General features: G+C 44.1%; 1 protein-coding gene across 3 annotated transcripts; it reads right to left on the bottom strand.

Moving 5' to 3' along the window:
* Positions 1-12310: 12310 nt before the first annotated feature.
* On the bottom strand, positions 12311-55766 carry DUSP10 (dual specificity phosphatase 10). 3 transcript variants are annotated; one of them, XM_060272984.1, is made up of 4 exons: positions 55726-55766; positions 52043-52882; positions 19286-19666; positions 12311-15362 (listed from the first exon to the last, which is right to left on the bottom strand). In XM_060272984.1, exons 2-4 carry the CDS (start codon positions 52839-52841, stop codon positions 15097-15099), a joined length of 1446 nt encoding a protein of 481 aa, XP_060128967.1. In that variant the 5' UTR covers positions 52842-52882; positions 55726-55766; the 3' UTR covers positions 12311-15096. The 3 variants fall into 3 exon arrangements, with proteins under 3 accessions (XP_060128967.1, XP_034967278.1, XP_034967279.1); XM_035111387.2 differs by having other exon boundaries at positions 55616-55732; XM_035111388.2 differs by lacking the exon at positions 55726-55766 and adding an exon at positions 55450-55609.
* Positions 55767-72089: the final 16323 nt, after the last annotated feature.

The following is a 72089-nucleotide window of genomic DNA, read 5'->3' as shown; positions in this document are numbered from 1 at the left end:
TAAAGTGCAAGCGGGAAGGTAAATGGCGTTTCCGTGTGCTGCTCTGGTTTGCCAGAAGCAGCTTAGTCATGTTGGCCACATGACCACATGACCACATGCAAGCTGTACGCCGGCTCCCTCGGCCAATAGAGCAAGATGAGCGCCGCAACCCTAGAGTCGGTCACAAATGGACCTAATGGTCAGGGGTCCCTTTACCTTTTACCTCTAGTTACAAACTTAATTCTTTCTGGAGGTCCATTCTTAACCTTAAACTGTTCTTAACTAGAGGCGGGCTTTCGCTAATGGAGCCTCTTGCTGCTGCTGTGCTACCGGCACACATATTCCGTTCTCATCCTCAGGCAAAGTTCTCAACTCAAGGTAACTATTCCAGGTTAGCGGAGTTTGTAACCTGAAGCGTTTGTAACCTGAGGCGTTTGTAACTTGAGGTACCACTGTACATGCCTTTTGCAAAGCGATTTACCCGATAGAATACATTTTATATGATGTTTTCACAAATATATACTTTTTAATGTACACTTTATTCCCGTACCTGCATTTTTGTGCATATCACTTTGGGCTGTAGAACACACTCACAATATTCAGAGAAGTGCAAATTCCAAAGAAGGGCTGTGTTTTGGTTCATATATTGTTCTGGAAAGTGTGTGAATCAGGTAGGTTTGCCTTCAGTTGCAAATTGAATGGAATTCCTAGGGAAGGAGACCTTGGGAAATGCTGCTCAGAGCCATCCACCATTTTGTGTCCCTCAGCTCTGCCTATGGAGTCTTGCCTTTTTTTTGTATATGCCCATAGCATTACATCCACCGTTTTCAAAGCTCTCCCTGGGATCCATCTGTCTATGCTGAGAGCTGTTTGTTCTCAAGTGAGAACACAAGCATTTAGAAAAGGGCCTGCATTTGTCTGAAGTTTGTAACATCTCAATGGCTAAGATACACAGAATGATATCCTTTGGACTGATGGAGCCATAAAAGTGAATATTGTAAATTCCCATATAATGAGCTAGCTGCTGTTTTATAAGAAGCCCCCTGATGAGATCCTTGGGGACTATGTGGCAAAAAGAGGGGAAGCATTAGAATCAGGAAACCAGAATGATCTCATGCAGTGGTATTTCAGGCATGCAGTTCCTTTTAACTGCTAGTTATTATTCTTCCTTCCTTCTTGGATATACACAAATTTAAATATTTCTTGCCTGCGGGGTCTATATTGTTCAGCTTGGAGAAAGGCCTGAACAATATAGTTAGCCAGATGCTTCTTTTTTACTCTGCCCTAAGAAGTCTAAGCTCACTGGAAGGACAGATCGTGAAGCTGAGGCTCCAATACTTTGGCCACCTCATGAGAAGAGAAGAATCCTTGGGAAAGACCCTGATGTTGGGAAAGATTGAGGGCACTAGGAGAAGGGGGCGACAGAGGACGAGATGGTTGGACAGTGTTCTCGAAGCTACCAACATGAGTTTGACCAAACTGTGGGAAGACAGAAGTGCCTGGCATGCTCTGGTCCATGGGGTCACGAAGAGCTGGACACGACTAAATGACTAAACAACAACAAGAAGAAGTCTAAGGTGAATACCTGGCCACATCTGCTTGTGGCAGACATTTCAGTAGGAGAAACATCTACCACATCTACCACACCAAAAGCTGGCCATGAAAATGAGCCTAAAACCAGGGGTGGGGAACCTGTGAACCTCCAGATGTTGTAGTACTACAACTCCCATCATCCTCAGCTGTTGGCTATGCTGGCAGGGGATGATGGGAGTTGGGAGTCAAGTGACATCTGTAGGGTCACAAGCTCCTCATCCCTGACTTAATTGCAGCTAGAATCTCATCACATCTCAGTGAATTTCCACTGACACTGATAAGGGTGAAGGGAATCTAACTGCCATAAAATCAGCTACCTAAGAGAAGAATTGTGTGGCAGAAACTGCCCTCATCTCCTGGCACCAGCTCTGCTGGTGATGTAGCAGGGAGAGTCCTTATGGGACAGGGCTGCTCTTTGTCAAGGGCAAGACAGCCAGAACCACCACTGAAGTTGCTAAGGAGTTGTTGCTTTGCTAGGCAGCCAGAATCTGCTGAAGAAAACTATATAATGGCACTGTAAGAACTGTAGCTTTAAGAATTTATGCTTGAGCTTGCTTTTTCCTCTTCCCTCCCATTCCATTTTTCTTGTGTGTCCTGACTTGTTCGATTGTGAGCCTGAATGCAGGAAGCATCTTAAGTACTGATTTTTGAAAGCCATTCTGAGTACCCTTTGGCTAAGGGGCAGGGTATAAATGCACACATCAAATAAACAAAGCTTTACACTTACGCTTGTCCTGGAAGATTCCTGCTCACCTTCGTCAGAGAAAGGTGAATGTATCCTCACCCCTCAGTTCTGATATTTTCCATCTTCTCTTTCTTCTTCTTTTTCTGCCATTAAAAACTTAATATCAGCATGAAAAAAGCCCTATGTGGAATTAATCAAAGGAAGGCAACCTCCACCCCCTTTCCAAGTTACCATTCAGCCAAAACCACATATACAGTGCTATGCATTTTTCATCAATTTGCCTTTGTGATGCTATTAAAAATGATGGGTGATGTATTAATGTTGCCAGAATGATGCAGCACCCTGTGAATGCTGCGAGCCTGCCAATGAGAGTGAGATAAATGGGATAGGATCCATCAACTATTATTCATTCAAAACCAACCAGTCCTAATAGTCCTAATGTGTGTGCACTAATGCATTAGTATGTGTTTGTGGGGTGGGGGGGAGGAATAAATGGACCCACACACAAGCCATGTTCAGCCCCGATGCTGAGATCATCTGGAGTGGCCTCACAGGTCCATCCCCCCTCCCTAAATGATTACTATAACTTAAAAAGAAATGCAATACATCTCACCCTAATCGGCCTCGGTCCTGTATACCTGAAGGAGCATCTCCACCCCCATCATTCAGCCTGGACACTGAGATCCAGCGCCAATGGCCTTCTGGCAGTTCCCTCATTGCGAGAAGTGAGGTTACAGGGAACCAGGCAGAGGGCCTTCTCGGTAGTGGCACCCGCCCTGTGGAACGCCCTCCCAGCAGATGTCAAGGCAATAAGCAACTATTTTACTTTTAGAAGACAACTGAAGGCGGCCCTGTTTCGGGAAGTTTTTAATGTTTGATACTGTACTGTTTTTAATATTCAGTTGGAAGCTGCCCAGAGTGGCTGGGGAAACCCAGCCAGATGGGCGGGGTATAAAGTATAAATTATTATTATTATTATTATTATTATTATTATTATTATTATTATTATTATTACCACAGTGGGGAAGAATGTGAACAAGTGACCTGGGTGCCTGCCGAGTCTGCTTGTTTAGGTGTCAATTCTTGATGGGTAACTTCAAGGCCCTTGCCGTCCCTTCTTCTGGTTCTTTTATCTTTAATTCAGACAGCACGTCAAATAGAGGGCTGTCCTCTGCACATTGTCGCACTGTCACACTGGTTTCAGAGAGGATTTCTGCATGATTACAGCATGGCCATGATATATTGGATTTGAAAAATAGATGGGACTCTTGCAACCAAACATCCTCCGGAACAGAGAGAAAGCAGATGCCATCTATCAAAACTGTGCAGTGAAGTCAGCAGTTCAGTCCATAATTGCTTTGTCAAGGCCAGGACTTAAGGAGGCCCCCATCTGATGCCTGTGTAATTCAGACTGCAACTGTCAGCCAGTCAAGGAGAAGCACTGCAGTTGGCACAACTTTCTTCTCTCTAAGAAAAGTTTGGTTGCAATGCTTTGACCATTTACTCCAGAGAAGTCCTACTATATGAACGCAACTGAAGAAGTGACTAGAACAGGCATCCCCAAACTGCGGCCCTCCAGATGTTTGGGCTTACAACTCCCATGATCCCTAGCTAACAGGGCCAGTGGTCAGGGAAGATGGGAATTGTAGTCCAAAACATCTGGAGGGCCGAAGTTTGCGGATGCCTGGACTGGAACAAGCTTGTACCCAGACCCACAAAGATTGCACAGGTGAACCTGAAGGTGGTTATTTTGCAAATCACCATGTCTTTTTTAAAATAAATAAATAAATCATTGAAAGCCTAGTTAGAATAGCAACAAATTGTGTTTGCAGTGGTGGCATAGGGTTTCCCTTTTCTTTGTTTTAAAAATGAAGCTAGTTTGAAAAGGAGGGTCCCTAGCTCAGAGGTGTAGCGTGCCCATTGGATGCAGAAGAACCCCCCCCCCCAAGGTATCCTGATGGCTATGGAAAACACCAATGGCAAGGTGTAGCCAGTGAAAGAGACTTGAATGATAACATGGAAAACTATTTTGGCACTTGAAAGGAATTTGAATGGCAACCTATTGGCACATGGCGAAAGGGCTTCATTGCCTGCGCTTTGAAATGAACGGTGTGGAATCATGTAACAAACTATTTAGGTAAAACTGCAGCACAGGCTGAATGGGAAAATGGCGAAGTCAGGTTATTTATTGGGACAGTGTGATTTTTGCAGCTGATGTTAAAGTTGCAAAACAACGAACCACGGGATGGAGAATTTCTGAAACAACAATGGGATATTAGCTCCACCCAAGGCATGATGGAGAACAGCAACAACCAGGAAAAGATAGACATAACATTTTACAAGGACAGGAAGAAACATCATGGACAGAAAGATTGTCACGCACAGGAAGAACAAGGGTACAGTTTGAGTGCTCATTTGTAGATTTATTTTTATTTAATGTGTCAATACGAATGGAAGTTGTTAATATTGCAGTTGTTGTATAAGGGATTATTTTGACTGGAGTGTAATTGAAATTAATAAGATTCTGGAACGCAGAAATAAAGTAAATCATCAAACCATCAATTCTAGCATGCAGGCGGCCACCTAAATTATATAATTTGGTATTTGAATGATTGGTATTAGAGATTGCATTATAATTTGGCATTGTTATAATGAGGCTATTATTGTAATGAGGGCACTAGGAGGAGGGGACGACAGAGGATGAGATGGTTGGACAGTGTTCTTGAAGCTACAAACATGAGTTTGACCAAACTCATAGCTGCCAAGTTCTCCCTTTTTTTAAGGGAAATTCCCTTATGCTGAATAGGCTTCCTCGCGAGAAAATGGAAAACTTGGCAGCTATGCAAACTGCGGGAGGCAGTGGAAGACAGGAGTGCCTGGCCCTGGCCTGCTGTGGTCCATCCATGGGGTCATGAAGAGTTGGACACGACTAAACGACTAAACAACAACAAAATTGAAAATGAATAAAAATTATTATCAAAAAATTGCAGCACAGTGTACAGCAAGCTGAATAACATTGTTTTTGCAGGAAACTGAACTGCAGCAGAACAAAAACAACACTGCATGCGTTGCATGTGGGTTACAATGGAAATCAATGCCTTATATCCCTAGTGATAACTCAACTAATATTCCTTGGACACTCGCCTTCCAGCATTCATCTCTCTCTTCTTTCATTCTTACCCATCTTTCTTCATTTTGTATCCTTTTCAGTGTCTTTTTAGTTATGCCACTTATTTCCATTTGTGCCTAATTCCAAAGTCTCACAGAAAGCCTAACCTTGTTTTAGTGACAGTTAACTCTACATCACACAAAGAGCTCAGGGTCACAAAGTCCCCTCATAGAGTAACTAATTTATCCTGAAAAGGCATGATTGCTTTTGAGCACACTATAGAAGCATACAAGGTCTGAGGACACTAAGGGTCATAAGAGGGCAACCAAAATGGTCAAAGGCCTGGAAACGATGCCTTATGAGGAACGGCTTAGGGAGCTGGGTATGTTTAGCCTGGAGAAGAGAAGGTTAAGGGGTGATATGATAACCATGTTCAAATATATAAAAGGATGTCATATAGAGGAAGGAGAAAGGTTGTTTTCTGCTGCTCCAGAGAAGCGGACACGGAGCAACGGATTCAAACTACAAGAAAGAAAATTCCACCTAAACATTAGGAAGAACTTCCTGACAGTAAGAGCTGTTCGGCAGTGGAATTTGCTGCCAAGGAGTGTGGTGGAGTCTCCTTCTTTGGAGGTCTTTAAGCAGAGGCTTGACAGCCATCTGTCAGGAATGCTTTGATGGTGTTTCCTGTTTGGCAGGGGGTTGGACTGGATGGCCCTTGTGGTCTCTTCCAACTCTATGATTCTATGATTCTATGATTCTATCTGTCTAGTTGAGGCATAAAAAGTCCTTCATGGCAGTTTAAGAAATGGTGTTGTATGTTTGTGAAGCCACTGTCATTGTGTTTTGGGGGTAGATCAATCCCATATTTTAAATAGGTTGAAATGCTTATGTTTAAGGACTTAATTACTCCATCATTTGCCAACAACTTTGAGCCAGTGGAGACATTTTGAATTTGGATAGTGCTGTAGGCGCTAGTCACAAGATGGCCGTCATGGGGCGTGTGGCATAATACACAATGGCTGCCACATCTAAGAGAGCAGAAAAAGAGACAGGACCATAAAATGGTATAGCCATAGGACCTACATCTGCGACTGCAACACCTGCTCACTTTTCCTCTGTTCATAAGGGAAGGGAGGAAGTGCATCCTGGGATCCAATGAAATGTTGCCATGTTTGAGGGGACATGTCCAGTACAAGAGAGCCTGGACCTGGAACCAAGCTGGAAGAGCAAACATTCATTCATGCACTGTGGATGTCTGAAGGGATATTTACTGAGACCTTTTGGGTACACTGGACGCAGGTGGCATTGTGGGTTAAACCACAGAGAAGAAGAAGAAGAAGAAGAAGAAGAAGAAGAAGAAGAAGAAGAAGAAGAAGAAGAAGAAGAAGAAGAAGAAGAAGAAGAAGAAGAAGAAGAAGAGGAAGAAGAAGAAGAAGAAGAAGAAGAAGAAGAAGAAGAAGAAGAAGAAGAAGAAGAAGAAGAAGAAGAAGAGGAGTTTGGATTTGATATCCCATTTTATCACTACCCGAAGGAGTCTCAAAGCGGCTAACATTCTCCTTTCCCTTCCTCCCCCACAACAAACACCCTGTGAGGTGGGTGGGGCTGAGAGACTTCAAAGAAGTGTGACTAGTCCAAGGTCACCCAGCAGCTGCATGTGGAGGAGCAGAGACACGAACCCGGTTCCCCAGATTATGAGTCTACCACTCTTAACCACTACACCACACTGGCTTGCTGATCAGAAGGTCGGCGGTTCGAATCCCTGTGATGGGGTGAGCTCCCGTTGTTCGGTCCCAGCTCCTGCCAACCTAGCAGTTCGAAAGTACGTCAAAGTGCAAGTAGATCAATAGGTACCACTACAGCGGGAAGGTAAATGGCGTTTCTGTGTGCTGCTCTGGTTCGCCAGAAGAGGCTTAGTCATGCTGGCCACATGACCTGGAAGCTGTACGCCAGCTCCCTCGGCCAATAACATGAGATGAGCGCCGCAACCCCAGAGTCGGTCACGACTGGACCTAATGGTCAGGGGTCCCTTTACCTTTACCTTTACTTTGGGTGCACTGTAGCAGGTACTTGTGGGCATATTGGTACCTGCAGGCACCATGCTGACAAACTCTGAATTATTCACACTGGTGCAGCCTCACAAACTGCAGAAGCGCAATGCTGTCCAATGGGGTGGCAGGTCTTGCTCGAATTACCTTTCTCTGGCAGGGCACCTGGGATTTTATCAGCCATGTGGCAAGCAGAAAAGATCATCTCACATCAAGGCGGTGAAACGATGCAGGAATATAATCAATTCCTAGAGTAGTTTAACCACCTGGGAACTCTGGGAATTGTAGTCCTGGGAGGAGAAAAGGGGCCTCCTGACAACTCTGAAGAGCCTAGCTCCCAGAATTCTTTTTTTTTGGGGGGGGGGGGAAGCCATGGCTGCTTAAAGTGGCATCATAGTGCTTTAAATGTAGTGTGTGAATGTGGCCAGAGTTCCTGGAGCGGCTGCCATTGAAGTAATGTAATAGTGGGCCTCGCCTTTTGACCTATTCAGTGCTGCTCAGAATTGGAATTGTGGTTTTCACGTGCTTGTTTGCTTTCTGACAAAACAACATCTAATTCTGTGCCATGTGTCCGGTTTTCCTCTCATTAAAGGGATCCACTATTATAAGAAGGGAGAGAAGAGGGCCTTTAGGACCCAGGCAGCAGAATGAGCAGGTACACAAGATGTCACCTGGCCACAGTCTTGCCAACCATGGGGGAGATGCTTTGTATTTTGGTTTAAATAACAGTCCTGATTTCTAAACCAGCATGTGCAAATTGTAGGCAAATATATGTCTTCTTTTGCACTCTCTCTCTCTCTGATACCTGACTCTGCCTTTCCACGGCCATCTCTTTGAACGCATGGAATACGCACAGCCCTGAGCTGCAGCCAACCCAACACTTCAGAGGGGCGTTATGTGATTTATTTATTAGCAACAATGGATTCTTTTCATAATTCAAGCATGCACTCAATTATTTATTTCTCCTCTAAATAGGGAAAGGATCTTCAATATTTGATGGCCCCAGCTTCCCTAGCTCCCACAGCATTTACTAGGACTGTCCTTGTTCCTGGTACATTTCATGGACACTGGCAAACAGGAGCAGATCCACAGGAGCCTATGCATAATCCTTTAAAATCTGTTAAAAGAGCATTGGACAAATTCATGGAGGAGAGGGCTCTGCTCTGCCTTGAGAGCCAGTAATGTTTCTTTTCAAGGAACTCTGGGAGCTGTAGCTTTGTTAGGGGGCGTCTTAACAACTCTCAGCACCCTTAACAGACTCAGATTCCTTTGATGGGGTTGGGGGGGAGCCATGACTATGCAATCCATCCATCTCAAATCTTCATTGGCATATAGATAAAACTCTGAAAGGTTCAGTACAGGAAAACTGCTCAGCAAAATCTACATCTAACAGTTAAAACACTGCTGTATAATATTCACGAATCCTCACTGTGTGTTACAGAAACCTGGCTACTATCTCCATCTTATTCCCCATCCTGAGGAACCCATCCATTAGGAAGGTTGCCTTACATTTGTCTGAGAGCCACTCCCTGCTAACCAACTGATTAATGAACATAGATTGAATTGTGTGATACAAAGAGGCAGTGCAAAATAACATGCACGACTGGTTCTGTACCACTCAATCCATGGGGGCATAGTCTCTCTGCGAAGAGTATTTTCCGGAATCCCCCCTGTAGCATTGCTAAAGGTAGAGCATTCAGTCTCGCTAGCATGTACGCCCTGTGTTGATTCAGGTTGGTCAAATGGAAGAGATAAGTCACTGTTGGCTATTCACATTGCACCATTCCCAGATGTGCAAATAAATAATATAATATAATTGGTTCCCAATCCCTAATTTAAATCAGTGCATCCTGCTTTGAATTCTCTGCTGCTACTCTAGACTGTCTTTAGGAGCAGTCCAATTCTAGGAGCCTTACCTAGAAGAAATTTGCTCCCTGTACATTGAAAAGTATTGGGACGCGGGTGTCACTGTGATCTAAACCACAGAGCCTAGGGTTTGCCGATCAGAAGTTTGGCGGTTCGAATCCCCGCAATGGGGTGAGCTCCCATTGCTCGGTCCCTGCTCCTGCCAACCTAGCAGTTTGAAAGCACGCCAGGGCAAGTAGATAAATAGGTACTGCTCCGGCGGGAAGGTAAACGGCGTTTCCGTGCACTGCTCTGGTTCACCAGAAGTGGCTTTGTCATGCTGGCCACATGACCTGGAAGCTGTACGCTGGCTCCCTCGGCCAGTAAAATGAGATGAGCGCTGCAACCCCAGAGTCGTCCGCGACTGGACCTAACGGTCAGGGGTCCTTTTACCTTTTACCTGGAAAAGTATTGGTCCAGTAACTGCAGCAAAGACTGCAATCCCCATTTGACCAGCAGTCCATCTCGAAAAGATTAATACCAAAAAAAGTGAACTTGTAAATCAGCAGATATTTAGGTGGTTATATCATCTATAGTGGAAGGAGTGTGGGGAGAAAAATAAAATATTTCGGGTTTCCCCTTTCTAACCCAGAGCATGGTTTGCTATCGTGTTCCAAAAGAAAGAAAAATAACAGACATCTGCTAAATAATGTGGTTGGAAAAGATTCCTCTAAATAATGCAAACATAAAGAGCACCGATATATTTTCTTACGAAATGACATAAACCTCGGCGGGTGATGCACAGCCTTGACTATATATAACGCTCAGTCAAGTAGAAGTCCCCTTGGGCCTGTGGTGGAAACTTGCCTTTCCCAAATACGTTGAACACACAAGCCCAAGGCTGAAATGCAGGATTGCTGAGATCAGGGCTATTCTGGTGCAGACAAGTTATGCACTGCTGATAGGGGAGGATTAATGAGCCAGTCTGCTCATCCGTTGCAATTAGAAACAACACACTGGAACTATTCTGGGGCTGTTTCTGCGCCGAGAACGACAGCTTATCAGAGCCCAGCCTCTTGTAGGCCTCCATGGAAAATGAGGAGAGTTATAAATATAGGATAATTCAAACTGGGAGCAGAATCATACATGCCGCTCTTAGTTTATCGAGGCAAAGGGCTGTTTCTTAGCAGTCACGGAACAGTGTTCATAAAGGATAGAATGAGGGAGCAGCCATAGCAGGATTTTTAGTGTCTCTTTATCAAGAAGCTCAGGTTGTCCGAGTATTGTCTACCCACAGAAGGGTGCGCAACAGCTCACAGCTCAGTGGTAAGAGCAACTGATTCAGCTGAAGAAAATCCCAGGTTCCATTCCCAGCACTGACATGGAGAGGTCTGTGGCCTCAGGACCTGGAGGTTTCATATTGCCACCACAGCTAGAAGCATTTCCCTTCTTTATCTACAATCCCCATTTAAATCCTCACAGAATCAGAGAATAGTAGTGTTGGAAGGGACCCCAAGGGTCATCTAGCCCAACCCCAGCAGGAACCTCCTAAACTAGTATCACCACATCTTTTTTTGCAGTCGGTACCATCGGTTAGGAATCTAGGAAGCTGCCTTATACTGAGACAGACCCAGCTCAATGTTGTCTACCCTGACAGAAACCATCCTCATGAACTTTCCATGGTATTCAGAGTCTGCCAATGAATTAGAATTACATTTGGAAGATTCTGAAAATTTGCAACCTAAAAAATGCACACCACTGAGTGCTATGTGGTCCCTTACTATTGGCCAAGTTACATACATATAAAAAGACACTGTAAATATAACCATTGTGAAACTTGGAGAGCAGCAAAAGAAACCCTTTCCTCTTTACGCTTTTTGAAATTTAGTCTACGTGCTGTTAAGCATACGCTTAACAAATTGTTGAATGAAATGTGCGCTTTGTATTTTAGTTATTATGATATAGAGGCATGTGCTAAGTTTAATGGGTTGTGCCCAATGTTAGTCATACACAGCAGAAACCCGCTGAAGTTAATGGACATGACTAACATACGTGCATCAATTTCAGTGAGTCAAGTTCCAGTAGAATGGAGCTTGATGCAACCCAATATTTATAACGTTTTCAGGATGGGTGCAAAGAATTGGAGAAGCAGCCCTAGAAATTAGCCAGCTCATTTTAGTCAAATGTTCTCTCATCATTTTTTTCCTGAAACTCAGGAGCCATCTTCTTGTGGCTCTTCTTTGTATTAACAAAATTCCTTGAGGAGAAACAAAACGCAGACAGAAAGTCTACTCCTGTTCAGAGAAAGCAAAAATAATCAATCCTTGTATAAAAATAGTTTAATAAAGGCATAAAATTTCAAGAAAATATATGCATAGTAACAACATTGTTCAGTAAAAGTGCACAGCAATTTACACATCTGGGGTCAATATACACAGTGTTCTTTTGACACACCTTACTTCACTTTATTCGGCCTGTATAGAATTTGATCTGAAGCAGTGGGGTGTGGGGGAGCCTTCACTGCAGTACAAAAATCCCACAAAGGTCATCTAGCTGGAACATCTCTCTAATCATTCCAAATTCATACTAACAGGAGGCACAATTCACTGGGAAAGTTCTTCAGCATGCTCCATTGAAATGAACAGAAACTGCACAAAAGCACTCATTTTAATGGCACTTGAGCAGCAGAACTTTACCATGGATTATATCCAAGCTTTGGACTGGCAAAGGGGGCAAAGACTAGCACATCTACATGAGAGATCAAGTGATAAACGCCCACTTTATAAGCGGCATCTCACACTGATGTGACCATGGCCAAAAAAATAAAATAAGGCTGGGTGGGCAAATGAAGTCAGCTATAGCTCAAACACACACAAAAAAACTATTCAAAAGCTCAAGGAGCTGGAAACCAAAAGGCCTTTTCCATGTGGGTGTTAAAATCAGTCAGCGAACTAGTGGAGGAACGGGGAAAGCAAGGCTCTGCAGTGTTTTCCATGGAATGGATTGTTACTGAGCCTCCATTCTGCTTTTATCTTGCTGTTTCCCCAACTGAAATTCTAGCAAATGCAATTGAATCATGGTTGTTTTTTTTTTTCTAATGTGGAAAATGCTCCAAGTGGTGCAAAACGGTAATTGGTTAGCAGGCTGCTGACCGAGAGGAAATCTCCATAGTCCCTTCTCGTGTTACTGATTCATCTCTTAATACTTAAAATGGAGGCATGGCTACCTCCTAGGGTTGCCATATTTTGAAGAGCAAAAAAGAGGAAGCTATGACAACTCTCATTTTAAATGCCCCCTACTATATGTAGGCTATAGAAGCTGTGATACATTGCTGAGGGGAACTGGAGAAGACAAGAAGAAAGCAAGTCTTCAACCACCAGTTACGTCTATGCATACCTGCCAAGTTCCGGCCTAAGAAATAAGGGACTGGACCAGAAGTAGCAGACCGGAAGTAGCGCTGCCGCCATTTTGGAACTGGGCGGAGCATGCTCAGAAGCGACTTTTGATGCTGCTCTGCCCTGTTCCAAAATGGCCGCCGCACCAGAAGCCATTTTGGAACTGGGTAAAGCAGCATCAAAAGTTGCTTCTGCGCATGCTCCGTCCAGTTCCAAAATGGCCACCGCACCAGAATAAAATCTGTTTTTTTCGGCTGGGGGCAGCTGGAAAAACGGGGGTTTCCCGGGGAATACGGGAGACTTGGCAGCTATGCGTCTATGTCTCTTCCAGAAAGTATGCCTTCAACATTCAAGCATATGGACTATATGCTTTGAAATTCTCCCTTCAGGTATGCGGGCAACTAGGGATCTGTGCATGTGCTTGGCAAGTGTTAGAGATGTGTTAAAAACCACTAGCTAAAAACCCTAGGTGGATGTAGCCTACAATAATCAATATTTTCCCTACCTAGCTATCTAATCAACCCTTGCTCCACATATACTCATCACAAAAATAGCAGCTCCCTGGGAAATGGTGGAGTTGGCAGCTTGCAGAATAAACCTGCAGTGAAAAAGGAGAATGGGAGCAATATAAAATTGACCCAAAATGAGTACTCAAGGCCTGCTTAAGACTGCATGGGAGCCACGAAAGCAGCATTCACCAGTGTGCCCTGTAGCTGCCATCTAGTTAAAATGCTCGTATGAGCATCTGGACACACATGTGCAGTCTGGCCCAGGTGGATATGCTTGGGGTATGCCAATGCTACATGCAGATCAACTTGTTGCCCAGGCCCCTTTCAGACAAGATTAACTTGGTCTGAATAAACCACGGTTTATCAGACTGAAAACAAGAGTTGTATTAACATCCATCCTCTTCCCTTTCTGTTGTGCATCTAGGACTTTTTTAAAAAAACAAAACCCTGCCATTTCCTATTAAGTCTGAGAAACTGTCCTTTAAGAAACCCCAGAAGGTAGGGTTGGGGAATTTGTGGTCCTCCAGATGTTGCCAGCTCCACTGCCCATCACTCTTGACCATTGGGCCAAGCTGGCGAGAGTTGGACTCTGAACAACATTGGGAGGATCACAGGTTCCCTGTCCCTGAGAGAAAGGGAGAAGGAAGTGTGTGGGCACCATGCTCATTCTTTGTCCAACAAACCACAGTTTCACTGGACCAAGGCCAAAGTTACATGCATCTAGATGAGATAGGAGCCACATGGAACATCTGCATGGCAAGTACTCCCCCCCCCCTGTGCCACAATCTGCCCTCCCACCACTGCGCAATGCCCTGCTGCTTATTGCAAGTGGAAAGCTAACTACATAGGAGCGTTCACGAAAGAAATAAGGGAAAGGAGACACACGCACACACTCACAATTTCTAAAACAGTTTTCATTTTTATAATCAAACTTTGTACATGAACAGAAAAACACACCAGTATTTTGTGCGAAAAAATATTTTAAATAAACTTTGCTTGTTCTTGATCTTTGTACATTCTGATATACATATGTAACAAGGTGTATGGCACTATAACCAGAATCGGAAAAGGGAAAAAAATAATTGCTTTTTGTTGTTTTATACCTTCTTCTAAATCAAGCCAGCCACCTTTATGCTATTTAAAAATATTATTAATATTATTAATGGGCAGCCAGCTGTAACTGGTTTGAACACTCAAAATAAAGTACTCTTTCCATCACTCAAAACTATTATTGCACAAGAAGCCAGTAAAGGCATATGGCGTAAAATGGTCAAGTCCCTTGGTGTTAGCCTACCCCCAACCCCCAAATAGAAAAATAGTACCAGAAGATGAAACACAGCAAATAAAAAGATTTTCTCTAGTCAAGAGGGTGAGAAGGGATTTGCAGATAGTTTTAAGCTGCTCTGATCTTCTTTGCACCAGCAAGCATTTTGCTTAGGGTTTCTTTAGCAAAGCCTTTGCAAACTCAAGGCCGCCCGTGGGTTTTAGTTGTCTTTTCGCTTTTTTATTTTGGCTGGTTGTATTTTATTTTGGGAAAAAAAACATAGCTGTCTTCGGTCTATGAACCTGCACAGACTACTTAGTCATAATCTCTACAAGTAGCTGAATAACCAAAAAGGGAAGAAAAAATTATATAGTGTCCAGTTTCTCTCTTACACGCAAGGAGACTTTAAAAACTGGTTTCTTCAAAGCATCCCCCCAATCATCCTCTTTTCAAGAAGGGACTTGCAAAGCTATCTTGCCCAACATTTGTGAAGTCCTTGTATTTTTAAAACCTTTTCTTCAAAAAGGTTCCTGTCCAAAGTTTTGTCTTATAATAAACCCTCCTCAATAAAGCTAAAAAGAAAAGAAAAACGGGGTAAATCCAAGCCTTCCAAGTCCATGTCAAGTGAAGAATACAAAAATCTCTCTTTAGTCACATGCTTCTTTGCCATCACACGACAGTCTCTACCCCAATCAGCTTTGGCGTGAGAATTCGCGGCGTGACTCCATTGTTTAGATCTTCCTCGAACTCCAATAACTGCCCCATAAAATTAAGATTAGGAGAAATGATTGGTCGCTTGCCTTTGACAAACTTATAGGCATCAGTCATGGTCATCCGTGTGTGCTTCATAAGGTAAGCGATGACAATGGTGGCAGAGCGGGACACACCGGCCTGGCAGTGGATGAGGAGGCCTTTTCCACACTGGTGAGCTTCCTCTGGAAAAAAAAGCACAGAAATAAAATGTCAACATTCACTTCCGTGAGTGAAAGCCAGAGGTCAAGAGACCCAAGGTCCTAATGCAGGGGTCAGCAAACTTTTTCAGCAGGGGGCCGATCTGCTGAAGGTGCAATGTACCACTGTATTCAAGTTGGGTACACATTCACATTGATATTCTTTTGAAACACAGGCAACAGCAAGAAGGAAAAGTAAAGTGCTGCCTTAAAGGCAGGGAAAATCAATATTAGATAAATTCTGGGTGGCAGATGTGGTTTGTCCTACATGCCACAGGTGACCCTCCCCACACAACCTTTTCTCCCACTAGCCCTTCTGATCTGGTAGGGGGAAAATATTCATCTTTTTTTTACACCCCAGCAAGTCATGTGTGCCTTTTATCCAAGGCTCGCCAATGCCAGCTGAATTATGGAAACCACATAGAGTCCAGAATTTTTGTTTCGAAATTGTTAAGTATCTCCCCTGCAGCAAACCTCCAGTTCCTAATGTGTGACTAGTTACTTAACAGAATATTTATCCTACTAAAAAGTCAAGACAAAGAAATATATGTTCATCAAACGTGCAGGCATAGCTCTAGGCTATAGTTACCAAAGTGAAAAGGGGTGGCGTGTGAGAATTTAATTTAGGTAGATGATGATAGATAGATGATAGATGATAGATAGACAGAATTGTCCAGCGTATAGCCTTAAGACAGAGCTGTTCCATCTGGCCTTTGGGTTTTGATTTGGGTCATTTAAAAATGAGGCTGCATTTTAAAGCAATTTTTAAATCTAAATTGTATTTTAATCTGCATTTTAATCAATTGTTTTTCTTTCTTTTATGTTTTATTGTACTTTTATTGATGTCAGCCGCCTTGAGCCCGGCTCTCACTGGGGAGGGAGGGTGGGGTATAAATAAATTATTATTATTATTACTATTATTATTATTATTATTATTTAAGAGAAGTTTGTAAAAGTATTGGTTAATAAAGGACCAGTCAAGGGTAGACATTTTTTGCCCTCCATTTCATTGTCCTCTCACATTTATGACACAGTAGTAAAAGATAGATGCAAAAAGGGACTAAGATTTCCAAAAAGACAACACTGGCTCTGCTTTTCTTTATTATGAACATCCGTCCTAAACACATGAAGGTATTAACGGTGTGTTTAAACAGGAAGAAAATACTGCGCCTCAAAACATTGAGCAAGCTTTTGAGTTCTCCAGAACTCTTCATCGTTGTATTGTATGTCTATACAAAGTCCATACAGGGTGGGGGTGGGAGAGAAAAAAACACAACGAAAGAACTTTAAAAGCTTGCTCACTATTTTTGTGACGTTTTGGTTGGTCCAAATAAAAGGGATTTCTCAACTTTTGATTTCAGAACTCTGGCACTGAGTAAACATTTATGTCACGTGGTGAGATCAGTGCCATCAAGAGAGAAAGGCTTGCAATCTCCTTTGGTTGTGGTTAAAAGCAGTTAAATTTTCAAACCGGAGAAATTCTGTAGTCGTATCTCTTTCTGTAGTATAATTTAGAATTAGTAATATCAGGCGGTGCCTTTCTAGGAAGAAAGCCATGAAATGATTTCCCCCTGATAGCAAGGATAGGAAAACCGACTAAGAGCCACAGAAGATCAGCCCAAAGGCATCCTCCTCCCTACAGTGACTAATAAGATGCCTCTGGGAAGCCCCCAAGCATGACATGCATGACGGAAACTGGCTTCTCTCACTGCTGCTCCTAACAAAAGGTATTTAGAGGCCTAATGCCTCTGAAACCAAAGGTAGCATACAGTTAGGGATGGGGAAAGAAGTTGTTCAGCCTGCTTTTCACAGCAGACTGATGTGATCCCGAAAGTGCAGGCAGATCAGAATCAGAATTGATTATGTACCTTTCTAGAAGTTGCAATGTAGCTTGTGTGTCGATTATGTGCACAAAAATATAACTTTTTGTGTGAAAGATACAAGCAAATTGCATATATTACAGATCGGAGAAGCATTAAAAAGTGTGCATTTTGCATACAAAATGCATAAAATTTAAATGCAGATTATATCTATCATCGATCTATCTATCTATTATCGATCAATCGATCAATCGATCATCTCCATCACAGAGCAAAATAAGTCTGTGTCTGAGCACCAGCAAGATTGAAATGAGAAAGAGTTAGGCCAGGGGTCCCCAAACTTACCCGGCTTCAGGACGGTGCCCGCTGTGCCGATCGCACGGTGGGCCAGAGGGCGGGGGAGCGCACACCCATACGCATGCACACACGCTATTTCTGGCGCACTTCTGGGTCAGAGGAGCAGTTGAAATAGCTTGTGCGCATACACATTGGGCCTCCTCCAACCCGGAAGTGTGCTGGAAATGACACTTGCGCATGTGCGCAAGCTATTTCTGGCACACATCTGACCCGGAAGTGGGCAGCTGCGCCGCGCCACTAAGAGCAGGCAGTGGCAATGGGCAGCGGGGGGCGGCCCGGGGCGGATAAAAGAGGCCTTCAGGCCGTATCCAGCCTGCAGGCTGTAGTCTGGGGACCTCTGAGTTAGGCTGTTCAATCCATCTCCTATGTATAGCTGCCATGACTAGCAGTTATTGATAGCCTTATCTTCCACGAATTGGTATATTCCTTATTTTAGAAATATTCAAATTGGTGGCCATCACCACATCTTCTGGCAGCAAAATCCCCTATTTCTACCACCCCTTTAACCAATATTCTTACTCTGAAAGGTAAAGCCAAATGGGAGTTTCAGCATATGCCCTAGAACAGCCCCCTGCTGTCACCTTCTTTGCACTGGGGTGTTCAGACAAACTCCTCGCTGCCTATTTGTCATATGTGGAGGTGGAAGCAGGATCACACCCATTGGCCCCACCTATAATGTCCATATGCTCCTGGCTTCCTCCCACTAACACGCACACATTTAATGCAATGCATCAATGAGTTGCCAACAGATTAATGCACTGCAGGTGTGACTATGGGCATGATCTTCCGGCCACCAGTACCCAATGGCTTGGCTTTTAAGTCAGCCTTCGTTTCTCATTCCATCCTCCCCCTTGCAGCCACATTTCCTACCTCCAAAGCCTCAATGTATAACTGAGGCTGCAGAGGGTTTCTGGGGACACTCGTTTCTATGCAATTTAATTCCAGGAAAAAGATCCATTAGCAGCCACCTTAACCAAGAAAATGATGGAAGTGAAGTGATGGAATTTGGGACGTTATACTGGCATACTGTTCTTTCCTGAAGAGAAGCACACGTGTGTGGAAAGGGCATGGGAGGAGCAACATTGCCCAATGACATTTGTTCTTGTGTCACACCATGGCCACTGTTGGGAATGATGTTTAGTGTGACATGCTGGTATATCCATCAAAACACTGCTACTCCATAACAGGTACTGCAGTGTGCAAGGTGCAGAAGTACTAGCATTATAATCAGGAAAACAAAGACAATATTTCCCATGTCCGAAGGCAGCCAAAGTGTGAATGTGTGAAACAGGTGTTTTGCAAACATCTGAATCATGCGCACTGTCAGCAGCTGCCCATCTAGCATGCCCCCTCCAGAAAACACAGGTGTGCTCCGGAAATCTTGCAAGTTTAAACACACATGCACATCGCAAAATCAGAGTGGGAAGGGACCCCCAAGGGTCATCTAGTCCAACCCCCTGCAATGGAGGAATCCACAACCCTGAACTATCCCAGCTGCATAAAAGAGGCCGGAAAAACGATAATAAAACCCTGGAAGCAACCAGATTTCTTTGGCAGCACTACCATAGGAAAGTTTTGCAAGTGCTGAAATGCTCAGACAACAACACAACATGATAAAGCTGCTTCCCACCCCCTTGGGCAAAGATAATCAGTTCCACGCCTGTCAGCCTGGAACTAAACGCATTTGCGCCGCAAAAGCAGCCATTGCGGCCGTTTTGCTAGGATAGTTACCAATGAATTCAAAAGCCTCTTCAAAGTACTGCCTGAGATTCTGCTTGTTGCTGTCTGTGGCCGGCAGCCGCTTGTAATTGAGCAAGCCTTTCTCGTAATGGTAAAGAGGGAGGTGAGTGGTGACGTTGATGACGTAGCCGATGTTCAGCCGCTGCATCTTCTCCAAGTCCTGAGCGTCGTGCTCATTGCCAAGAAACAAGAAGGGCAAGATGGGCGTGAGCTCGGCGTTCTCAATGTCTGGGGTGGTCGGGATGGACTGAGGTAGCGTGCAGGTTACCGCGGCAGCAGCACCGCCCCCTCCTCCACTTTCGGGGCACTCTTGGAGTTGGAGGGAGTTGTCACAGAGGTTTTCGTGGTTCTGTTTAAAACTGCTGAGTCCACCTGCAGCACAGAGAGATTTTAAAAAGGAGAGGGTCAGGAACCTGAGATATTAATTTGTTACTATCATCATCTTTATTAATATTTATATCCCACCCGTCTACCCAAAGGAGCCCAGGCTGACAAGCACACAAATGATAAATTGTTGCAAATCCAAAATAAAACTATTTATTTATTTATCCATCCATCCATTCATTCATACCCCACGCATCTGGCTGGCTTTCCCCAGCGACTCTGAGCTGTTCCAAATAGAATATTAAAACCACGATAAAACATCAAACATAAAAACTTCCCTAAGCAGGGCTGCCTTCAGATGTCTTCTAAAAGTCAGATAGTTGTTTATTTTCTTGACATCTGAAGGGAGGACGTTCCACAGGGTGGGTGTCACCACTGAGAAGGCCCTCTGCCTGGTTCCCTGTAACCTCACTTCTCAGAGTGAGGGAACCGCCAGAAGGCCCTTGGTGCTGGACCTTAGTGTCTGGGCTGAACGTTGGGAGGAGAGACACTCCTTTGGGTATACAGGGCCAAAGCCATTTAGGGATTTAAAGGGCCAGCACCAACACTTTGAATTGTGCTTGGAAATGTACTGGGAACCAATGTAGGGGGCTGGAGTATAGATGATCCTCAGGGTCTCTTCTATGATTTACCCATTCAATTTGGAGGTTTGCTCAAACTCTAGGGTCTCCTAAAGGTATCTGCAGGAGGCCCTCAACTCCCGAGTGCACCGATTGATTGGGTATATAAGGGGTGAGATGAACTTTCTTGTATCCTAGTCCCAAACTGTAGGGTGTTATACACTGGTAGCTAATTGGTGCACAGAAAAAGTGGACTACTCCCACTAGTGTGAAAAGTCATTTCCCTCACTTTCAGTTTTTTCCCCAGACTAAAAACAAAGCAAAACATGGTTGGGTTACACATGTATTTTATAATTTTTTCACTTCCCAGATAGCACTTTTTTCAGATGCGGGAAATGAATAAACACCTCTCTCTCTCTCTCTCAAATCTGGGAGATGATCCATTTAGATTCCACAATAACATTTTTGTTTTGCCTATGAAAGGGTAACACTCCTTATGTAGTTCCATAATTGATTATTCTGCTTCATAAAAGAAGATTTCTCAAAGAGAGGACACTTGAAGGGTGAGGGGGTTTCAACAAATGCACCCAAGACTGATACACTTTTTAAAAGAATATTGTCCTAACATACTTTGGGATTTTCCAATTTGTTGTCTAACGCTGTTCCACAAAATCTGAAGAGAAAAACAGAAGCTTAAGAACTTTCTACACCTCATTCTGAGATGACATCAGCTCAGGCTACCCACCTGCCTGGTTTCCATGGCAATTACACAAAGACATACAATGACATCAGCTCGGCATGACATCAGCTCTTTGAGTGCAAACAATGCAAGAAGAACTACTTTGTTTCAGGCTTTTTGGTACAAGTGTGTTCTTGGGAACCAGTGATGTAATGCTAACAGGTGGTTGGAGCAGCATTTGCCTAAGAGGGAGGAGGAAAAATACAGCTATATCCCTTGTGTACACATGGGTGATTATAGGTTAAGCTTTCACTAATGGCATGTGAAATAAGGCACTAATGCAAGAGAAATGTAGCTTTATGCAAACTGACAAAGATAAGAGAAAATAGCAAGAACCAGAGACACCTTGTCTAAAAAGTGATGTAACTCTTGGAAAGAAGGTTGAAAAATAATAATAATTGCTTTTGGTAAAAGGCAAAGGTTCAAACTATGGCAGCTCAGAGACCTTTTTAGTAACAATTCTTTATACTCTTATTTTGTCTATAAGCCTGTGTGCCAGAATAAAAACCTTTAGACACTCCAGCTAAGATCCCCCCAAAGATAAGACCCTTATCTTTTATCACTTTACTAGAGATGCTTTTACACCATGTGAAATAATGAAACACCAATCAGCTATTTTAAGAGAGGAACGCAAGGTAATAAGAGCACAGGTAAAGAGGTGATGGACAGGTTAGAGATCTGATTGACCTTTTGGCATTTTCGTTTGCTCGCTTATGAATCAGAAATGCTCATTCAACTGACAAATCTGACAATCAGAATTTAGAAGTTAGTTTTCATAAAGGCATTTCAGAAAGTTTGGCGTAAGTGAGCTTATTTTGCTTTGGACTTGGATGAAGTCCTTTATGGTCCCTTTCCCCCAATTCAGAACAAAGGTAGCTGGATAACAATTTTTACCTACGTCTTCCCTTATTACACAAGAAAGGTTAGTAGCATCAATACCTTGTTTCTCTGAAAATAAGATATACCCATAAAATAAGCCGTAGCAGGATTTCTAAGCATTTGTGCAATATAAGCCATACCCCGAAAATAAGACATAGTGATTGGTGCAGTTCTGGGGGGCGCCAAGGAAGAGGCTAATAAAAAAAATAAGACATCCCCTGAAAATAAGCCGCTGTGGTTTTTTTGATGAAAAATATAAGACGGTGTCTTATTTTCGGAGAAACATGGTAGATCGCAACTCTGGCTTTAACCACAGCTGCAAACATTTTTTCTTCTAACTCTCAGTGCTTATTTAACCATACCCAATTGTTCTTTTTGGGGGAAGTAGGGTTGTCACTCCCCTCCACACACAGTAGAAGCCAGTGCAGGCTGGTCCATTAATGCTAAAGGGGCACCGGCCCAGTAGCTTCACTATACCCTCCGTCTGCCTCAACCTACCTGCCTTCTTACTTACAAGCAGCTTGACAGCTTCCTCTTCTTTAGTTTCAGTGTTGAAGCAAACTTTGTAAGAGCTCATCAGGGAAGAGGATGGGGGAGAAGATTAGAATTAGTTGGCTCTGCCTGTCATTGGCTCCGACTCCATCTACCCTTGGTTTCTGCCCTACTAGTCCCAATGGGCACCAGCCAATAGGGACAGAAGCTCCATCTCTTTAACAGCTGCAGGATGGCATATTTCAATCTGCATAGACTTTCTTATCTCTATACTGTACCTGATTCATTTTCCTTGCTATGCAGCTCCTAAAAAACACAGAGCCTCTGTCCAAAGAGAGGGAGAAACCTTAAACACAACTTCAGTACTTCCTAGAAATATAAGAGCATTTCTGACTTACAAAAATGTATTATTGGGGGAAATTTCTTGCAGAAAATTCTATGTTATTTTTCCTAACATTTGCATTTTTGCGCAACCCCCCCCCCCAAAAAAATATACACAGAGGGACTGCGAGGAACAACATGGGAGGGGTGTTTCTAGGACTAAGGTCAAACTGAAGCTCCCTTGTTCTTATTGCTTTAGGATGTTGCATGTTGTTTAAAGAATCTTGTTATATTTACAGTATTGAAATGTGGTTTTGGGGTATGTTGTCATATTTATGTTTTGCTACGTTGTTTTGAAATTGTTTCTGTAGCGTTTGAAATGGATCCCTGCTTCTTTCTTGTAAGCCGCTTTGAGCACAATTTTTTTTTTGGTAAAAAATCAGCATACAAATAAAATGAATGAATAAAAGACAACTATGTTTCACATTGTTTTGAGAAGTGCAAATTAGGTAGGTTCACCTTGAAATGCAAAGTGAAATCAAATTTCTCCTCTCTCTACTCATGAGATTGCTTAAAATGGCAGGCAAGCAAAGGAAAGTAGTCACCTTAAAAGGATACCAGTTCAAGAGGTAGCCAGCCAGTGGTCAACCCTAAGCCTATACAAAAACATCCTTTCCTAGTTCCAAAAAGAGTAGGGCCAGAAAAGTCACCAGCAACCATAATATGGGAGAGGGCAGGCAATTATGAACAATAGAAAGTGATGAAGGGCAGCATATAAACATTTTAAATCAACAGTGCAGATTCCAAATTTCTATTTCAGGGAACAGTAAATAGCAACAACATAAGCAGAAGTGAATAAAACAGAAACACAGAAGTACTACACACATGTATATTCCTGCGTATAAGACTACTTTTTAACCCAGGAAAATCTTCTCCAAAGTCGGAGGTCGTCTTATACACCGGGTCATATTTCTTATACAGCGAGTATATCCCAACTGGAAAAGTTGGGGGTCGTCTTATACGTCCAGTCGTCTTATACACTGGAAAATACAGGTATTTTTAAAAACCTGGATAAATAAGAATGTCTCAGCTACTGTCTAACAGGCCTCCTTTCCCCCTAGAGAGCAGGCCAGTATTTAAAACCCCCTGGGGAAACCATACTGGTTGTTCAACAACCACCCCATTGTGACTTCCTACAGCGCAGAAGTGCGCCTCCTGTGGCCTAACCCTCTGTAGAGTCCTCCCTTGTGTTAGAATCCTCCCTCATGAGTTAGAGACTGTCGTGACTTTAAACACTTCTGCTTTCCTGGACTCTTTCCCTTTTTTATTTTCGTTTCGTTTCGTTTTGTACACCACTCTGTTTGATTTGAGATACACAGTTGCATTTTATGTTCCTCTTGCTTTTAAGAAAATTTCACTGGCGTGTATTGTTTTTATGCAAGCCACCTTTTGCATAAATAAAAGTGAAAATCAAGAAAATAAATAGAAATAGACATTTTTATTCTATTATTAAGGAGTATAACAATTGTATGCCTAAGGCAAAATGCTTGTGAACCAGGCATGTCTCTACTGTATAAAGGAGGGCATCCCACCTCGCTATGGAGACGTCCCTGGTTCACAAGCATTTTGTTACTTTAGATTTTCTGAATCCAGCGAGGGCTTCTTAAGGAGTGGTCTGACCACTGGATTCCATCAAGCAGGCAGTGAACATCCCCTCTCACAGGGAGGCATTAACCACCTCCCTGGTCCCAGTCAGCTGTTCCCTCCCTGCTAGTTTTATCAGCCGCTAGTGGCAAGAGTCCACAGCACAAGGGGTCATATCCTGACTGATCCAAGCACCTTGTCCACATCCGCAAGCCTTATTAACTGAAACTCATCCAACACAACAGGACTAGAGAGTGCTCTGGACACCCCTTGAAATTAATCTGCTGTAGTAGCAGAGTCAGGATCCTGGGGGATGCAAGCGATTTTCAAAATGCTTTGCAAACAAGCAAAAGATAAAATCTACTTGGGAAGGACTAAAGTTTATTTTTTTTAATTGTTTTTATTAAATATTTTATTGGGTTACAAAAGTACATACATTGTCTGTTTTCTAATGATAAAGTCATTTTTTTAAGACCATTCCTATTCAGTATGAGACTTTGATACTGTACAGTACAGTCATACCTCAGAAGTCGAATGCCCTGCAGCTCGGACAATTTGGCTCCCGAACGCCGCAAACCCAGAAGTGATTGTTCCGGTTTGTGAACGTTCTTTGGAACCCGAACGTCCGATGCGGCTTCCGATTGGCTGCAGGAGCTTCCTGCAGCTAATCGGAAGCTGCGCCTTCGTTTCCAAACATTTTGGAAGTTGAATGGACTTATGGAACCGATTCTGTTCGATTTCCGAGGTATGACTGTATAAGATTGGGGGAAGAGAAGTGGAGAGGGGAGAAGAAGGGGGTTGTAAACTTCCATTCTTTTACATACTGTGTGTGAGAGGTTTGACAACAGTAAACAGGTTCACACAGGGGAAATAGGAAAACTGGCTAAAGTGTAAGTGTAAGTGTGTGTGTGTGTGTGTGTGTGTGTGTGTGTGTGTGTGTGTGTATTAATAATAAGCAGATACATAAAGGCTTACATTCAGCATACATTTATTTATAAATGGAAAGATTAATGTTTTTGGAATCTGACTGTATCAGCAATATGTATTGAAGTCGTCTCCAAAACATGCACCTGGAAACTATTGGGTTGCATCTGACTAAGTCCTACACAGAGTTGTCCCATTGAAAAATCAGTTCTTTCAGTTGGTCTGCTCCAAGTATGTCTTAGACACAATCCATTGGTTGTAGTTGGGTTCTGAGTATGTTGTTATTTCTAAACATATCTGTGTCGTCATGTTGTTAGCCAGAGAGTAAACCAAAATTATATCCTGCTTGGACATTATTGCAAGCAAGCTCACAGAGACCACCCAGTTATCTGAAGCTATCTTTTGGATGTATCTATGCAAAATCAGAAAAAGAAGTTACAAGAACCTTTCCTCTAGCAATGCCCCACAGCCCACCCATCAACAATGATCATGGAATACATGCTCCAAAGTTCACTAACATCTAGCAATGGCATTAAATGTAAATTCCGAGCCTGAAAAACAAATATTTGATATTCCTAAAAGTGTTGCCATCCTTGCCTATGACAGTTGATGAACTTTATATTTAAAAAATGTATTTTCAGCATAGCCCATTCCTGAAGGCCTTGGGGCCTGTACTGTGTAATGTTTTATGGCTCCATTGATTTATTTTAATTCACCCAAAAGCAAGTTAACCAACCACCAGAAAGCCCTTCTTCTCCCAAGGACTTTCTGCAACACACTCTGGTTTATACCAGTTCAGCTATGTCTTCATTAGAATGTACCACTGAGGATAAAAGATGCTCACCAAAGCTAGTAAATGATCACAATGATCTGTAACAAGTTGTGTTGGGGGGGGGGTGGCATAAAGAAGGCTCAGGTTTTTTTGGGTGCAACTGAGAATTCTCTCATGCTGCCTCCAACCTTTCTCCGTGTCCTATGTAAAGCAGATACAGTGGTACCTCGGTTTAGAAACACAACTGGTTCTGGAAGTCTGTACTTAACCTGAAGTGTACTTAACCTGAAGCGAACTTTCCCATTGAAAGTAATGGAAAGTAGCTTAATCCGTTCCAGATGGGTCTGCAGAGTACTTAAACTGAAAATACTCAAACTGAGGCGTACTTAAACCGAGGTATGACTGAATTGCAAAACTCTTACCGGTAGTCGTATTGGGCATTCTTTGTGTTTAGGTTGTAAACAGCACTGTGAACTTTGGATGAAGAGCGGTATAAAAATTTAACAAATGATGATAATAATAATCTCACAAATGCCAGACCTGCCTCTGAACCTGGTCGGGATTATCGCAAAACAGTACCATTTTAAAGCAAGAAAGAAAAAAGTGCTATGCGGAATTATGCTGTCCAGGTAACTTGCAAACTTACACTTATTTTACTTACGCGATGGCAGCTTTGAGTGGGTGCGAGGGGAATAAATAAATAAATGGAGAGCAGGGAAAGCCCACTCTCCATTTATTTACACACACACACACACACACACACACATACCTGCACAAAACTGCAGTTGCAGGCTTATCCAGCTTTGGGAAGGAGGTATGAGGGCTCTGGCAGACTCCTAGTGCTTACTGGGCTTTGGGAAGGCAGTGGGAGGGCTCTGGAAACCTGTTACACCCCTGTGCCAGCTTTCAAAAGCCAGGCAAGCAGCCCTCCACCTTGCAGGGGGGGGCAGGATTCAGGGGTTCCTGGCTTCACGTGATTTGACTTATTCATACAATGGGCAGGAACATAACCCCCCCGTGTAAGATGCGAGTCACCTGCATTCTATGTTCAGGAGGATTTTTTATTTTATTTTATTTTTAAGTCTATGCTGTTTTGTTCATACTCTCTACCTAAGGCAGCAGGCCATTTTGGAAGTTCTGAAGTTTCCCTAGCATCATCCCTTAAAAAAAAAAAGCTGCAGAAAACACGGAAACGTGATCCTGACATTGGATGGCGTTCATCCTCCCCAATCTCCGGAAATTCAGACCGGAGAGATCTTCTTGTGGCTCAAACAAAAAAGAGCTATCAATTTATATAACTCATATTAGTAGCCTCATAACGTCAGATCTATTCCCTCCAGCAGTGAAGCTGCTGAACCTGACAGTTCATTCACAAACCCTTTGCTTAGTTCACTCTCAGAAGAGCCTCTGTCTGGACAGTCGGTGTGGTAGAGTGGGTGGTGTTGGACTTAACACAGGCAGGAACTGGGTTTATATGCCCATTCAGCTGGTAAGCTCACAGGCAGACTGACCTAGAGTATTAGGGTGGCCACTTGCATATTGTCAAAAAGACACAGGTTTGCACAAAAATTGCACATGCCAATTGATATTGTAAGTATAGATGCAAATTTAGAAATAGCAGCTGTATTCTGCTGGCAGCACACGGAATGTTCTAGTTAGGAATCCCAAAGCATGTCCACTCTCCACTAAGCAACAATAACAGCAACAACACCACAACCCTATAGCTCCCTGGAGTTTTGTGGGGGGAGGAGAATGAATGGCTATTAAACCAGTTTAACTCTTCAGTACAGATATGCCCACATGCATCAGTTTCAAAACTATTAGGACAACTTTACTTTGCATTTGGTTGTGGTGTGGATCCTGTCCTAGTGCATCTTTTCCTCCCAGGTTTATTTTTAGAGTCACAAGTTAAGACTTCAAGAGAGAAGTTCAGCTGCTGAGCAATATTAGATGATTGACAGGAGATGGTACAGATTGCATTAGTTCAGACAGTCTGGGGATTTAAAAGCCTCCGAATGGCAAAGAGCTCTGCGCACCAGACGGTTATTTCCAAAACTGGTATCAAATAAGTAACATTGGGGCAGTAAATTTCAAAATGCAGGCATATAAATACACACACACTGTTTTGAGTGCACACTTGTGAGGTCCTGCAAGTACAGCCTGTTTAAGAACTGTGACCTCATTTATTTATACTGCTGCAGAAAGCCTTGCCAGAGCAACAGCTGATGACAGCCTTATGTATTTTTCCACTAAGCCAACAATTAAATGGCTTCTGTGGTTTTAATGAGCAGAGGACATTATGTCAAAACTGATTCAAAGCATGAGATGGTTGAAGGATAAGGCAATGTCATTTAAAGTACAGAAAAACAAAACACACGCAGCAGGAATATACTTTGAGCTTGGACCTTTCCGGGATACTGATCTCTGTAAGAGTATGAAAAATTGCTTAAGCCAATGTGGAAACACCCCCGAGTCCTTGCTTAATGGGCTAAAATTTGAAGTGTCATCACCGAACAAAAATGTTAAGGTGGGAAGATATGAGAAATAAAGGTTCTGCAATCCACACACATGTGCTGACTCTGCTCAGGCAATCAGTCCTATTGCATTCAGTGGAGTTCATTCCTAAGTAGGGAATGGGGAACCTTTGATCCTCCAGATGTTGCTAGACTACAACTCCCATCATTCCTGGCCATTAGCCACACTGGCTGGGGAATGTGGGAGTTGCGAGTCCAGCAACATACAGGTTCTTTGACTTTTAGTGTATAGGACTGCAGCCTTACTTGTTCATTCGAAAGTGCATTTCCAGGCATAGGCGCCAGGTATACAAAATTGCACTCACCAGAGGTGGTGAGAGAAGAGCAAAATATAGATGTCATTAACTAACTGGCAGGATGATGGGGAGGAGGGAAAGGATCCCGGCGAGGTGTGTAGCCAGGGCTGGGACACGCTGAGGCAAGGAAGGGTTGGGGAAGGAAGCACTCACAGGGTGACTGAGGGTGGCAAGGGGATGGAGGTCAATGCACAGGAACCAGAGCAGGAGGACTCACCACCAGAGCCAGAGGGAACCCTGTCTTCATTAATACAGCAGGCTTTAAGGCCTATGGAGCACCAGGAGGGATTGGCTAAGAGGCTGAGGCAGGTAAGGGCCTACAGCCCAGCTTCCTAGCTGGCTACGTAGGACTCGCTAGCTCTGGGAGAAGGTGAGTAATTCCTCTGCTAGAGTGGGTTTGGAACAGGTGAGGGTCACCTGCCACGTGATGCAACAATAAGCATGCAAAGTATGAAAGGGGAGCAGAGCTGAGGTGCTGTGTCTGCTCAACCTCCCCTGTTGGTGGACCTTGGGCTTGGGGGCTCCTGGACCTCTACATGACTGTGCTTCAGGTTTGACTCTGGACTGCATCCTGACTGCTGGACTTGGCTTACTTGGACTGACCCTGGACTGCGTTTCCTGACTTTTGGTCTTTGGGCTTTGCTTGCTTGGATTGATGCTGGGACTCTGAACTTTGGACTTGACATACTGACTTGCTACCAGGTAGGCCAGAGGTTTAGGACAGCAGAAGTCAGTGGTGCTGTCAGGGCAGGCCTTGGGGACTGAAGCCTAAGGCCCTGTCCTGCAGAATGAGCCCTTTAAAAAAAGAAAGAACCATGATAATTGTTGGATTACAGTTGCTGAAGGTCTACCTGTTGGTTCTTGGATAGAAGCCAAGCAGACTATTATGCTTACCTTCAACATAACCTTTACAGGTGATGCACAATGCAGGGCTATCAACCTTCAGGGCACACGTTTCATTAGTCAGGTTGCCCCATGCGTCAATTATAATTATGCACAAGGCAAGATGAAAGGCTCCAGCAGAACTCCAAAAGGAAGACACACTCCCTTCTTGCTCAAGGCAAACTCAATTCAAGTGAGTCTTCATTACAGCCTCCACCATACTCTTAAAGTAATTTCACCCACAAGCGCTAACCCATCAGTATCACCCAGGGATGTCAAGGAGAGGTTTGCTCTAAGGAAAATTCAGCCCTTGGGTTTTAACTAAGGCGAAACCTAAAACGTTAATCTCTGTTACTGTCCTATTGTCTCTGGCAATATCACAAAATGGAAAAAGTACTACATATATCTTTAGGGTTACAACTAATCCGGATTCGTCATTGTTCTTCTAATCAAGCCATCAGGCATTCTGGTCAAGGAGGTCAGGTCAGGGAGGTCAAACTATTCCATAAAGGGAGGCAATCCAGGTTTAGAATTTATGTTTGACTCAGTGTTATTTTTTAACTTCCATTCTAGTTGTACAGTTTGCACTGAATATCGGAACAAGGAATGGTTAGGTATTGACCTAACTATTGACCTGAAGGCTGAAGCAATGACAAAGGGTTGATTCTCAGCTTCTTGGCTGCACTTGTGGGAGGGGGAGAGAAATGGATCACCAATTATTATGTCCAGCATCACCCTACCTAGAAGAAACCTTTAGCCTTCCTATGATTCTTACAGCCAACAGGTCCAGAAATTTATATTCCAGCTCACAGAACCCATTTTGCTGCATTTTCCCCCCAGAATTCAAAGTTAAATTACCTTTTACTCTCCAAGAGAAAAAGGGGGAAGCTTGTTATCTTAGTTAACATCCTTCCACATACACACACTCTGAAAAACATGCACACATTGGTTCAGAAAGCAAAAGACATCTAGGCAGGGATCAAAGGAGCGGAGAACTCTAGATGTAATTATTTTCCCCGATACAGCCATTACTAATTTTGAGAAGTAGTAGAAGTGCAACATTGATAATAATGGAGGACATTTATGCACCTATATCTGCATTGTATAATTATTCTAATCAAAGATTTGTGGGAGAATTTTATGGCCAAATCCTACGTATATTTGCTTGGAAGTGGTCCCACTGATATCAATGAGACTGGAAAACACTAGAAAGGTGTGCAAGTTGGCAGCCTTAAAAGCAGCAACCCTTGCTTAATGATCAAAGAAAAGGAGCACCTTCGCACACTTCAGCCTGTGTGCCATCATCTCATACAAGTAGGGTGGGCAACAAGGGGTGTGGTCAGGGACCACATGTCAGTGGGCATGGCATGGCCATGGGTGGAGCATGGGCTGCAGATAGGTAGGCTAAGGCCACTGATACTCATTATTCTGTATGCACCACAGGTAGACTCCACTCAGCCTGCAAAAACAATGATTGAGTAAACTGGGAGAGTGAGATTTGCCTGCAACACTCAGTGGGTGAGGATTCAGAAGTATGGGTGGGCTTGTAAGTCCAGCAACATCTGGGGACCCAAGGTTGAAAAATGCTGCTCTAAAGAAATGCTATGAGGACTCTAAACAAACTGTACTATAGAACTTACTCTATAGGAGGGATTGCGGTTTCATCGTCGGTTGCTTTAGATAAAGGAAGCTAACACTGAAAAGCTGGGGTGTGCAACCAGCAAAGAAAATCAAATGGCAAGCCTTTGCAATGAGAGGAAGTGGGTAACCTGATATGTTTCCACCCTTTTGAAAAGGCCTACAGGAATTGCATAACATGACAGCTCGAAGCCTATGGTGGAAGAATGCTCGAGATCTAAATAGGAGAAGAGACGTGTTTCAAGACAGCATAAGTAGAAGGTAGACTGATCACCACCACCAGTAATGTTACGGTCACTATCCAGGCATTGCTTTGGATTTTCACAGCTATGTTCTACTAGGGTTGCCATACATCCAGAATTTCCCAGACATTGCCGGGATTCAGCCATTGGAAACAGTGTCTGGGCAGGAATTGCTTAAATTTCTGGGGAAATCCAGATGCATGGCAACCAATGTCAGAAGTGTAGATTTTGGTGGATTTCCTTAAAAATAGCCCCAAAACTTAAACAAAAAGCTCAACGTTTGTGTCCGGATTTTCACTCTTTGAAATATGGAAACCCTAGTTCCACACATGCTCCAAAAACTTAATGAAAACAGAAGCTGAAAAGCACAGGGTTCTGCCAAATAATTGTTCTCTGAAGCCTTCAAAATGCACAGGGTCTCCACAGTGGCAGAGGCATGACATGGAACAGATATCTAGATTCTTTCCAGAGCAAAACATATGCATTTATACAAAAGCACACACTTCTACAGCCCATGCAACCAACAGACGAACATGGCAAAAAAACTTGTGAGCATTTCTTAACTCTACCACAGGGGTGGGAAACTTGGGGCCCTCCAGATCATTTCTGGACTCCAACTCGCATCAGCCTCAGTCAGTTGCCAGGGATGATATGAACTGCACTCGAGCTATATCTGGAGGGTCACAGATTGCCCACCCCATATACTGTGCAATAGGGGGAGAAAGAGGTGGCAGCTAACTGACAACCAGAAGAGCTCCTTGGAAGACACATTTCTCATGAGAGCTTCAACGGAGGAAAAAGGAAATTCCATTAGGACAGTTCTTCCTCTTACCCAAGTGTCAGAAGAGTAAGCTCATAGGCACTCAAGTCCAATACTCAGGCTGTGTGTCACCCTGTCATTTGCCACTAGCCGTGATATCTATGCTCTGCCTCCACTTTCGGAGGCAGTTTGCCTCCAAAGACCAATTGCTCCTCCAAATCACAGGAGGAGAGTGTGAGCTGTGCTGCTTATGTTCTGCTTGTGAGTTTCCCATAGGCATCTCTGGTTGCCCCTGTGAGAACAGGGTGCGGGACTAGATGGGCTTTTGGCCTGATCCAGCAGGATTCTTCTCTTCTCAACGATATAGCCAGTATTTATTAACAACTACACACATTCCAATTCCAGACACTGACACCCACCCAACATCTCCACCACTAATACTTGAAATGCAGCATTCCTCGCTAAGATTCCATTCTAGAAAGTTAGGGTTAACACCAAATGGATTTGTTTAGACATGGATTTTATTTATAGCAAACAGGAGTGAAATACCAGGATCATGCACAACCTTATATATGATAGTCTCTTTCTATGTATAGCTGTATTTGGGTACGCATATCTAAAAAAAAAGATTCAAGAACCACTGTGTATTATATGAACTTTCACTTCAGATGCAGGTAGTGAATAGGTATGAAATTCCCCTGTGGCACGTTTCAGGTGCAGGAAGGAGACCAGAGGTGCAAGAGGGGAGCTCAAATTGGGACTGGATACCAAGCTCTTACCCTACAAAGCCCTCATCAGAGTGTCATTATAGTTTTGTTCACATGTTTACTCTTGAACACAAGTACAAGCAATCTCTGCACAAGTGTTTCTATGAGAGTGTCCACGTGCTGATGGGCGGGGGGTGGGGGTGGTAAATTATATATATATATATATATATATATATATATATATATATATATATATATATATATATATTATTAAGCATGTGAACACCACTTATGTGATAAATGTAGCATTGTTTAGGGGGCTTCAAAGGGGATATGGAAACTACCAGACCTTAGCAGCTGGCTTCATCCACCTCACCTCCACTGCCCAACGTAACACCTCCCAAAAATTGACAATATGCCCTGTCTTTTGCTTTTGAAATCAGACTGTGAAACAGGGGGCATTTTGACTACGGCCCAGCCTGTATCAAATGTGTGGAGCAAGCACATGGATAATTAAATGTTCCTCCCTCCAGAAGCTGAGCACAATTCATGCCAATATCTACTCTGTCCACCCTTCTGGTGGCTTTATTCCATGAAGCAGTCTATAAGCTTGGTTCATAATAACACACATTTTTCACTCAGAGGGGAGGAGGCAAGTGTGTATATTTTATACATTCAATTTTTATTTATTATTACGTAATAACAGAGGAGATTCCAGCTAAACATCAGGAAGAACTTGCTGACAGCAAGAGCTGCTCGAAAGTGGAATTCTCCCTCGGGAGGTTGCGGACTCTCCTTCCTTGGAGATTTTAAAGCAAAGGTTGGGTGGCCAACCCAGCGGGTTGGACTAGATGACCGTTGGTGTGCCTTCCAACTCTATGATTCTATGGCATTTATATCCCACCTTTTCTTCAAGGAGCTCCAAGTGGCATACATAGTCCCACCCCATTATTACTACCCTCCAGTCCACCACCCTGTTCTCACAGTGGCCAACCAGATGCTTGTGAGAAATTGCCAAGCAGGACCCAAGCACAAGAGGCCTTTCCCATCCTGTGGCTTCCAGCAACTGGTATTCAGAAGCATTACTGCTGCATATGCTTTACTCACTCAAAATATTTTGCACAGGTCACACAATCAGCCTCGGAAAAAAGAACTTCTAGAATTTTCTACATGACACGCTCCTCAGAATTATCAGTTGTGACACATGAAAGGCCACTTCACACAGGCTCAGAATCTAGATGATTAACAACTGAACCTGTGAACCAGATGTGAGAAGAGGGGACATTTGCCTGAGGTTTTCCCATCTGCAATTGGATTTATAAAGCCACTGGTCACTCGGCTGTTTCAGTCACAGAGTGACTCGACAAACTTGCGAACCCTGACACATTTGTTTTGGAAAGCAGCGATACATTACACAACGCTTCAAAATCAAGACTTATCTACCTTCTAGAACAAGGGTCATTGTTGCTCTTGGGTCTACAGCTCCCTTCATCCATTAATCCTGCAGGCTGAGGCAGGCTGGGAGTCCTACAATGGGACAGTGTTCTTCGGCCATGGGTCTCCCATCATCCTCAGCTCACTTAGCCAGTGGTCAGGAAAGATGGGAGTTGTAGTTCAAAACCTGGGGACACAAGGTTGAAAAGCGCCAATCCAGAGAGCCCCATATTAGCCACCCCTACTCCTGCTTTGCAGGGGGTTGCACTAGAAGACCCTCAGGCTCCCATCCAACTACAATTCTGTGACATTATCAGGCACTGAAATGCTAGATCCCAAGTGCTATACCTTTTCAGAATGTCTGGACCCATATTTACTAGCAAAGCTGGTAGAGGACTACACACTAAGGCTCTACTTGGAGCACTCCCAAACACCGTGCAGGGGACAATATCACCACTCTCTGCATGCCTTGGAATCCTTTGTACATGTGCTGAGAAGCTTAGCTGCACTAGCTTTTTCTGTGCTCGTCCAGGAACAATTGAGGAATCCATTCTGGGTGCTGCAATCCACTCCAGAGTTTGAGTAGAACAGAACTGGATTCCACTCTCCCCCGAAAACTCCCAAAGCAAAATTGCTAGAGAGGAAGCAAGTTATCTAATCAGCCAAATATGTGCAGTTTGAACCGAGTGCCTATATTAGTTACACAGCGACAATGAGCACACAGCGAGAAAAAGGGTAGGTGATGTTTGCGCTGTGGGAAAGCATGCAACTCTCACGAATCCAGTTTCTCTCTGTGCTCAGACAGCATGTGGCAGAGGGCAAAAAAGGTCCTTTTCGCTTTTCCATTTCTCAAAGGGGTTTGGAAAGAGGAGCCTTCTGCCTGGCCCCTCCCATTCCCAATCGTCAGCATTCAAGCGCATCCACCCCTTGAGTTAAGCTGTCAGGGTGAATAATTTGCAGCGCTCTGGAACAAATGAACTGGGAGCATTCTATCCACTGGCAAGGTCAATTCCCCACCTCCGCCCCCATTCCATTTGCTAGTTACCTGGAAAGGCAGGTTCATAAACAAACTCAGTCCTAAAGCAGATTGTGACATAGCATTGCAGTCCCTTTTGGGTATTGGAAGCAGATAGTTTATAAAGAATTCACACCCCTGGGCATAGCCAGGATTTTTGTTAGGGGGGCAGGCTTTTGTTAGGAGGGGGCAGAACATCAGATTTGTATTGATTTTGATTGATTGGGGGGGGGGACAGCTGCCCCCTGCCGCCGCCCCCAGCTACACCCATGTCCAGACCCTGCCCTTTCATCATTCTTTGCAGAGTGCCTTCTCTCCACAAAACCTAGACTTGAGGTGGGGAAACATTGCCCTCAGATGCTGGAATCCCAACTTAACATCCTTAGCCAGTGTCAGCAATAATCATAGTCAGTGTTAGAAACTCAGTTATATAATCTAATCGCCAAATGGTGTCTTTAACCTAGGTTATGGCCGCCGCAATGGAATGTCTAGGCACCCCCTCCCCCCGGTGGAGTTTATTGTTGTCATTTCTTTACTGTTTTATATTTTAAAGAACTGGTCTCAAAGTGGTTTACAACACATTAAAACATCAAATAAAACAAATTCAAGCTTCAGGTCCTTCTCTAAGCGATATTTTGCTCCACCCAGTCACCACCCTGGCATCCAGCGATCTCCACGTGGTCACAATTGGACATGAGCTAGTCGCAAAATGCACCTGGCACCTGGCTAATTTCTAAAACCGATCAAAGGTGGTAGGAGTTGTAAGTCCAGCAACATCTGAAGGACCATAAAACTCCCAATTCCTGATTTAGAATTATAGAATTGTAAGTTGGAAGGGACACAGAGGGTCATTTGGTCCAACCCCATGCAATGCAGGAATCCTGCCCTCAGCTATCCATGGGTGGGCTCGAACCACCAACCTTCTGGTTAACAGCCAGATGCACTGACCAATTAAGATCATCATTTTCTTTACTCCCAAGTCTTCAGTATATGAATGCATAACAAGGTTCTATCAACTAGAAGTTGAAGGCTGGGGGGGGGGGGATCAGGATGAATGCTGGGTGGGAAAGAAAATATGAGATTTCTCCCCACTTTTGAGCTATTGCTATTCTTCAACTGTACTTCAGAATTTAGTTTTCTCTCCTATCACAAATGCATGCATTAATTAGAATGTATATCCAGAGAGATATTTGTTTCTGCATGACAATGCTGAGGTCCACGTAACCATTTAAGACTAGATGAAAGCAAACATTCCCCCCTGTTTTCCCGCAATTAGCAAAAACTAAGAAACCTTAAGGCAATTCTGGGATGATGCAGAAGCCTGCAGCTATATCAACATGGGTATATTTGGAATGACTGTTTGAATAAAGCTAGGGCATTCATATTTTTAAAATACATAAATTAAATATGTGCTGTGTGTGCTAAAAATTGTACATAATACATGTTGATGTTTCTGTCTGCAGAAAAGCAGAGTTGCCTGTGTTGGTTTGGGGATGTGTGGGGAGAAACTTCATTTGGTTTCCATTTTAATTCATTAATGGCTCTAATTCACACATCCCATAAGAATGTGAAAACCAAACTGCATCGATCTTTCAAAATTCACAATCCTCCAATTTTTGTGATGCAGTTCTCCAACTAATGTATATACACTGTGTCTATTAGGGAAATATGTACAGTATGTAAAAAAAATGCATTCTATTTGTGAAAAATCAAATACAGTGGTACCTTGACTTACGAATGACTCAACAACCAAATTTTTCGACCTACGAATGGAGCAAATGTCCGCACACGTACAAATTTTTCGACATCCGAACAGAAACCGCGGCGGTTTTAGATAGGGTTTTTTCGACTTACGAATTTTTAGATGGGGTTGCTTCAACTTACGAATTTTTCCGTTTCCAATGCATTACTATGGGAAATCGCGTTTCTAATGGCGCTTTTCGGCTTACGAATTTTTCGACCTACGAAGGTGCCTTCAGAACGGATTGTATTCGTAAGTTGAGGCACCACTGTATGCAAAAAAACAGTAAACTGGGGGAACTACCTGACCGTTAGGGTCCCTTCCAACTCTACAATTCTATGATTCTACATACAAAAATGTGTCCTATTAGGAGAAATGCACAGTAAAATAATGAATTCTCATTAAAGACTTAACAAACTAATGCAGAAAAGTGGCGAACCAAATTCAAGATTCGAAAAATGATAAAAGTGAAGAAACTGACAGATCCTTCGATCCTGCTTGCAACAGCTGAACATGGTTGTCCCTCTGGAAGTCGTTACAGATTTGTTACCCTCTCATCAAGTCAGCAGATGCAACAAATATGTTAGCATGTAATATCTAACTAGGTCTCAGAAAACCCTTTCTCTAGATTAAAGGAGACCTCTCTTTCTAACTCGAGTCACTGTAGAGAACAACTAGATCTTTGTTTTTGTTTGTCCACTGGGTTCAAGGAACTCACAGGCTGATTAAAGCAACACAGAACTAGAAATGCCACAGAATTTCCTCTGAAGCAAGACTGGAGCCAAATTTGGAGGCTCCTCTGAAATGAAACATCTGTAGCAATTTCTGGGAAAAGATCTAATACTTCAGTTAACATCAAAGATATTTCCTGCCAGGGAAGAGTTCACACCCCTCTAAGTGAAACAAAATACTCTGCCGATCATAGAGCAATATTAGAGACTAGGACACTCCAACTTTACAACATCAAATACTGAGTAGTGCAGTGGTACCTCGGTTTAAGAACAGCCCTGTTTATGAACTATTCGGTATATGAATTCCACAAAACCGGAAGCAGTGTTCCGGTTAGAGAACTTTACCTACAAACGGAAGACCGAACGGTAGAAAGGCACCAGCGGCAGGAGGCCTTAGGGAAAGAACGGCTTTGGTTTAAAAATGGATTTCCGGAACAGATTAAGTTCGTAAACCGAGGTACCACTGTAGTACTCCAGTGGGCTAGAGAGGTGTCACCACATCTTAAATCTGGACCACCAAATTAAAGAAATTACTATCAGTTGAAGAGAATTTCAGAGGTGGAGTATTCCTATTCAGTGTTTTAGCCAGCCAGCCATGCCTATTCCCCAAACACTCCCTTCAATTTCTACACCTTCCTAGATTTTTCCTCCAGCAGCCAGCATTTTGCACTCACGGAGCATGCTCAGGCTAATTTAGGGTCATCCTCCCTCCACACCCAACCCTTAGGATCCCCTCCCCATTTTTTTTCCTGCTCCTGCAAATTCTAGGGTTCTCCCAAGCCTGCTGATCGCATATGGCTAATAAGGATGGGCACTTTTAAGAATGCGTAGACTAGAATCTTGCAATATGCTTTACGGGCGACTGCCTTTAGAGAGAGACAAAAACTCCAAAGTGGTACAGAGTGCAGCAGGAAGAATGCTTGTGGGAACCGAACGTCAGAGCATATTGCCCTAGTTTTGACTACCAGCTCCCATATGCATCTGTGCAAACTCTACAACCAGTTTCAGAAGCCCTGCACTCCAGTCCATCAATAAAAAGGGGTTGGGGGCGATGAAATGCATATGGCCCCATCATTAGTGACTTTTTAAGGAAGTCTCAACACATTTTAATTTTGATCCTGTTATAAACTGCCATGTCTTAATGGTGTCATATCGCTCATTTTCCCATTTTTGAACATAAATGTCTATGTGCTTCGACTCTGGAATATTTACATTAGGCACTGATTTTAAGTGAAACAGTCAAAAGAAACCCAAATGAGCAAGGCATTAAAGCATGTGCCTCATTTTTTTACATAAGCTGAAGGTGCTTTATCACTTTCCACAGACTTAGTCAGCACACGTGTCTGTACTGAGCACTCAGAAAGGGACTTGTATGAAATATTAATCTGCCCATTTGGGGATTTTAGTGCTGATTCGCTCCTTCTTCATCCAGCCAGCCGGGTATTGGTATCTAATGCAACACTGACTGTTTGCCCTTCATTGCAGCCCTCGTTTCGAAACAAAATCAGCAGCTGGCGCTGTCATGTGGGGGATTATGTGAGCATTAAGACAACACAAAGGGCAACATTCAGCGATTTGGAAGAGGGGCAACGTAAGAATCTCCTTGGGTGGATTTAGAGATCTGAAACCCTGTGAAAGGTAGAGAATGCTCATTTTACTTAAGTCGCAGGTTTAACGAAAAACAACCATGTTTACAACAACTGTGATGCAGAAGTCAGCTTTTTTCCTTTTTTTTTACAGAAAGGAACAGAGCATTGCCACCTCCTAAAGTCTACAGATGAAGTACAAGAGCAGTGGCCGGTCAAAAGTTGGCAATCCCAAGTGTGCCCTTCCCTCAGCTGCAATGTTATCTACGTTCTCCTTCTCCAGCATTTCTCAAAAGGCTTGTGACTCAAGCTGGGGAGGCCCATATAATAATTCTACCCTTTATTCATTATGTAGCCCTGGATCCTAGCCAACGCTAACACTAAAATGGAATCGTTGTTGTCTGCAAACAGGGCTGTCACCACAGGGGAGGCAGAGCCCTTCAGGGATATTCCAGGCCCTCAGCCTGACTGCTCAGGTCTCAGCAGGAAGCCATCCCCTGGCTTCTTCACTCCTGGAGAGATACAGTAAGGAAAACCAAGCAGATGGTACCGTATTTGAGCCAACTGCTCACTTAGTAGTTCTTAAGGAGCATTGATGCGTACTCCCCTACTCTCAGTCTGAAACAGTACAGTCCAAGGGCTATAGCATGTGATTCTCTGATCGTCATTTTCAGTTTTAACCCCCAGACTTCCTACATCAAACTGCCTGTTTTTCTCAAGATGAGCATAAAAGGGGACCAAGTATTCCATTTGAAGAGTGGACCAAGTAGTGTTCGAAATTAGCCAGGTGCATTTTACACCTGGCTTTTGACCGCTTGTGACCAAGTGAATATGCCTGGGCTCCAGGATGGTGCCTGACATCTCCACCATCTGGAGGTGCCTGCCTGGGAACCATTGGATCTGGACTGTTTTCGCACACCAACACCCCATTCTGTAGAATTCTATCAGTTATATTTTATCTGCACAATTGGAATGAATTTCTGGAACCAAAATGTTTTACTATGTTTTTATATATGTTGGAAGCTGCCCAGAGTGGCTGGGGCGACCCAGTTAAGTGGGCGGTGTACAAATAATAAAATTATTATTACAGTATTATTATTATTATTATTATTATTATTATTATTATTATTATTATTATTTCTGTGCAGTCTGAGCAGGAGGTCGGAATAGGCCAGTAGATATGTGGACTGTCCCTGGATCAAGTGACTTTTCCTTTTTAAGTTATCAGAGTTCCTAACCTATCTCAAGGTTGTCATCTGAACTAGCCAGATGTTTAACTGATAATCACAGTCAGTCCATCATTTGAAAAATAAGACTTTAGAACTGTCTTGCCCCCAAACGGCAACTAGACATTCTGTTTTGGTGACTGCAACCTTGGTTTAAGGAGCGATTTGGTGCATGGTTCTTGGTTTCCACACTGGAACCAAGGATGATAAAAACAATGATGTCCACCAGCTTGGATGGCATTAAAAAAGGACCAGACAAATTCATGGAGGATAAGGCTATCAATGGCTACTAGCCACAATGGCTCTACTCTGCCTCTAAAGTCAGAGGCAGTAATGTTTCTGAATGACAATTGCTGGAAACCACAGGATGGGAGAGTGCTCTTGTGCTTGGGTCCTGCTTGGCAGTTTCCCACAAGCATCTGGTTGGCCACTGTGAGAACAGGATGCTGGACTAGATGGGCCAGGGGCCTGATCCAGCAGGCTGTTCTTGCGAAATGTCAAAAACAATGATATCGGTTCTGACACACACACAACATTGCCCAAGTCAGGAAGACCGTCCTGATCTCTGCTTCTCAATCTTCACGTATTCTGAAAACACAATGAGGGTTTAGGAATAAAAATGGCACTCACACACCATTTTTAATTTTGAATGTGCATTTCGAAAGTCATTTCAAAAGTATAATTCATTTAAAATTGAAAGAAGCAATCAAATGTTCAGTGGAAGAAAACGAATGCTCCTGGCAAAGCTATTTAGATGAACAAACCTGGCAGAGGCCTAAAAGCTGGAGAGAACAGCCAACAAGAACCTTGATGGAAAGTCCTGGCAGGACATGAGAAAGCGCACGATAGAGCATGATGAGTGTTCCTGTGGGGAGGAACATGGCACACACATCCCCAAGATGCCTTTGTGTAAATATTGGCATCTCTTTAACTATGAATTAGCTCACCAAGTGATTACATGCTGAAGAGGTGAGTGGAGTTCTAGCCCATTTTACAGATAATCTAAAATTTAGGGATGTGGAGAAAATAAATGACTGGATAGCTCAGTTGGCAGAACCAGAGATTCTTAATCTCAGGGTTGTGGGTTCGAGCCCCATGGTGGGCAAAGGGTTCCTGCATTGCAGGGGTTTGATGACCCTCACAGTCCCTTCCAACTCTACAATTCTATGATTCTCACTCAGGCTGACACTAGCAAGACTGTCCTGCAAAGAGCTCCTTACAGTAGCGTGGTCACCTTCTAGCATCTTTACATGTAGCATGGACAGCTTTACTGCAGGGCAGATGTGGAAAAGTTTTAAAGGGGTCATCAGGGTAGGCTCAGATAACGGCCTAACCCTGGTAATTAAGGGTTAGGTTAACAGGTTAACAGAAGCCTGCTGGGTCATGTCAATGTCCCATCTAGTCCGGCATCCTGCCCGTACAGTGGCCAACCAAGATGTCTATGGGAAGCCTGGAAGCAGGAAATGAGTTGGTTGACTGTGGGACAAGTTCCATGATTTAACTAGGTACTGCATTCATGCCATGTGGCTCCTATAAGCAGGGACCACGGGACTATGGAACTTCAAAAGTTGCCTTATAGGTAACAAGGTGAAGGTAAAGGACCCCTGGACAGTTAAGCCCAGTCAAAGGTGACTATGGGGTTGTGGCTCATCGCGCTTTCAGGCTGAGGAAGCCGGTGTTTGTCCACAGACAGCTTTCCGGGTCATGTGGCTAGCATGACTGAACAGCTTCTGGTGCAACGGGACACCATGGCGGAAACCAGAGCGCACAGAAACACTGTTTACCTTCCCGCCGCAGCAGTACCTATTTATCTACTTGCACTGGCATGCTTTTAAATTGCTAGGTTGGCAGGAGCTGGGACACAGCAACGGGAGCTCACTCCATCGTGGGGATTCGAACTGCCGACCTTCCGACCAGCAAGCCCACGAGGCTCAGTGCTTTAGACCACAGCACCATCCACATCCCAGGTCATAAATCCCTGTGTTGTCCCCACTGACTGACGTCAGCTCTCCAGGGTTTTAGACAATGTCTTCCCAGGTGCCTGGAATCGAACCAGGGACCTTCTGCATGCAGAGCATGAGCTCTACCATAGCCCTGCTCAGAATCTGACAAAGGGGAAAAAAGACAATGGTCACCTTTGCTTCTCCCCCACATCACATCCATTGACATGTCATGCTGACTGTCAAGCCTTGCCTGCTCGATTCAGACACTAGTAGTCAAGGATCAACAGTAGCCTATCAGGGGAAGTAATAGCTCCTTGGCAGGGTTCTACAGACAGGCCTCCTAGGAAAATGGGAAGACACTGCCTGGGCTGGATTTAAAGGGACAGTGCAGAGAATACTTAATATATTATCCATTCAGGGGCCCCTGAAATTGTACAATGTGTTACACAGCAAGGTCTGCCAACACCTGTACCTGCCAGCTTCTAGGAAAGAGCATAACGTAGATTATTTATGAGCTTTCCAGGACTTTTTCATCCATTATGCTTTCCTTTCGCTCACAAAAAGACCGAGCTGTGCCTCCCTTATGGAAATTCGCAAGCCTCCCTTATGGAAATTCTGGACCCTTAGATTAAGAAGCTGGCCTTGCATAGGGTCCCTGCATGTATAAAAACAGCTCCCTTCCAATCCATTAATACTATAATTCCATTCTTTCTCTAAATGAGCAGAAGACTGCACGAGCAAACATTCTCCAGAACCCCGTAGCCAGAATTATTTGCCTCTCATTGCTCTGATCCTGCAACACCCCTCCACCATTGCCCCTTCCACTTTCCAGCACAAATTCCTCATTTCCTTCATTGCTCCTTTTAACCCAATTTAACACCCACCCTAACCATTGTAAAGACATACTGGGATGCCTCTTAATCTGGGTTTACAAAACCCAGGAAGCTACTTTATACAAGTTATACTATTGATTGGCAAACCTCAGTACTGCCAACACTGACTAGCAGCGATTCTCCAGGTTCTCAGACAGGAGACATTCCCAGCCCTACCTGGAGATCCCAGGGAATGAACTTGGGACCTTCTGCATGTAAAACAGTTGCCCTACCACTGAGAGTCCTACCCCAACCTAATTAAAGGCCAGCTCCAAATCCTATTGGTCACAGATTAGCACTCATGCAAATGTTAAACACTAACCACAGTTAAAGCTGACAAATGAAGTGTGGCAAGTTTTGTCAACTGAGAGAGGAGTGTCCCAGTCCCTTAACCGTGGTAAGAGATTAGCAAATATTACATCTGCATTGGACTAAAGGAACAACTGCTTTTAGGCCAATATAGTTCTGAAAGTTTGTAGAACATGATCTCAGTAGTACAATCTCACTAAGCCACCTCAGTAACACCAAGTGTGAGTCATCTGCTTGTCTTTGGGGATGACAACCCTTCCAAAAATTGCTAAGAAAGCAAAGCTTTGCTCAAAGAGAGTTGTCATTTCGCAAATATCGCACCATAGGCCGTTCTCAGTTCTGTATCAGGAGCTGCAGGAAGAAAAACATGACGTTCAAAGAAAGGAATCTGCTCGAGAAACTGCTTTTTGGTAAGAAGAGTCACATGATAGGTATCTTCTTAAAGGGACCGAGGAGGAAGACTGCGCACATCGAACTAAGAAGCCAAATGCAGGATGAACGGCACGGAGCACAGCTGAGTCCGTCTAAAATTGCAGCAGGCTAGCTTGGGACTCTCAACCACCATTCACTCTTCTGTTATGAAGGGGTCACTCTCTATCAAAGCTTGTGATTTACAAGTCAGAAACAAAAACTAACCATGGATTCGAACGAAACATTCCATAGCTAATGTCTCAGGGCCTTTGGAACAAGGGAGAAAGGATAAGTGTCAGGCGTGACAATGAAGAATTTCAGAGCAAGGAAAATTCAGGTGCACTGGAGGGAGAGAGGGCTCACCTGAAAATATCAGCATAAATTATCCATTTGATAGGAAAGAGTGTGTCCATATATAACATCTGTCCCAAGGTCACTGCCATTGTATTATAGTATAGCAGCTTTGCCCACCAGGTGCCCTACAGATATTTTGGACTACAACTTCCATCATCCTAAAATAAGATAAGATAATCTTTATTGCCATTGCCCCCCTGCAGGAACAATGAAATTACTTGGCTGCTCCATCCACTCAGATAAGGCACTCCACATAAATTTAAAATAACTACAAAACATTAATTAAACAATGCAATGCAAAATGACAAGTAAAAATAAGATGACTTCAAAGCCCAGACTTTCCATTTAAGGCCGAAATTGCTCTTGAGAAGAAACTGTTCTTGAGACGGCTCGTTCTTGACCACAGACCATGTTGGCCGGGGCTGATGAAGTTGGAGTCCAACAGCAACTGGAAGGCACCATGTTGGGAAAGGTTCAGCCTCAAGACAGATTTGTTATTTCTGTTTTAAGAAGCAGTAGTGAGCCATTCAAGGTACTTGCAGTGGCCTACTGGTCAACACGTCACTTAACTCTTAAGAAGCCTACTGCAGCCCGGCTGCAAGGAACACATGGCCATGATGCTCCACGCTCTGCTAACTTCCAGACTGGGTTATTGCAATGCACTTTATGCAGAGCTGCCCTTGAAGACAACTCAGAAACATCACCTGGTCCAAAATGCAGTGGCCAGACTACTGGCTGGAGCTGCCTTTAGAAGTCTCATAATCCCCGTTCTAAAGTAACGGCATTGGCTGCCAGTTCATTTCTAGGCCCAATTCAAAGTGCTTGTGTAGGTTTTCAAAGCCCTAAATGACTTAGGTCCCAAATATCTGAAATAATCCTCCTTCCTATCCTCTTGATAGTTCTGCCTCCCTCCAAAGTTTGGGGTGGGAGGTGGCATTCTCTATGGCAATCTCCGAGTTGTGGAATTCCCTTCCCATAGAGGTGTGTCTGGCTTCCTCGTATGTGGCTTTCAGTGAATGATGGTGAAGATATGGCCCTTTATCCTGGCCTTTGACATGTGTGAGATATGCGTTTCAGGAGGACCCACCCTGTTCATTGTTTTAACTGTTGTTGTTTTTTTAATTCTGACTCTTAAATTGTTGTAACCCACCATACGATCATGAAGGGTGGGTAATAAATACAACCACAAAGCAGATGCCTATTAGCAGTGCTGCATTTCACCCAGCAGAGGTGATGGATAAACAGTGGTTCTCAGCTTAAGCAACAAAATCATCTCCTCTGCAGGCACAAATCCCTTGCATAAGCACGACTCCCTCGAATCAGGGCCACTTCATATCTACTCATTATAACGCATGCACAAGCTGTTAATTTCGCAGAGTGCTTTAATGTATTTCCCCCCCTTCAAAACCCTGTTAGAAAGTCTCACTGTATAAAGCATGGGACGAAGGCTCCAGTTCATATTTAAGAAGAGGAGATCCAGCTTCAAACCCCAGCTCAATTATGGACTCTCTAGGAGGCAACCACTACCTCAAAGACTAACCTAGATCATCATATCCCGGGAGAGAATTGGCTAACTTGAGATCCTTAGAGAAAGAGTAGTTAACCTAGTGGCCCTATGCATATTGCTTGGAATACAATTCCCATCAGCCAGCACATGCCATACAGAGAGACACAGGAAGAACAAGCTAGAAATGTAATGAAACCGAACTGGTGTTTTCAAATCTATATTCCGGTGGACACATTTCAACTGTATTTTAACAAAAGGACAGCCTGGCCTTCTATTGGTATTGCCACATTTCTGAACATCACAGAGCACCAGCAAAAAAAAAAAGCACTAGACGTCTAGAACAGGAATATATATTTGATCGAGGTCACCAGCCAGAGCTGTAAATTAAGCCTGTAATTTAATCCCTAGGGGCCAGGGGCCTCTGATCAGTTTCTCCTCTGTGTGACACTGTACCACTGAAATGGCAACAGAGAGCTGCCTGCTTGACAGGCAGCACCAAACATGGAGAACATGGCACTGGATCAGTGGGTGCGGGGAGGGGGGGGCGGGACAAACTTGGATGGGGCAGTTAGCAACCAATGTTTACAAACATAAACTGGGAAGATCAGATGGGCAAGCCATAAATTATGACTGGATCGCAGTCAAGGCAAGAGCCTCACTCAACATTAAAAGCAAGAGGGGCTTTAGAGCCCAGCTTCAGTTTTAGTTCAAACTCTAAAAACAAAAATTGCATCACATGCAGGACATTAAGAGCTACTGAAGCATGATGGAAAAAATTCCAACCGACAAGTGAAATTGAATAACAAACACCTCTCTGGCCACACTGCAAGCACAGATGCTGAAGCAGAGCCTTATTATGTCTCCTCGGTCCAGATCACACTTCCAAACAAGGCAGGGATGAGAAAGGGGCTTTTCGTTTGTTGTCCTCGCCTTTAAGCACTGCTGCTTTAAAAAGAACATATGGAGATGTGGCCATCACTCCTTTTCCTGCTCACTCTTTTTTCTGACCACCTTTAAGTAAAAAAAAAACAAAAAAAACCCTGCAGCATTAATCCCTTGATCTCTACCCACAATTTTTCCTAGCTGGCAGAAGTGGAGGAAAAAATTAATCTTTTCTTCTAAAGCTTCTTTAGATCAAGCGGCTAAGTGCTTTTGGCTAATTTTAAAACTCCCAGCTTCAGAGCAGGGCAAGAACAGCGTTTGCTGGGTGACATTGTGAGGATTCTTTTCCCTCCCAAATGATGCAATCAAGGACTAAGAGGCGACCTAAGCCTTTGAAACTCTGGGGACTTCACTCCTAAGGACTACATGCCATATTTCAACCATCATATACACATATTCACTGTTCGATTGGACCCCAATCTTCTAATAGTCAAGGCAGAATTCCAGCAGTGCACTAAGTCATGGATTTTTGAATTTGTGTCTCTGTGTGTGTCCTTTCACAATTCCTATAGTCTCAACATTGCTAGGAGAGACGGTAACTTGAGATGGATTATTTATCTATAATCCCCGTTCTCAATAGATAGTCTTAGTGATTCATCATAAGCTGAAAGGTGCACATAGGACAATAGACTGTTATTATTGTGCTACTCAGATGGTATTCACATCTAAAACATATCTAAATGGGACCATCTCAAGTAGCTTCACTCCAGATGTCTACATGTGCAGAGTAGCCCACCCTGCTGGTGGCTCCGTGTTCCAGATGAAGTGCATAGAAGTCTTTGTGCATATGGAATATGGATGCAAAGCCGTGTCACTGAAGACAGTCACAATGTATTTTTGGACACCAGGAGGAGGAGCTACTCAAGAGTGCGGCTACTCAGTCCCCCTCTTCACATGTTGGTTTTATACACAAATACAGTGGAACCTTGGGTTCCGAACCTCATCCATGCAGGAGGCACATTCACAACCCACAGCGTTTGCAACCTGCGACTCAATTCAGCGCTTCTGCGCATGCGCAAAACGCGATTTAGTGTTTTTGCACATGCATGAGCGCCGAAACCTGGAAGTAACCCATTCCAGTACTTCCAGGTTCGGCACGTCCATAACCCAAAAACACGCAACCCACAGCGATTGCAACCCAAGGCATGACTGTAGAGTAACTAACCTTAACCATTTAAAAACACTCGTGCACAACTTAATGTTTCAGAAACCTCTAAGTGGCATAGAGTCTAAAAACACCAAACAATGTATCATTATAACAGAAGCATAGCCTAAAAACAGGTCATCACTTTGAGTAGAATTTCCTCAGGTGATACAAAGGATTTCATGGGTCTGTACGAGGGCAGGAGGTCCAAATAGGGCGTTAATATAAGTTTCAGCAATTAGCACTGCAATTCACATTCCACATATATCTTCTCCATGTTGTACATTTATACCCCACCTTTCTTCTGTCATGGAACTCAAGGTGGAAATGATGGGGGCAAAGTTCAGCCCTGACATGGAGGTCCAGCTCCGAGGGCCTTCTGGCGGTTCCCTCACTGCGAGAAGCGAGGTTACAGGAAACCAGGCAGAGGGCCTTCTCACAGTGGCATCTACCCTGTGTAACACCCTCCCATCAGATGTCAAGGAAATAAACAACTATCTGACTTTTAGAAGACATCTGACAGCAACCCTGTATTGGGAGGTTTTTAATGATTAATGTTTTACATTTTTTATGTGCTGTAAGGAAATATTGAGAGCACAAGGAGAAGGGGACAACAGAGGACGAGATGGTTGGACAGTGTTCTCAAAGCTACCAACATGAGTTTGACCAAACTGCGGGAGGCAGTGGAAGACAGGAGTGCCTGGCGTGCTCTGGTCCATGGGGTCACAAAGAGTTGGACACAACTAAACGACTAAACAACAACAACAAAAGCCACCCAGAGTGGCTGGGGAAACCCAGCCAGATGGGCTAGGTATAAATAAAAAAATCATTATTATATTATTTAAAATAACTGTGTGATGGACTTAATTTGGCGGGTCTTTAGAACATAAGGTGAGTGGTGTTACTTGCAAATTTACTGCTGACTGTTAGACTACATTGTGTGCAAACACAAACCACAACTTAACAGTAAGTTCAACCATGTCCTCCAAGAGATTCAGCTGTCTGTTAAGCACCTGTTTATCACCACCCATTTATTAGCGCTTAAAGTGGTGCGGAACGCCACCCCACTTCTTTTCAGTGAATGCAACAGTCAGGCTTCATCTGAAGAGATGCTAGTGGTTGGATCTGGGACCTCCCTAGTGCTAACATGTGCTCTGCTAAGAAACTCTGGCTTCTCCCTAAAGAACACTGAGACCATTGGGTGAATCAGGTTATCTAGTCCAGCAGGTGCCAACCTTTTGGGGGGTTTGTGGACATATTCTGGAATTTTGAGAGAGTGTGCTATGGAAGCTATCCTCTCTGGTTGATTTCCCCCCCCCTTTCCCTGGGTCACACCCACCACCCTGACAAAAAGAGAAAAAAGCCAACCCACACATATAGATTATTTGCTTTTCCCATGGGGTCTGGGTAAAAGCTGGACCCAGTAGAATTAAAATGGATTTTACAGAATTTGCATGAATTTATGGCAGGTCCCCCGAAACATCACCAAATTAAAGCTTACACTTTTAGACTGCTCTGTACAAAAAATTGCTTAGGTGTTTGCCAGTACCACAAACAATTTGACCCAAGGCACAGATCATGATTTGTACACAGGATGATAACAAAACCACCAAATCACAGAACACATCTGTGGACACAGATGTGACCTATGGTTTGGTTCTAGCTTTGAGGTGGTCCTTTGCAAAATTATGAGCACCATACCATCTGTGCCTCAAACCTATGTTTTCACATCATTTATTTAGGCTACTTATATACTGCTTAATTACCAAAGTCTGTATGGTGTACATAATTAAAAATGTGTAATAGATAAGATCAATTAAAACAGACATAAAAATAAACATGGCACTATGGAGTCTTTTACCTTCAGTCAAAGACAGATATGATCTGATGCAGGGAGGAACCCTTTACAAATGATACAATTTCATGAGGATCATGTGGTGGTATTGTGCATGGGCCCCACTGCAACCTTCTCTCTCTCTCTCTCTCTCTCTCTCTCTCTCTCTCTCTCTCTCTCACTCACTCTCCAGTCTGTCTTCCAAATCTTGTGGCACCTTCTTCTTCCCGCTATCCTGTCTACCCCCTTACTCACTATACTTTCTTTTCAGCTGCTCATGTAACAATCTGAGTCTTGAAAAGCATACTGTTCTGAAAGAGGAAGTACAGAACATTTCCTCTTTAAACTTCCTCCTTCAGTTCTATGCACTTTTCAAAGGAAAGATAAAGGTACCCTGCCCTCACCAACTCATTACAAAGGGGTCAGCGAGGAGGGGCTCAGAGGCAACAGGAGATGTCCTCAAAGGCTCCCCACAAGTGCCACACTGGTGACCATAACTCTTGCCACTGGATTTATGATTGCACCTATTCCTGCAAATGACGTTCTAGTGGTTAAGTTTCTCAATCACAATGACCTTGTTTTATTGCATGACATTTGTCTAAAACCATATTCTGTCAATAGATTAATGCAGTTCTCGGTTGCTGTATGCCCACGCAAAGTCATAGCTAACCTTCATGGCTCACTAAAGTAAAACATGGATGCTAATTAGTTCTAGTTAATACATGAACCAAAAAAGGCACACAATTACTTTAATTACTGGTAACAGTTTTTGTAGTAGTTACCAGTGTTCTCCAACACAAAGCTAAGCCCACGGACAGACAATCCTAAACACACACTCACAATTCCATTGCATTAATGAAGCTTCATAGCCATGTAAATGTGTTCAGGTTGCTGGGCCGATAAGATCAATAATCATTTACATAAGACTATATTACCTTTTAGGAACTCTATTCCACCATTTCATTTCAAAGTCACTCTGACTATTTCATATGTTACTAGAAAAAGGCAAAGGAAAGGAACTGTAGTTGACTTGCACTACCTCCACAGCACAGTGAGCAGAACTCATCTTACTGGCTTCAAGACCCATGCGCTCCATAAGCTGCCTGGGCCCCATAGATTTCAGAGTTTTCCACTTCCATGTTCAAAAGGAAACAAGGAAGCAGGAAGTTTCAGTCACTTGCCCTTTTTCCTCTTTGAGCTCATGCTGTGAAGTGGCTCAAAAGAGACTCATCAGTCTTCAATGTAGTTCTTGTCAAGGTCAAGCTCTACTCCTGCCCCTAGATTCGTTGATGCTACCTAATTTGCCTTCTAATTATTCTGGACCTAGAACATTTCCCAACATTCATATCCAGCTTTGCTAACATGAAAGTTAACATGGTGTTTTGTTTTTTTTTTTTTTGCAAGGGACCTGAGAGTTTAAGTGCCAAGGACAGTTGCTGATTCTTTAGGGTTTTTTTTCTCATTTCCAAAAAGGATGTCCTCATTTGCTTCAGTAGGCTAATGTGCCTCCGCATAACCCATCAGCTTTTGAAGGAGGCATGGTTCTAACAGTTACCACCATTAAGACTGAAAGAAAATATGCAACAGGCTTAACCAAATGCCTCTCCAATCTCTATTAAGAAAAATATCAAGCCCAGGATGAATCCTGTAAAACCTAGAAGTGTGCATACCACATTGTGAGCATTAATCCCAAGGAAAGGCACTCTGTCCGTTAGCCTTTAGATTAACCTTAACCTCACAACCATATTAAGAAACGGGAAAAGGTACCATGACCACATCCTTCCTTTTTTAAGTCCTCCTGCATCAAGAGATCCTGAACTATCTCCACAAGAACATACAAAGCTTTGCCTTCCCAATGGCATGGCAAATCGCTCCATCCCTAGAAAAGGAGAGAAGAAAGGCAGCAGAATATGGGTCATAAATACCTTTGAGAACCAGTGGCTCCTTGCCTTCTCGCCTGAGAGACTCCAGCACTATGTGCAATGGCTGCGAAGGTATGACTCTGCTTGGCTCATTGGTATTCTCGTCATAAACAACTATTTCTTTGGAAAAGATCCTCTTGAAGGAGTCCTTGCCTTCCCGGCAAGAGATCAAGTCCAAGACGGTAATCTTGCCTTGCTGAAGTCTTCGCCGGCTGATCTTGTCAGAGCAATTGATGTGGACAGCTCCTTGGATGTGGCTCTTGTTGTATTCCATGAAGGGCCGGCAATCGATGATGACCGGCCCTTGGTGGCTCTTGCTGCATTTGGTCATCTTCTTTGCCAGTTCATTGGGATAGATGATTTTGACACTAGGCAACGGCTTGGTTGGGCCTGAGAGCGGGCTCCCCACACCGCTGGAGGGACTCAACGGGCCAGAGTTCTCATTGTTGTTGACCATTTGGTTAGCAGGGCACGTGGTCGAGGTTCCTACGTTGGCAGAAGTGCTGCTGGTGCTGGCTTGAGTCTGGGCCTGATTGTCTTTGTCGTATGTTGCCACAGTGCAGCAACTGGCACTGCTGCATCCACAACTCAAGGAGCGAGCAGAGCCGTTGGATGAGGGCATATACGTCAGATTCGCAGCCTTGAGGGACACAACAGCTGTGCTGATGAGACTCACGTGGCTCTCGCTGGCAGAAGAGGCAGAATCCAGATAGCTGGAATCTAAGCAAAGGTTGAGATCCTGAGGTCGGACGGGCCTGGAGAGTGCCACTACTACCCTGTCGTCTAGTGGAGATGGAGGCATGAGGAAGCTGAGAATGGCAAGTCAAAAGGAACTCAAGCTCTCTGTTAAAAGGGGGAGGGAAATAAAATAACAATAATAAAGTATCTCGCAACACACAAGCGTTCCATCATTATTCCTGGATAGCAATGCTCTAAATATTGTTGATCAAATGCTTTGTTTTTCATAGAATGGAGGAGAGCCATTCTAAAAGGCACACAGCCACCAAACATGGAATCATAAAACTGTAAGAAGTTGGGAAAATATCCATCCCAACCATTTTTTTGCCATGGCAGAAACTTCCACACATTGGCTGCCTCCAACCCAGGATTGTGAGTCTGCTGCAGTTGTGGAGGTGCACAATAAATGCTTGCTGGTCACTAACAGCTTCAGCATCTCGGCCTGCACTTACCTTAAAAAGCTACTTTATAGTCCTTATGATTGATAAAAACTCTATTAAGGGCTATAAGTGGTCAGTATGAGAAATCAGAGAAGTTGCTAAATAAGCCTCCCAGAGAATAGAGGGCTTCTGCACCCTGTGTAGAAGGGAGGGAGGGATTTGGGAAAGTGGTAAAAGATTATATAATAAATAATGGAAAAAACGGGAGATTGGCATAATTTATGCAAATTTTAATTGATATGCACATTGAATAATTTTCTGCTGCTGCTGCATAAATTAGGTTAACTTGGTGCAGAATGTTGATGTTTTATCTATGTTTTGAGAATGTTCAGGCCTGATGAAGACTAACCTAAATAGTCCACATTACATAGGCCAAACACCAAAAGGTATTTGCAGAGCAGCTACTATCATGTACCCAATGCTTTCTTGCTCCAAGGGAAGGAAGCTCATTGTGGAAAAGGACCTGCCCTTACTTCATCCTGCCTGCTGCAAATTAAAAATAGACAGAAGCAACCAGTGTGATGTTAACAATTATCAATAATGTAGAGAAGCCAGATCTGGCCTGAGGTGATGGTCTAACTCCCTCCTAGCACACAGTTTTCAATACTGTTGGCTTCCTGTAAAAATCCACCAAAAGGGGGGGGGGAGAGAAGTTCACCAGTAATCTGAACACATACTGAAAAGAAATGAGAGATAAGAAACAGAGGCCGCCATGCATCCCTTATGAGCAGAACTGCTATTCTGGAACTGCCCTTTATTCAGATACTAACACACTCTTCATAAAATGACGGACCTGGAATATCAAAGAATTCAGGTTCCAACCTTCCTGCTGGAAGACTGAGATGATCCACTGTCCTAATATCAGAGTTCCCTGCAACTCCCAACCCCATGCAAGTTCATAATATATATTGGTTTTATAGCATTCATTTAATGACCAATTACGTTGACATTTGGCAGAGTCCAATTGAGGTCAGTCAAATGACACTCACTTTTTTTTAAAAAAAAAAAAAAGTTATTACATCACCCTCTCAGTATCTTTTAAGGCTGAAAGCATAAGCATACTTATCAAGAACTCCCATTTTACTCAAAAAGGGATTTTATTTCATTTTTTTTACTAAGCTTGCTTAAACTGGACGAAGTACAAGATGACACAAAATTAAGGACAGTTGTGTGGAAATGTGTGGTGCCTCCAGTCAAAGAAGAACAACCTACACAAATTAACCCAATTCAAGAATACTTTTCAAAAACGTGAATTCCCTTCCCTACATTCTACTATCTGTTTCTATAATCTAACTAAGGTATGTCCCACCCCCTCAAAACCCCAATACACACACACTCCATTAGGATGGATCACTATCCTAGGATAAGGACCCAGAAAACATAAAAACCCATATATCTCCTCCTGAGGAGGAATGGAGAAAGAGAGAGAGAGAAGTATTTGCAGAATGGGTTTAAATTGTGATCAGAGGAAATACCACTTATTAACTATGGGGAAAAAGAAAAAAATGAATTAAATAAAGGGAGAGAAAATGTAAAATACAGAAAACAAGTTTCCTTTCCCCATCTTCTATTTGTGAAGAACAACAAATAAATGTACAGAGAAAAACAAAACAACGCCATGCATTCCTGAGAAATAAGAGAAGCAAAGGTCGGGAGAAGGGAAATAGTACCGTTTTTCTCTTTTACAAAAAGAGAAAACAAGGGGTTAGTTTAGTAACCAAATCACGTGCGAGACCAGTAACGTTATGTTTGAGTTTGTTTTTTTAATGTTTGGATTAAAAAAAAATACTAATAAAGTGTTTGGAGACCGGCTAAGGGGACCCTGTTTGCCTTAGGATGGCAAAGATATTTGGGGAGCTCTGCATCTCTGCAGCAGAGGTAATATATTTCCAGCCAAGCCATGAAGTCAGACTTGGGAGTTAAAAGAGCCCAGCCAAAATGAGGCACCTTTTCACTCTCACCGATCCAGAGCTGGTTCAGGACCTCACGGAGGGGGGGGGGGAGAAGGCGTTTTACAGAACAGGCGTAAAAAGGAGGGAGGAGGAAGAGAAGCACTACAAGAGATGTTGCTCCGGCCCTCTTCTGCACTCCGATCCCCCCCTACCCCCCTAGATACTGCAGCAATCCCGGACGAGAAAAGCCTCCGTTTATTACAATCTAGTCGGTGAAACGCACGCAAGTCGGCGGGCTCCAAGCGCGGACCGGCGCGGGGACAGATAACATTGCTAGTACCTTATTTCCCATTGCTCCCCAACATTTTTTCGCTTTTCCCAGTTTGTTTCCAAGCAGGCATCTCTCTCTTCCCCAAGATAGGGCAGATTTATTCTAGGAGACGCTACGCGGTCGACCTACGCACCACAACCGCTCCTCTCGTAAGGAACCCAAGTCTCCCACTTACTTCATAAAGAAATATTTCCCTTCAGCACCCGGCGCTCGTCTTGGCTATCGATTTACGCATTAAGCCCCCATTCACTCGGCTTCATTGATCTCCACCAGCAACATACTTACTTTCTCTTTTGCTACACAGTAAATGTAAGGTTCGAAAAGGGCGTGGCCGGGGGAGGGATAGACAGCGAGCTCCCCCAATAGGGGCTCTCCGGGAGGAGCTGCTCGAGCCCCTCCTCGCGGGGATGCCCGGGATTGGCGGCGGGTGGGCAAGGGGGAGGAGCCAGGGGCCGGCCACTCAACTCTTAAGGGATGGCTCGCCCGCCGCTGCTTCGGGTCCTGTGTCAGAAGTAGCGGAGGGAGTGATGTCATTGGCAGCCAATCAAAGGCCCGAGTGGGCCAGCCGGAGCCGGAGCGGAGCAGCTGCTCTCTATTTACATGTAAACTTAACCAGGGGATGCGGTTAACTCTTCCCTGCGCGCAGTTGTCAATGGAGCATACTTTTAACTGCCTTCTCCAAATGGTCTTTTTTCTCGCCCGGCACCCTCGCTTAAATGTCTTCATTCGCTCTGTCCGCAATTCCACAGCTTCGCTTTCTCGCCTCCTCTCCCTTTAAGATCCACTCCCCCACACCCCGGCTTCAATGAATGAATGAATGAATGAATGAATCTCACGTCCGCTGAATTCCTCTTACACAGCAGGCGACACACCAGAAGCTTGAATGGTGATTAGTTGCCGAGTTGGCCACTTGAGGACCATGCAGCAAAAAACACAAACAACCCTCCGAAAACGATCCAGTTTTATACCATTTTCATATTTACCTGCTATCGCTCAGAAACTGAAAATAGGGGGGAGGGAGAAAGTCGATGGGAGTTAAATATGGTAAAATCCCCCCATCTGTTTCATAATGAATGCAAGGGAAGGGGGAGGGAACCAGAGAGCAAATTGCGTGCATAAACCATTCATGGGAAATTATATTTGAATAAGAGACCCAGAATGATGGGCTGAGACTGCAGTCCTATGTGTGCTTTAGTGGGGATAAGTGTCATTGAACTCAAGGAGACTTCTACCAAGACATGCATAAAATGGCCTGGTAAATCAAATGTTCTGGATATCCCTGCATTTTAAATACAGTATCTCCACAGAACCTTCATTTTGCATCAATCAGGCCTGCACCATCAGTGCTCAAATTGCAGAGGTTGGAGTGGCCGCTGACATATTGCTACTGCAGCAGAAATGCATCAGACACGCATAGGAGGCCTGAGGTTTGTTCAAAATTTGTAGATGCTAATTTAAATGCACATTGAGAAATAATCATGGTAATTTAAATAAAAATAGAATGCATCTCATTATAGTGGGGGAAAGTGACCTGCTTGCTTGCCTGCACTGTCTTGCTTTCCAGTTGCTAACTGCCAGTAGGCAAGTTCAACGCCCATCCTGCTCTCCCTTCCTAATGGTCTTTTATCATTAAATCAGACTCAGTCTGGACCATAGCTGCCAAGTTATCCCTTTTTTTAAGGGATTTTCCCTTATGCTGAATAGGCTTCCTCGCAAGAAAAGGGAAAACTTGGCAGCTATGGTCTGGACAGCCCATGGAAAAGAGGACTGTCCTCTGTAAACTAGGAGGTGCAAAGATGGAATCAAGCCCCGTTACCTGTGGTGTTGGCTTTTGAGATGGCAATTGTCAAGCAGCCTAGTTCTTCTGCTAGGCCTTGCCCTCCAAGGATGGTTCTGATGGGAGCTTAGACTTCTGGGTAAAGAGCTGAGCTCATGAGGAAGCTGTTTCTTGCTTGGTTAATTGCCAAATGCTCTCATGGCTTGCACCTGTGTGTTGTTTTTGTCTTGGCTGAAGGTGGCCAGTTAGCTAGTTGGGAAAATTCCACAGCTTTGTAGTCACATGTACACTCATAGACTCTCTGATCTGGAAAGTTACAGCCTAGAATGACTAGTTGTTGAAGACCCACCCTGGTTGCTGAGCCACAAAGTGATCCATATTCACTTTTTGTTCCATACCTTCCTCACTGGTTCCTTTTGTAAGGTCTTTAATGGTTAGCAATGTATTATACTGGGTTAGCTTGTATCCTTAACCATATTTTCCTGTTCTGTTCTCCTATTGGTAAACAGGTTCCATTCTATGCTGCTACTCTCAGGGGCGTAGGAAGATAGGGGCGGTGGAGGCGGGGCGCCCTGGGCAGCGTGATCCCAGGGGTGCCATCGCGGCTGCCCGCCCCGCCCCAAATGTGCGCCCCGCCCTATGCGTGGCGCCCCCCCGCCCCCAAATCGCAGGCCCTGCCCCTGCATGCGAACACCCCGTCCCCAAAATGCATGTCACACCCCAAAAACATGCACCACGCCCTGCCCCCAGAACACACGCCAGATCCCTGGGGGCAACGTGCCTGCTCTCCGCCCCCAGTGGCGGAGCATGAAGTTCCACCCCGGCTACTCTACCCTATTTATTGTTAATAAAAAACCTCCCTTTCCATTCTGATGTTTCCTTGGATTAAGCCTCAGTACTAAACCAGTCCCTTGGCCTTTGGGGGGGGATGTAAAAATCTGCCCGGATGGGCTTGTTGGCCCCCCAAAAGAGGACATGTCTGGGTTTTCCTGGACATATGGCAACCCTAACTCTGAACATGGAAAGATAAGCACCCCACCATCTGTTACGCAATGGTCTGAGGATCTCATTGTCCTTGCTACATTAGAATATATTTCCTATGAATGTCAATCTCAGGTGGATACCGATGTGGACATCTGGGAGGCTTGTATCAACTTACAGGTTTAATTTAAGATGAAAGTTCTGGTATCCTTAATTTGAGCTGATGACATTATTTATTTATTCCCTCTCCTTTGTTTTTGTTTTTGTTTTCATTTTCTTTTCACCATTGTTAAATCTGCTAATGAAAAATTAATTAAAAGAAAAAGGTACCAGACTATATGAGGTATTACTGCAAGGTGTTTTGGGAACTTATAAAGTGTGATAGAAATGCAATCAACAAGCGACAGATGAACAGACATGGTATAAGAAGCTTTAGTTGTTCTTGTCATAAGCGTGTAACATTGGTCATATGAATAAACTAAGCTCAATCCAGTGGAATTACCAATAGTATATCATGATTATGATAATTAAAAGCAGCATAGAGAGTTTGGAATACAAGGACAACATAATTAAACAATACAATAGCCATTTACAGCAATATAGAGCTTTTTACACCAGGTCCTTAATCTTAGCTAGCTAATTGGTAGCCAGTGCAATTATTTCAGGAGTGTTGTGACATGGGAGCAGTGGTTTGCTCCAAAATAGAAAAAAAGAAAAGAAAGACACAGTTGAGCCGCTGCATTTTGTATCAGCTTCCAGGACAATATACAAATGCAATGATTGCTTACACCGACTGTTCAGTTTGCCTGTTAAAAGGCTAGCTGCGTTATTTAATTATGAATTAATGTGCATCTTTCTCAGACTTTGCCACCGAGTGGAAAACACATGGACAATAATTTGGGAGGTAGCACTGTTGCAGAGGGATTTGAAGTGACTGCCAAAAAAAAAAACCACAATGAAAACCTAGGCTCAATTTTGGAAATCACTCTAGCAAGATTACAGAAAAATGTGGGGGGAAATATACTGTTTGTATATATTTGCATTTAGCTACTCGCTGGATGCAGTTTTGGTTTGAGTTCTTTGGTCTGGCCGACTACTGAAATCTTGATGAATTATGCTGTCATTTTAGTTAACCAATCTAGTTCTTTGCTTGCTAGACTCCAAGGGCAAAAATGATGACCGATCCCTGTACACTGCACTGCAGGTAAATGTGTATCCAAAATAGGGTAGATTTAACATGGGTGCTTCAAGGGATATTATTTATCTATTTGTATTATTAATAGGACACAGAAGGCATAGGACTATTCATAGGACCAGAAGGCAGCCTCTCCTCAAACAACCTGAGATGTTAAGTGAGGTCTTATCGACCTTAGCAAGGACTCCTATTAAGTTGCCTGCCTTAAGGGTGTGGCTTAACAGGTACCCTGACCCGGCTGCTGCTTCATATTTGTGGCTTGGATTTTCCGAAGGCTTTCGCATCCCAGTGGCGTTCCGCCCAGGGCTTTGAAACTGGAAAATCAGAAATCAGTAAGAGAAATGCCTGAGGTGGCAAGACATAAAATCAGGAAGGAATTGGCATTGGGTAGAATTGCTGGCCCATTTGACAGCCTTCCGTACCCTGATCTGCACCTTTCCCCTTTGGGAGTTTCTGCTTTAAAAGGCCCCTGGCGAATTTCGCCTAATCCACAATTTATCTTACCCTCAGGGTTCATCAGTTCATGATGCTATCCCTGCTGAGCTATCCTCCTTTAAATACGCCACCTTTGACCAGGTGGTCAAGTTAATTAGGAGTTTGGGGAAAGGTGCTCTTTTAGCAAAATGTGATGTGGAAGCTGCCTTCTGCCTACTTCCTGTGCATCCACATGATTTTAAGTTGCTTGGGTTCCAGTTTGATGGAGCTTATTATGTGGATAAGGCAATGCCTATGGGATGTTCTATATCCTGTGCAGCATTTGAAGCTTTTAGTACGTTCTTGGATTGGGCCTGGCATACTAAAACAGGTTTCAGGGGCATGACCCATTACCTCGATGACTTTTTACTAGCTTCTGCAGCCGATTCAGATGAATGCTTGCTGTTATTGCAGGCATTTAGTGACCTAACGATAGAGTTAGGTGTTCTTTTGGCGGCTGATAAAACCGAAGGCCCAGCCACAAAGTTATCCTACTTAGGAATTCAGCTGGATACGGTGGTGCAGACTTCCGCTTTGCCCGAATTAAAATTGGTGGCTTTGCATGAATTAATTATGCAGTTTCTGCCACAAGATAAGATTACATTGAGGCACATCCAGTGCTTTTTGGGTCATTTGAATTTCGCTTGCAGAGTAGTAGCTCCTGGTCACCCCTTTTGTGCACGCCTGGCCAGGCTTTCATCAGGCCTGCGTTCACCCCATCATCGGGTGCGTTTGCCTAGTGAGATCAGGGCAGACCTCAAAATGTGGCTCGAATTCCTGAGGGAGTTCAATGGCATATCCTTATGGCAGGATACTTTGAATCTGCATTTCGATTTCCAGGTCCATTCAGACGCTGCTGGTTCTTTGGGTTTGGGGCTTTACTTCCGTGGCGGCTGGTGCACTCAGAGGTGGCCTGAGCATTGGCGGGATATAGCCATTACCCATGATTTAACCTTTCTTGAGGTTTCCCCCCATTGTAGTAGCAGTAGTGCACATCTGGGCCAAGGAGTTCAAGGACCGGCAGGTCTGTTTTTGGTCTGATAACCAGGCTGTGGTGAGCGCTTTGACAAAGTAGTCATCCCGCTCCAGTAGAGTCTCTGCCCTGTTGCGCATGTTTGTGCTGTGGTGCCTCAGATTTAACATTGTTTTTTCTGCCCGTTTTATTCCTGGCACTAATAACGACATCGCTGGTGCCCTATCCCATTTTCAGATGGAGCACTTCAGATCCCTGGCTCCAGATGCTCAGCAACTTCCAGAACATTTCCCAGCCCAACTTTGGAACCTTGGCATCAGCTAGTTTTACAGGGAGTAGTAGCATCTATTTGTCCTTCCACCTTAAAGTCTTATAAGAAGGCCTGGATGGACTTTTTAGCCTTCAGGGCGCAGCTCACGACCAGCCTTTCTACTGAGTATCCATCCACACAGCAGGTGTTGCAGTATTTGGCACACTTGCATTTTATGGGTCGTGCTGTAAAGTCCATTCAAATTCAGTCATCTGCCATTTTCTTCTTCTCTAAGTCCCTTTATTCTAGAGATCCTTGCGTGAAATTCATTGTGTGTAAGGCTCTAGAGCACGGGTGTCAAACACAAGGCCCGGGGGCCAAATCCGGCCCGCCAGACCTCGTCATGTGGCCCGCCGAGCACCCCAGCCAGCGGGACCCAGCCGACAAAGCGCCGACAAACAAGTGGGGCCCTCAGGGGGGGTAGAAAGGCGGCCGGAGCAGCGCTGCGTGGAGCGCCCCGAGCCACTGCAGGAGAAGGAGGAGGCAGCTTGCCAGGCCAGCGCCCTGCAGCGCCGCACGGAGAGTCCCGAGCCTCTGCGACGCAGCAGTGCTCTGTAGCACTTTGAATCCTCCTCCTCCTGCCACGGCTCGGCGCCTGGAAACGGCTGCTGCTGCTGCTGCTGCTGAAGAAGCACAGACAAAGCACCCAGCAGTGCCGCATGGAGGAGCAGGAGGATTCAAAGTGCTATAGAGCACTGCTGTGTCCCAGAGGCTCAGGACTCTCCGTACGGCGCTGCCGGGCACCAACCCAGCAAGCCGCCTCCTCCTCTTGCCTCACCTCCACCTCCTCCTCCTCCTGCCGCGGCTCAGCCTCATGAACGTGAGCTCAGCAGCGGCTCAGCCTCATGAATGTGCAACTCTGAGGCTTTACGCACGTCTCCTAAAACGGACACCCGCTGCCTCACGCTGCACGGGAAATGCTTTTTGCCCCTGGGTCCCTTCGCACTCTTTTCTGGTGCTGAACCAAGGTGGCGACCCCCCCTTCCCTTCCTTCCTTCCTCTCTCTCATTCTTATTCTTTGTTTCCCTCTCTACTTCCTTCCTTCTTTCTCCCTTTCTGTCTTCTCTCCCTCTTTCTTTTTCTTTCCTTCTTTATTCCCTTCCTTCTTTCCTACTCTTCTTTCTCTCCCCTCTTTCCTTCCTCTCTCCCTCCTGCTCCCTCTTTTCTTCCCTCCTTCCTTCCTTCCTTCCCATCTTTCTTCCTCTCCCTCATTCTTATTCTTTCTTTCCCTCTCTACTTCCTTCCTTCTTTCTCCCTTTCTGTCTTCCCTCCCTCTTTCTTTTTCTTTCCTTCTTTATTCCCTTCCTTCTTTCCTACTCTTCTTTCTCTCCCTTCTTTCCTTCCTTCCTTCCTTCCTTCCTTCCTTCCTTCCTTCCTTCCTTCCTTCCTTCCCATCTTTCTTCCTCTCCCTCATTCTTATTCTTTCTTTCCCTCTCTACTTCCTTCCTTCTTTCTCCCTTTCCGTCTTCTCTCCCTCTTTCTTTTTCCTTCCTTCTTTATTCCCTTCCTTCTTTCCTACTCTTCTTTCTCTCCCCTCTTTCCTTCCTTCCTCTCTCCCTCCCACTCCCTCTTTTCTTCCTTCCTCTCTCCCTCCCACTCCCTCTTCCTTCCTTCCTTCCTTCCTTCCTTCCTTCCTTCCTTCCGTCCTTCCCATCTTTCTTCCTCTCCCTCATTCTTATTCTTTCTTTCCCTCTCTACTTCCTTCCTTCTTTCTCCCTTTCTGTCTTCTCTCCCTCTTTCTTTTTCTTTCCTTCTTTATTCCCTTCCTTCTTTCCTACTCTTCTTTCTCTCCCCTCTTTCCTTCCTTCCTTCCTCTCTCCCTCCCACTCCCTCTTTTCTTCCTCCCTCCCTCCCTCCCTCCCCTCCCTCTCCCTCTCCTCAGAAACATAGGGTGCTGCTTTATACTTCTGGCCCTTAAACCCTGGAACCAGGAGAGCAGCTCCAGTGAGTCAACCTCAGCCAGTCCCTTTGGTGAAGGGTGGTGGCTCACTGGCAGAACATCTGTCCTGCATGCAGAAGGACCCCAGCATCTCCAGGTACTAGTAGCTCTGCAAAGGTCCTGCATGAAACCCTAGCGAGCCTCCACCACCCAGTGCAGTTACCAAAAATCACTTTTCAATAAATTGTACAATAATTGTACATTTGAATATCTACTTGCCATTATTCTGACTATGTTTCTGCTTTCAGAGCTAGTTATTACTTACATTATTACAAAAAAACAGTAATAATTGAATGCAGTGACAATAATTTATGATAATAAAGAGTGGACACATAGTCCTACAGATACAACCGGCCCTTTGAGGGTGACCAAACTGCTGATGTGGCCCCCGATGAATTTGAGTTTGACACCCCTGCTCTAGAGGGTTGGGTCAGATTGCATCCACCCAGGGCTCCAGGTAGGAGGCCGGTCACTTTTGACCTTTTATGCGCTATGCGTAGCAAGCTGAGGCTTATTTGCTGGTCTACTTATGAGGCAAGACTCTTTTCATCAGCGTTCTCAATTGCTTTCTTTGGTGCACTGCGTGGGGGTGAAGTGGTGCTGGAGTCAGCACAGGGCAAGGTTTCTAGGGGCTTATTGTTACAGGAAGTTCAGCTATCTGATGCTGAGCTGGTGCTCACTATTCACAATTCCAAAACGGACCAGTTGGGCAGAGGCGCCTTGATGAAGCTGCCTGCTACTGGCAAGCCCGGCCCTTGTCCAGTTAAGGATGCCAGGAAATATTTAGTACTTTGCCCACCTGGGGATGGCCCCTTCCTGGTTCATGAGGATGGGTCCTTGTTAAAGAGGCATCAATTTGCTGCTGTAATGCATAAAGCAATCATAGCTTGTGGTCTGTCAGCCAGTGAGTTCACACCTCATTCGTTCCGCATTGGGGCAGCTACCATCGCTGCACATTGGGGTCTGTCTGTTGACAGGATTAAGGATTTGGGCCATTGGAAATCCGAAGCATGCAAAGGTTATGTTCAGAAACGGTGCTGAGGTGCAGTTGCTAACATTGTTTTGTTCATTCCTAGGTACTTTGTTCATTCCTTCAACTTGGAAGAGTTGAAGGCAGCTCTTCCTGGACTCAAAACATTCTGGTCGCAACTGCTGCCACAACACGAATGCAGAGGAAGTCGTTGCCCAGCTGCCACCAAGAGGGCCAGGAGGCACATCCAGAGCGCAGTGGCCAAGAAAGTTCTTGCCTTGGGCAGGATGGTGATCCGTCACCCGGGCATTACCTATTGCAATGCGTCCCTTTGCAGGTTTGATGGGGGTTCATCTGTCTGTGACTGGGAATTATTTGTGGCTAACCTCTGTGTCAGTGGGGTTAAGGGATTGGTTACAGGTGTGAGTGGTTGGCGGTGAGCGCGGGGCTCATGTGGCGGATAGGCTCTGGTTCAGGTGATAGGGATGGGGAAACGCTCTCGCCATCCCTATGTGAAGGGGTATACCGTTAAAGGAATCCAGGGACTCAATGGTTTGGTCAACCCTACGAGGGGTTGTGCCCGTGCCTGAGTCCAGGGGGACATCTGGGTGGTGGACATAGCATGTCCCCGGTTTTCCGCCATTTCAGGTGTTCACCCTAGGCTGACCTATGGTAGTGCCCTGGGTCAGCGCTGCCTGCAACGGTGCAGGGAACTAGTCGAACCAGAGCCGATGCAACCACTCACTTGCTGTAATCAATAAAGTTGTGGCCTAAATTCTGCCAAAAACCAAACCAAAATTTGAGTCTTGTGTGAATTTATTTAAGGGGGAGGTTTAAAGGTCTAAACACGCAACAACACAAAGCAGAAGGATAAGACTGAAAAAAGTGGTTTTGTGTGTTTATTTGCACTCCAGGCAAAGCTTCACTTGCTTACATTGGCTGGGGAATTGAGTTACCAGCTTATAAAATATGTGAAATGTTGCTGTGATCCAAAATTCATTCATGGGAAGCTAATCTGCTTCTCCTAATTGCCAATGACATTATTTCTTTATTCAGGTTTCCTAAATAAACCCCTCTGTTAAGACTTCACAGGACGAGATAGATCAGAGCACAAGCCAGCTATGGGCAGTTTGAGATGTGCCCTTGACATCTCTGAAGGCTGAAGTGCTGCTTCAAAGCCAGTTATCAGCAGCGTGAAGACTCTGGGAATGAAAGGCTACATTTATGAACAGACCTTGGTTTTTTATAATGATGATGTGCATTATTTCATACCAATTTTCAGAAGGCGTGTAAGTTTTTAATCACTTCTGTAAGAACATGCCCAATAAATTAAAACACAATTAGCAAGAGAGTAGGCCAGCCCCTGGTCTCAACTAAACCACAAAACACCATTGATTCCCCCCCACCCCCACCCCTGCAATAAACATCAGTGGCTCTGCATCTATGCATTTGTAAAGTCTCCTTCCCAGAGGCATATATCTGATTGCCCTTTCCTAGTGGCTGGCACTTTGTGAATAACAAAGTCTCTGTGTTGGGTGTGAATTAGCCACTTCTGCAGCTGTCCTGCTTGTCAAGGTTTAAAAATAGGACCAATGTTTTCAAGGCATGTACCGGTATAGTCTGCTCCAGAAGAAGTTGCAATGATGGCACACAGAGCACTCTTACACCAGAGGCTGGTTAAAAGGAAGATCTGGATCAACTGGTAGTTCTGGAGGTGATTTGCAGTAGATTGGCAAGGATATGTATCTCCCACTCAATAGCAGAAATAAAACTCCCCTCTCCCCACCCTAAATGATACTGCTGAAATGAAGAAAGCTTGATGTTTTTGTGTATAAAGTCCATAGACTCCATTCAGCTCTGGTATTCAAAACTCAAAACAAATTCCTGGGCTCAACATTATTGGCGCCCGCCCTGTGGAACACCCTTCCATCAGATGTCAAAGAAATAAAAAAAACACCTGACATTTAGAAGACATCTGAAGGCAGCCCTGTTTAGGGAAGTTTTTAATGACTGATGTTTTAATGTATTTTTAATCTCTTGTTGGAAGCCGCCCAGAATGGCTGGGGAAACCCAGCCAGAGGAACAGGGTATAAGTAATAAATTATTATTATATACATTATTATTTTTAAATTCAAAGTGTCACTTTTAAAAACTTGGTGGAATAACAGAAGCACAGAGTTGTAAGGGACCCCATGGATCATGCAATGCAGAAATATCCATCCATACAGGGACCAAACCTGTGACCTTGGCATTATCAGCACTATGCTCTAACCAACTGAGCTAATTGGCAAGACAGGATGGTGATTCTCAAGGTTCTAGTTTAAAAAAACAATTCAAATTCCACAAGCATGAGGTCTACCCACCCTTTTCATAGCAGCTCATCCACAGCCTCTCTACACCAGTGTTACTTGTAGAGGGGATTATATATTGTTGATTCCGCAATGCCCATCTCCAGTTATCTGGGCAATTTATCTTCTGACCACTGAGGCCACTGTCTGAGTGAATCCCTTTCCTTTCTGTCATAGAAACACAGAATTGTAGAGTTGGAAGCCCCCCCCCCAAGGATCATCTAGTCCAATCCCCTGCAATGCAGGAATATGCAGCTGTCCCATACCGGGATTGAACCTGCAACCTCGGTGTTATTGGCACCATTCTCTAACCAACCGAGTCAAGAGTGAATGTGTGTTGTTCCTTTCTAAGGCCAGTATTAATCTTTTCCCTGGGTCCCTGCAATTTTAGGCTTTCTACCCAACCCCATCATGCTGACAGGCATGTGTGTGAAAATTTAGAGGGGGGGTTGACAAAGCCTGCAGAAGAATCAGCTTGCTGATTCCACCAATGCATTATACAAGGAAATGAAAAACATACGCAGTATGTGCAGTGAATAAGATGCTGTTACTATTAGCCGGGCTGCTATCTTTCCTCTGCAGGTGTTTCAGACAGCCTTGATTGAAAGGCCCTAAAATTACACTGAGTGCTCGTCCTAAGCAAACAGGTTAACAAATTTGTGTTCCCGCAGGAATTTTGCCTTGCAAAATTAGGGCTCATTTTTGTACTCAAAACCCATCCCCTGGGTTTCTGGGGTTTTTCCTGTTGTTATTCTGTCTCTCACAGCTACAATAAACCTACCATTACAATTATGGACTGGTCATTTCTTTGTCAGAGGACAAACAGGCAAATTTAGCAAATCAAATACTCCCCCCCCCCCTCACTGTACTTTGCCGTAGTGGAGATTTCTTTTTAAAACTGATATCAGTTCGTTTAATTCAAGGTAGGTAGACCTTACCATTTCCTTATTTCAGTTGGCCTTGTTAAAATTATTTGATGAATTATTATTATTATTATTATTATTATTATTATTATTATTATTATCGGATTTCTATCTTTCCTTTCCTCACAAGGGAGCCCAGTACAGCAAGCACCAATGTGGTAAAATACTTCTGTTATTTTTTAAAAAGACAATTAAGAGCATCTCAAAACATTTTAAAGCATTAAATCTTAAAGCATGTAAAACACTCACATGCCCTCAGGGTTAACAATTTCAAGCTAGCCAGGAACAGTATATTGCAGCCTGGTGAACAGGACTTTTTTTTTTTTTTTAGTTCTTATTGAAAGTTAATGAGGAAAACAATTGCATCACACCGGCGAGGGCATTCCACAAATGGGGAACCAGCACTGTGAAGGCCCTTTCATGGCTCCATGCCAAGCAGGAAGCTCCTAGCAGCAGAAGCGCAAATAAGACCCCTCCCCCTGCCAATTGTAAGGCCTGAGGTTCTCTGCTGTAAGGGTGGGGAATCTTTCTTTAGTCCAAGATTTGGATTCCCTTCTGGTAAGCCTTTCAAGGGCTAAATGCCGTTGATTTGCAAGAAAAGAGGCAAAAATGGGCAGAGCGATGAATATACTGTATTGGCCCGAATATAAGCTGCACATTTTCCCCCAAATTCCGACCGTGAAAAGTTAAAGTGCGGCTTAAATTTGTGACCTTACAAAAATGGGCTTTTACAATATCGCTGCTGAAACAGACATACAGTAAAACGGAACATTTGCCATTTACGGGTTAGAGTGCCTGCGGAATTTTAAGGGAGTGGCTTATATTTGGGAACCAGGCAGAGGGCCTTCTCGGTAGTGGCACCCACCCTGTGGAATGCCCTCCCACTAGAGGTCAAAGGGAACAACAATTACCAGACCTTTAGAAGGCATCTCAAGGCAGCCCTGTTTAGGGAAGCTTTTAATGTTTGATGGATTTCTGTATTTTAGAATTTCTGTTTTTTTGGAAGCCGCCCAGAGTGGCTGGGGGAACCCGGCCAGATGGGCGGGGTATAAATAATAAATTATTATTGTTGTTGTTGTTGTTGTTGTTGTTCTTGTTGTTGTTGTTGTTGTCTCCCCCCCTTGAATTTTAAAGGTGCGGCTTATTTGAGGGTGCGGCTTATATTTGGGCCAATACGGTGATTGTTTACCTTTGTTCGGCAGGTTGGTTTCTGCACACTCTCGCACAACCCTCCCTATCTACCATCCAGGTAAACAAGAAACATTTGAGGTACATGAGGTCATTCAATGGAGAATGGGTTGTGTGCATTCCTTCTCCATCACATGAAAAGAAGCATTGCATAGGCAACTGTAAGGGTTATAGCAGGCATCCCCAAACTGTGGCCCTCCACATGTTTTGGCCTACAACTCCCATGATCCCTAGCTAATAGGACCAGTGGTCAGGGATGATGGGAATTGTAGTCCAAAACATCTTGAGGGCCGAAGTTTGGGGATGCCTGGGTTATAGAGAACAGCCCCCCCTCATCAAGTCGAGCTCTTCGCAGAGCAGAAAGTCCAGTAGCGGATCGGATTACAGGAATCAGGAAGTAGAGAGGGAGGTGAGAGGCTCTGACAGCATGCGAGAGCCTCAACACCGCGTAGAGAAGGAAGCAGCTGGGAAGGAAATGACGGGATTGGCCACTGGAGAGCAGTCAGAAGGACGGCCCTTCCACTCCGACGCCTGAATTGAGGCGCACAGCACCCCGTAGGGCGAGAGGGAGGCGCTTTGGGGTTCCCAAGCTGTTATGTTGGGCGCGAAACAGGAAGAAGCCATCGCGAGGTTCTGATTCGGACTAAGCAGACATGTTTTCCAGACTCTTTGCACTGTAAATAATATGCACAATAAAAACACCTGAAAGACAAGGAGGTGTGGAGCGTCATTACTCAAGAGTAGCCACAAAAACCTCTGGCAGCAACTTATGAGCCTGAGGCTAGTCCTACTAAAAGTCTGCCACAACCTGACTGGAAGATATTTTGCTGCCTCTCTCTATGGGTTGTGCACTGGGCGAGGAACAACTGAAACCATCTTAGGATAAGAAGGCTTTTCCGGACAAAAAACAGTCTCCATTTGCCATGGTGAATGATAGACTTTGTTCCTAGAGTTGTTGCTTGAGAGATGCAGAGATGTGTCCTGTAAATATACTTCTGTTTTAGTTTATGCATCAGTGTCCCAGCCTTAAAATATTGCCATTGCCAGTCTAAGTGTGTGTTCTGTATATCCCTATAGGGAAGTCAGGCAGAGCGATCTGCTATGAGCTGTGACGGAAGGTTGCACTGGGTTGTCACTGCGTCAATCATTCATGACACATAAGGAACAAGTCAGGGTGCCTAAGCAGTCTATATACATGTCTGTTGTTTATATGATTACTGAATCGGCTCCATATTAATCTGTTGAGCTATTTAGAAAATTGAACAAAAGCACTCCCAACATTCCCCCCCCTCTCAAGCATACACAAACACACAGAGAGATGCAAGCTGCTATTTTAATGGAAGCTGCTGCTTTGCTAGAGTCATCATAAAGCTTTCTTCCAATATTTCTTCCTCTTCTTGCCCTGACACTGAGCAATTTACTTTCATTTCTTTTCTAAACACTGACTAAAATATTTCTGAGGGATTCCCCCCCCTCCTTATCTACTGAGGATTAAATTTGCATGTGATTTAGCTCAGCCAAGGCTCATGTTTTTAATCAACATTAATTAATTAAGCAAGGTTATGCTTAAAATTCTACAAGGCAGGCTTAAGCAGTATGTGGACCGAGAACTCCCAGAAGTGCAAGCTGGATTTCGAAAAGGCAGAGGAACCAGAGACCAAATAGCAAACATGCGCTGGATTATGGAGAAAGCTAGAGAGTTCCAGAAAAACGTCTACTTCTGCTTCATTGACTATGCAAAAGCCTTTGACTGTGTCGACCACAGCAAACTATGGCAAGTTCTTAAAGAAATGGGAGTGCCTGATCACCTCATCTGTCTCCTGAGAAATCTCTATGTGGGACAAGAAGCTACAGTCAGAACTGGATATGGAACAACTGAGTGGTTCAAAATTGGGAAAGGAGTACGACAAGGTTGTATATTGTCTCCCTGCTTATTTAACTTATATGCAGAATTCATCATGCGAAAGGCTGGACTAGATGAATCCCAAGCCGGAATTAAGATTGCCGGAAGAAATATCAACAACCTCAGATATGCAGATGACACAACCTTGATGGCAGAAAGCGAGGAGGAATTAAAGAACCTTTTAATGAGGGTGAAAGAGGAGAGCGCAAAATATGGTCTGAAGCTCAACATCAAAAAAACCAAGATCATGGCCACTGGTCCCATCACCTCCTGGCAAATAGAAGGGGAAGAAATGGAGGCAGTGAGAGATTTCACCTTCTTGGGCTCCTTGATCACTGCAGATGGTGACAGCAGTCACGAAATTAAAAGACGCCTGCTTCTTGGGAGAAAAGCAATGACAAACCTAGACAGCATCTTAAAAAGCAGAGACATCACCTTGCCGACAAAGGTCCGTATAGTTAAAGCTATGGTTTTCCCAGTAGTGATGTATGGAAGTGAGAGCTGGACCATAAAGAAGGCTGATCGCCGAAGAATTGATGCTTTTGAATTATGGTGCTGGAGGAGACTCTTGAGAGTCCCGTGGACTGCAAGAAGATCAAACCTATCCATTCTTAAGGAAATCAGCCCTGAGTGCTCCCTGGAAGGACAGATCGTGAAGCTCAGGCTCCAATACTTTGGCCACCTCATGAGAAGAGAAGAATCCTTGGAAAAGACCCTGATGTTGGGAAAGATTGAGGGCACTAGGAGAAGGGGACGACAGAGGACGAGATGGTTGGACAGTGTTCTCGAAGCTACGAACATGAGTTTGACCAAACTGCGGGAGGCAGTACAAGACAGGAGTGCCTGGCGTGCTATGGTCCATGGGGTCACGAAGAGTCGGACACGACTAAACGACTAAACAACAACAACAACAATTAACTAATCCCTGGAGGGTCAGCGTGGAATTCCTGTTGTAAACATGTAGGAAAAAAGGAAGCCGAGGGTAATCAGCGATGAAGCACGAGTCGGAAATTGGGGGTTGAAGGTTAGGAAGTTGCACTTTATCCTCCTACGCCGATGATTATTTCATTAAGCAACACTGACTGGCACTGAAATGGTTAGATCCTATTAGCTAACGTGATAATGCCACTTCATATTTCTGCATCTCTAAAATTGATAACCATTATTTGTGTAGCCATGCAAGTCTCATGGAGGAAAAGTGAAACAACTCCTGCCTTGTGGCTTCTATACACAGCAGGTTCATACCCTCTAATATTCCTCTATGGAAACAGGGACATGGGGACATCAGTGACCCCCACTCCCACCCCACACCTCCTCCTCAGAGGCTGGGGCAGGGACACAGATGCAGCGGCTGAACGAAGCAAGCGAGAACCGAGTGACCATAGCGGCTGCTGTTCAACACCCACGACCCCTCAGCACCCATCACAACTATGGCAGTGACCTCACAGACAGGCCCTGCCCTCTTCACTCTCCAACCCACCACTTTCTTTATGAGAGACTGTCTGACTGAGGAGTAGGAAAACTGTGAAAAAGTTTCTTAGGGACATTGAAGTGACCCAGACTCCCCCCTCCCAATAAAACAGGAAGTGGCATCATATTGTTGGGTGGAGGAGGAAAGGGAGCAGGAAACATAGATCTAAGAAAAGTGTAAGAGGGACGCTTAGATCT

This window comes from Zootoca vivipara, chromosome 3, assembly GCF_963506605.1.
Source record: "Zootoca vivipara chromosome 3, rZooViv1.1, whole genome shotgun sequence".
In the NCBI taxonomy this organism is placed as follows: Eukaryota; Metazoa; Chordata; class Lepidosauria; order Squamata; family Lacertidae; genus Zootoca; species Zootoca vivipara.
The sequence above is the reverse complement of the archived record's forward strand: the minus strand, read 5'-3'. Positions and strand labels throughout refer to the sequence as shown.

Coding starts and splice junctions, on each gene's coding strand:
- DUSP10 (XM_060272984.1), bottom strand. CDS start 52,841: ATGCCTCCATCTCCACTAGACGACAGGGTAGTAGTGGCACTCTCCAGG. Junction 19,667..52,042: donor GGAGCCACTGGTTCTCAAAG/GTATTTATGACC, acceptor TCTGTGCTGCAG/GTGGACTCAGCAGTTTTAAA. Junction 15,363..19,285: donor AGAGGCTTTTGAATTCATTG/GTAACTATCCTA, acceptor TTTTTTTTCCAG/AGGAAGCTCACCAGTGTGGA.